Source organism: Emys orbicularis, chromosome 2, assembly GCF_028017835.1.
Source record: "Emys orbicularis isolate rEmyOrb1 chromosome 2, rEmyOrb1.hap1, whole genome shotgun sequence".
Lineage (NCBI taxonomy): Eukaryota > Metazoa > Chordata > Testudines > Emydidae > Emys > Emys orbicularis.
This window is the reverse complement of record NC_088684.1, coordinates 43,918,784-43,990,872: the sequence shown is the minus strand read 5'-3', so window position 1 is coordinate 43,990,872 and position 72,089 is coordinate 43,918,784. Positions and strand designations below refer to the sequence as shown.

Below are 72,089 nucleotides of genomic sequence, written 5' to 3'. Positions count from 1 at the left end.
CTATGTTTTTTAAATTGGGGTATACGTTTAAGTTGAGCTTCTATTATGGTGTCTTTAAAAATTTTCCACACAGCTTGCCAGCTGGTGGCAATTACAGCTGGGAATTGGTTGGAGATGAAGAATGTAGTGACGCTTGATGCAGGTTGTTAACAAGGTACTCTCTCGCTGTGCTATATTGAGGCATTTTTGTTGTCACTATTTTCTTATTGTTCTGATCCAGCTGAAGTCCCAGTTAAAGTATATTTGGCTTATAGGATTTTGGGTGATCAAAAGGACACAACCTATCCCAAAGACTTTATAATCTATTTTATATTTATTTGGGGTTATACATACTGGAAAAGGGTGCTGATTAATCATAACCAGCTAACACATTTTCATGACTTGCCCTTGTCTACATCAAGGGCTAAGTCACATTTTAAATTATATTAATTAAAACATGTTAATACTCTTTCTAATATGATACTTTTCCCAGTGTAGACATGGCCAATGGCAAGGAAGGGATGGGAAGAGGAAGGATAAAGCAGTGGTTCTCAACCAGGGTTACGCGTACCCCTGGGGGTACGCAGAGGTCTTTCTGGGGATACGTCAACTCATCTAGATAAACGTTTCTCAACCTGGGGGTCACGATCAAGACAGGTTTAAGGGGGGTCACAAGTTGGCAAGTAGGGCAATTGCCTGGGGCCTCACACCACAGGGGGCCCAGCAAAGCTAAGTTACAGGCTTCAGCCCCAGGTTGCAGGGCTCAGGCTTGAGCCCCAAGTGGGGGACCCAGGCTTCAGACTCCTGAAAGGGGTACAGTAGTCAGGAAAGTTTGAAAACCACTGGGATAAAGGTTACAGCATACGATCAGGTAGTTATTCAGTAAAGGCCTGTGTGTATCTTGGTGATTTTCTAAATCAAAACATAGGCATACTATAAATATGATGCAATAATAACACTCACCTCCAGGGGGGAGAGGGTAGTTTACTTTCCATGCCCATTCAATCATTGGTGTTTCTGTTGAGACTGCTACCAAAGATGTGAGTTCTGGTGCTGGTAGTGGTATGGTGATGAAGGCATGTGTTTACTATGTACTGGATTGAGAACCACCAGACTCAGTTCACACATTTTGATAAATAACAATCAGATAGTAAGAACTTTTGTTTGATAGCTATCTGAGCTGCAATTGAACGAGTGACCTAGAGGTTAGAAACTCTGCATCTCACTGCCATTCTCTTGAGCCACCCAGCATTTTCTAAATAAGTTTTAAAACTTACTTTTTAAATTGTTTGAAATATACACTTTACAGAAAACTCATATGCAGGAATTAAGGGCAGCGGAGGGAAAGAGTACCATGCCAAAGTCTCTTCCTAATTCTGCAGCACTTTCTCCATCTTTCTGGCAGTCAAGGATGACATTGTAATGCCAGTTCCAGCACCATGGGGCCACTTCCCACAGGGATTGATACACACTATGCATCTTAACTGCCATATTGAAGGAATCAGGGCTCACGGGAACAACATTTCAGAGGAGATGTCTCCTGCTGGCATCTAGTTCTTCCCTGTTTGGCCAAATACATAAGAACGGCCATGCTGTGTCAGACCAAAGGTCCATTTAGCCCAGTATCCTGTCTTCAGACAGTGGCCAGTGCCAGGTGCCCCAGAGGGAATGAACAGACCAGTAATCATCAAGTGATTCATCCCCTGTCGCCCATTCCCAGCTTCTGGCAAATGCTTTAAGTGTGCATGGCTATTGTACTCTACTGACAATTAGGGCTTCTGGTTTGGGGGAATTATTAAATTTTGGGGGGGATAATTTTTAGCAATTTTGGGGAGTTTGGGGGTGTCAGTTTGGAGCAACTACACCTGTATTTTCCTGCTGTGGTCCCTTGAGGGCACCCACTCTAGGCTCCCAGCTCCTCAGCCATCACCTCTCTTGGCTGCACCCAAGTCTCTCTCCCTCCTGACCGGGGTTTTTCCAGATTGCATCGTTCCCTGCCTACACAAGGATGTTCCCAGCAAGCCAGACTGCCTAAACAGGGCAGCATTTGCACTTTTCTTCCTCTTTGAAGGATTAGGAACAGCGTAATTGCAAGTTATATAGGTTACCACACAGCTCTGTATGAGCAAACACGTTTATTCTTAAGGCAAAAGCACTACAGAGAAAACATATAAAAGCGTGAAGGTCTCTATATGCTGAAAGCTTACCCGAGGTCACTCATCAGTCTTATGGGGCCTCAGTAAGCGAAAGTCCTTCCAACCCTTCCCAGGAAGGATTGGGCCTTCCCTTGGACAGACAGCCCTGTCTGTGTGCTGGGTCAGAAAGAAGGCCCCGAGTCAGTTTAAACTCAGGCTATTTATACCAAAAATCATTTTTGGGGTGGTGGGAGGGTCTGTTGGTCTCTGGAGAACCCAGTTTGAACTAGTATATGAGAGCCTTTCCAGGTTGTGATACCTCTCGAGAGAAATTACAACCTGAGTGAATTTGCCTGGCTACCCCCCTTCTCCCCCACCCCAACCCACCGCTATTTGTAGTTCCTGGAGGAACTGTGGTCATCCTCCCCCATGGGATTACATACAATTTGGTTGGAGGGTCACCAAGTTAGTTACTTCAGTGTTTTAATTAACTTGGCCATTTCAATGACTCTCTCTTTTGCAACACTGATTTGTTTTATAGATAAGATCTTTATTTGATGAAGATGTTCTTTGACTAACTTAGCTTTTGTTACATGTGACATATTTGGGATCAGTTAGTAACAATGGTGCTTTATTTCTCTTGGCTTCCATCTACAGATAGGCAAAAGCTACAGAACCTGAATCTGGAGTTTGAAATCTGCCCCTGAACTTCACGGCTGCTGGGATCTGTGGATTTGATTCAGAGCAATATTGAAAGGGAACTGGGACACAGAATCTGATTCTAGACTTTGAATTTGCACAAAGTTGTAGAGATTTTATCTCTGTGGTGTTTGTTTCGACTCATCTCTTCTGAAGCCACCACCATGACTCTCAGTTTTAACTTCCTATCTGATTGGGCAGATAGGGGACAACTTATACCATCAAAGATGCACTAAAGCTTTGGAGTCACAGACAAGCAAGGATTTTTGTCTGTGATCTCAGTGAACAGCACTGAACCTTATCACTGTCATCCAGGGAGGAAAACAGCCTCCAAGAACTAAATGTTTCTCTGTCTAATTGCCTTTAGATAAATCACTGGGGGATAAAGTACATCAAATGTGTACACACAGCTATGTACATTCTGTCTAATTTTCTCATTAAACCTGATTAGTGATTTGATCATTTTTCATTTCTTCACACAGAACAAGGAGAAGGCTGGGACTTATCAGTCTAATTAGAAAATGTAATCTAACAAATTCTCTGGGAAGTTCTGACTTGGAAGCAGCCATTTCCAGTAAGTGATCTTTATCAGCCCTGATTGACATTCAGCTCCTTGAGACCTTTTATATCATCACCAATGGTATACAGTAGTACTCGTTAAACATTGTCATCTAGATGTGTGGCATTTTAAAGAGGCTGCAGTGCTCATCCATTATCAGTAGGGTTTCTGATTTTTGGTTTTAACTGGAACACAAATAAAGTCACCCCCAATTTAAAAAAAATGTTTATCCAATAAACACTGGAAAAGCGCACTAATGCGTTGCATGTTAATTGGTCCATGTAGCGGCTGCGGTGCACACTTAAAGATTCCCTCCTGTGTTTTAACATAGGACTATTTGAAACAATACTACAGTTAAAGTGCACTGGGGAGCTTTACAAAGAGATTACTCATTACAGTATATACAAAGAGAAAGCCACATGTGACATATATAGCAATTTCCTGCAGTATTTTTGGGAGATGTGACTGTGTTAATTTAGGTATCATTGCGGGACAGAGATACATTCTGTCCAAGCCCAAAGCAGATACAATGAAGTTTCTGTAGGTTTTTATCCATCCTGGCATCTGTTCCTCACAGCAGTAGTGGCAGTAGGTGGGTTATCCTGCAACCTCTGAGCTTTAGGGGCAATTCATTGGGTAGGGATTGTGTCCTCTCTGTCAGAGAGCTGTGTAGCCAGTTGCAGTGTTGGGTCCCCTCTGGTTCTTGAGGTATCTCTCCCCAACTGTCAGAGGTTCCCAAGGTGAGGTGGGGGTAATGTGGACTTCAAAGACGTTACATATTTTAGCTTTGTTACTGTCACTATTTTCCTGTTGATTTTTGCCTAGGATGGAAACACAGTTCAATAGATGAAGAGCTTTCCACATCAACTTTGGGTTTTGGAAGACTAGATAACCTATTGCATATTTTAAAGAGGTTGATACGTTTGCTTCTCTGAAGTCCTCCTCCTTCCTCTTCTTTATTCTCAGGCACATAGGGTGTCCATCAGTTTCCACTATTTATTTCAGTCTTGTGCTGGTCTGTTCAGGCTTCTGATGTCATGTTGATGGATTTGGCTTCTTTCTCTATCCTTTTGCATAATGTTTCTGTACAGATGCTCTTTTTTGTCAGGAGGTGTCCATATTATCACTTGCCATGGAAGTTGTGTTGGTTCCATTCTTAAAGCATGTCCTAAACAAGTCCATCATTGTCTTCTGACCATATTTGATGCTTTAGATTGGTTTGCTCTTCTTAGAATTTCTGATGTTTCAAGAAACTCTTTACAATGCATTTGGAAGATCTTCAGCGGGCATTTATTTTAGAATGAGTTGATCTTATCAATTTCTGATATAGATTTCCATGACTCCATAAAGGAAGACAGACGTGATGCCAGTGTTAAAAATTTGCATTTTTGTGTCAGTGCCAGTCATACTACTTTTCCAAAGCTTTCCAGGTTTATGAAAGTAGTTTGTTGCTTTTGATATTAATTGTTTGACATTTAGTATGGTTTCACCCTCATTGTACATCACACTCCTTAGACAGGTAAAGTGACTTGCTACTTATAGAGTTTTTTCATCCACACTCATGGTTACTTTTGGGACATTAATAGCCATATATTTTGTCTTCCCCTTGTTGATAAACAAACCAGCTTGTTTTGCTGTATCTGCCAAAAGCTTCTCTGAAGTAGGCACTGATAATTTCCATTAGCAGTAAACACAATTCTTCAGTTGTTTTCATCAGCCAGGAGTGGTGCAGACCTGTTTTACAGGTGTTGGCTTAAATAGTTCTATGGAGTGTTTTAGAGCTTCATCATGCACAATGGCACCAAAGTCTGTCAGGGGTGGTGGGGTTGATTAACTCCATCTGGCCCATTTTGGAGTTTTCTGGCTTGATGATTTCCTCTCAAGTTTGGTTGAGCATTTCCCTGAAATAGCATGAAAGCTTTTCATCACAGTCAGTGTTGGGATCTGATGTTTGGATTATGCCATCTGTAAGTTTGCCATTGAAAACTGTCCGTTGTGATGTTTGCAGCAGTGATGACGAAGGAGGAGCGGGTTCTCTTTGCTGCCATTACTGCAGTGGCATAGTCCTGGAGGATGGCTTTGTGCTGTTGATTGTTGGATCTAGAGAGGGTTTTGCACCATTCATGTTCTGTTCTGTCTGTGTGGTTCATCCCCAGTTATCTATGGTGATCTTTGTAGTCGTTGCAGGGGAGGTTATGACTTGGGACAAACGTGTTGATGCATTGGTTAAAATAAGAGTGGAAGCTTGATAATTTTGACTGCTCTCTTGGGTATTAATATGTGCTAAAAACATCTTTTTATTATTAAAATATATATGGTATAATAGTGCCTAGAGGCCCCAACTGAAAGATCAGGGCTTCGTTGTGCTAGGCACTGTACAAATGCTTGGTAGGACGTTCCCTGCCCCCAAGAGCTTGCACTCTAAATAAAGCAAACAGACAAAGGGGCAGCAGGGAAACATAAGAGAAATAATTTATTTGTCCAAGGTCACATAGCAGGCCTGTGGCAGTGCTGGGATTAGAATCCTTGTCTCCTGTTTCCTCAACCATTGTATTGTCCACTAGCCCATGCTACCATCCCTTGTGTTCACCATCCATCACCCCTCTTATGGTGCTGCATTGTGCATTAATGGGCCAATTAAGGACTATTTAAAAGGTGTTTCTGTTCCCAAGACGGCCCCTATCCATCCAAAAAAAAAAAAAAAAAAAGACATGTAGGGGCATGTTCCTGTTGCTCCATTCCCTAAATCGCATTGTTTAGACTTGATCAGGATGAAAAATATGTACTGATGGAAAAATCCTGGTGTCCCACTATTGCCTGGCAGGTCTAGAAGGTGCAGTGTTACAGATGCCAGTGCTGGCCTACACTAGTGTTCACACCATGACTAGCACTGGTGGTTCTGAAATGGAATCAGAAAATCTGTGGTGTGGTCACGGCTGAATAGCTTCTCTAGGCAAGTTAGGAAAACATGCACCTGTTCCTGACCAAGCCTGATGAGAAATCTCTGTTTATCCTGCGTTTTGTGCAGTTCTGATCATTCTGTTGCATTTTTTAAAATATTGTCAATTGATTTTTTGGAAAATATACTTGTAGTGAAAGCCTATGAACATACTTTTCATGTTCTTTTTGAAGAAGCACAGCACAATAAATTAAGCACAATGTTTTGCATCCATGTAGAGCCTGACATGAACTCAGGAACAAACTTTTATTACAAAAGCTCTTGCATCCATTTTTTTTAATTTTAGGTTTTCTCAAAGTATTTCTATTGTATTGATAGAAACCTGTGGGGAACCAACCCTGACTGTAATAAGGGCCAGCACAAGGTCCACTGGGACAGCACTTGTGCAGGTGTTGCTGTGCTGCTCAAAAGGTCTCTGCAAAGACCAGCACCTGGGAGGCCATGTATGAAGTGGACCTAGAAGGGCTAGGGCTGGGCCAGGGAACAGCTTGCAGATTCTTGTTTACATGGGCCCATTGAGCCCTGGGTTGGGGCGAGATTTCACATCCCCAAAGAAGTCTGCACTCCGCACACATGTAACTCAGTCACTCTAGTCTTTATGCTGTTGTGGATTTCACCCTTAGGGATCTTGACTATTTGCCAGAGGTCATGTAGCCTAGTGGAGTAAAAGCCTAGTTCACCATTATTCTGCAGCCCCTTTGCATCGGCTGCAAAGCAGCCATGCAGGCTTTCAAGAAATGCTCTCGGCACAAGAGGCCCTCTGAGGAAACTGAAAATCTGGCTCTGCCCTGCCCACTTCCTCTTTGTCCTGGCAGCATTCCCTGGCTCAGGGAGTATTTGGGAGCAGGCAGGAGGCATATGGGGGATAGGAAAGGGGAGTGTCCTGAGCAGTCTTATGTATTGGCAACTTTGTCAACTGCTGCAAAGACCCATGAGAACCATTGCAGCAGAAGCACAAATTACAGCAACCCACACAGCTGCCCTAATCTGTGCCAGTGCTCAAACCAGCCCCTAGCAATCCAGAACAAGGGAGACACAAACTCCCTACTTCCAGGGTCAGACTCAGCATCTTCACAGCAATGCAATCCTCCACCCCAAGTGCTATTGCCTATTTTAATTGCACTTATTTCAAATGCCGTTTGTATTTTTAATAACATTGTTATTGACTGTCCCCAGATCAGTGCATTTGAAGAATTAATCCCACTTTACTAAAGCAAAAATGTAATGTCTGATCCAAGATATTTCATGTGTTTAAAAAAATTCGAAAATGAATAGATGAGCCATATTTCAATGTGATATCTATTCACACTCAAGGTAAGGATTATCCATTTAACATAGTCAAATTAATTAGGGCTAACTTGTTCCCTGCTCTCTTTTGTTTGGAGCTCCCTTTGAGAATAACATTTACTATATATATTTTATATTGGAGTATCTTTATGCATCCTTATGGATTCAGAGTAAAACTTTAGCCCCATTGAAGTCAGCAGCAAAACTCCCACTGTCTTCAGTGGGGCCAAGATTTCACCGTCAGTTTTGTTGTGTTTGTGGCTTTGGCCAAATGATAGAGTGGATAATATTTAGACTCAGTGATGAGCTGCCAAAACCTTAACAACTGGTTCCCTACCGGGTCTTCGGCGGCACTTCGGCGGCGGGTCCTTCACTCGCTCCGGGTCTTTGGCGGCACTTCGGCGGCGGGTCCTTCGGTGCCGCCGAAGACCCGGAGCAAGTGAAGGACCCGCCGCCGAAGTGCCACCGAAGACTCGGAGTGCCACCCGGTGAGTACAGGCCCCACGTGTTTTATTACGTGTTTTTTTTTTTAGTAATCCCTGCCGGGACCCCATAGAAACTGTTCGAATTGGGCCCCACACTTCCTAAAGCCGGCCCTGCACATCGGGGTTGCAAAATTGTATCGGGGGCCGGGTAGGGAAGGCTGTGCCTCCCAAAACAGCCTGTCCCCCCCCATCCAACCCCCACCCATGTCCTGCCCCCAACTGTCCCCCTCAGAACCCGCAAGGGCCGCAAGCAACCCATCAACCCCCCCCCCCGCTCCTTGTCCCCTGACCACCCCCTCCCGAGACCCCCCCACCCTAACTGCCCCCCAGAACCCCTCCCCACCCCCTACCCAACTCGCCCCGCTCCCTGTCCCCTGACTCCCCTGATCCCATCCACCACCACCCCGACAGACCCCCGGAACTCATGCCTACCTGAACCCCCCCATCCCCTGACCGCCCCCCCAGAACCGCCGCCCCCTCCAACCGCTCCCTGCCCGGCCCCTGCCTTATCCAACCCCTCCTCCCAGTGCCGTCCCGGCCCCCTTACCGTGCTGCTCAGGGCAGCGTGTAAGAATGCCACGCGGCCTGCTGGAGCTCGCAGCCCCCTCCCCCACCACCTTGCCGCTCAAAGTGGCAGGAGCTGCAGAGCTGCCCTGAGCGCTGGCACCGGCGGCTCGGCACACTGCGGCTCTGCGAGGGGGGGGAGTGGAGGAGGGGCCGGGGGAGCCTCCCCAGCTGGGAGCTCAGGCGGGCCGGACACAGGACCGTCCCGCGTGCCGGATGGGGCCCGCAGACCGGAGTTATTTGCCCACCCGCCCGCCCCTTTAACAGCCGGTTCTACACCGGCTTCTAAATTTAACAACCGGTTCTTGCGAACCGGTGGGAACCGGCTCCAGCTCACCACTGTTTAGACTTAAATAGCCGTTTTCATTCTGAGGGATCCCAAAGTTCTTCACAAACGGTGTACACACAGTTCAGCACTACTGAAATGGAGCTGCCTCTGGAGTGGGGGGCAGCTGCCAAGCAGACAAATGAGGCACAGTACAACACTGTGGATGGAAAATACCTGGATTAATTCAGTGCCGTGGGGTCAATGAAGTCCACATAAAACAGACAGGACCTTGGTTTATAAACACCCCTATGAAATACCCCCACACAGTAAGCTTCCAGACACTGTTTATCCACTGCAGAGGAATGAAGGACTGAGTACATGCTGCTGAGATTTTTAACTGGATGATTAAAGAGAGTATGTTTCAATACCTGGCCACTAGGTTTTACCTTGTGCCTGACACAGGGAGTGCAATGGATATGCCATTAGTAGACCAACACCGCTTACCTCACAGTATTAGCTAGCAGCATGCACAGAGTTTAATATTTCTGTCCTTGGGTCTGTTTTTCTTTGGATGTCATATTTTGAATATCAAAGGGAGGTTGAGGAGTCCCAACAAAAGGCAGTAAAATGATAATTTAATATATTCCACTCCTGGCTGGATTTTTATAAGGAGAAGTGTAGAGTTATAAACCAGGCAGAATCTAATGGTGCACAACAATTCACACACTGAGCAAAGAAGTAAAAAAAAAAAAAAAAGCAACAAAACTTTCTGGCTTTATTGCTATTTCTGGCCAGTGCCAGTATAAATGATGATGAACATTTCTATTGACATGAAGAAGGAAATACTTATAAATCCTCCAAGGAGAAGGATTTGTGAGGAGCAGATACATGACAAGGCTCTTCCTCCTTGTCAGCTGAATACTCAGACTCCTGCCAGCAGCTGTGAATACAAAGCAACATTCCAGACTCTGCCACTGGAATCAAGTATTTACATGTCACTGCATGTGACACAGGTGTTATAAATCTAGTTCAGCTTCCAAGCAGCTCAGCATCCTGTACCAAGGGCTCACCATGTCTGCTCCCTGACTGTACGCAGCTCTCAGAACTCTGGCCTGCTCACAAAGTTTTGAATTTCTCTCCTTCCTGTAGGGTTTTACTTGCCTGGATATGATGAATTAGAGAAATGTCACTTCTAAACTAGCTGTGTTCAAACAATCCACATTCTTTTCATGGTGTTCCAGTATTGGGTTGTAGGACCTCATCTATTGGGTTAGTCCATTCCCCTTCTCATGGAGCAGGTATCCAGCACTTCCTTCAGATAGGGGGATCTGCATCGAAACAATAACCCACTCAACAAAGCAATAACCCACTCACTTTAAAGATTTCTCTGATAGGTTAGTTCTGGCATCCAAAAGTTTAGAAGATGGGACACTTCCACACTGCGTCCCTCTGAGGGCTGTGCAGAAACTATGAGATCCCTGTTAGGTCTGAGGTAATGACTGCCTTGCGTGTAACACTGGCAGGTATAGGTGAGACTGTCTGAGAAGTCTTTGCTCATGAAGAAATGGTCTGAGCTGGCTGTAAACTGACATATATTAGGGCTTGTCTTCACTACGGGGGAGATCGATGCTGCTGCAATTGATGACCCACTAAATCAATGGCAGAGCGCTCTCCGGTCAACCCCAGTACTTCACCTCTCTGAGAAGAATAAGGGAAGTCGACCAGAGAGCATCTCCTGTCTATGCAGTGCAGTGAAGACACCGGGGTAAGTTGACCTAAGCTATGTCAACTCCAGCTACGTTATTCCCATAGCTGGAGTAGCATAACTTAAGTCGACTTACCCCGGTAGTGAAGAAAAGCCCGTAGTTCTAGAGTTGGGTTGGTACCATCCACACTGCCACTGCTTGGCATGAATCTATACATTTGTGTTTTAATTCAGAAGTGTTCATTTCAACTCCTTTCAAAACACAGAAGAATCAATGACTGCCTCCATACCAAAGGTCAAAATTGTGAGGAAAAATATTTTGAAGCTTCAAAGATATTTGTGAACAGGAAGTACCAGCCACATTTTAAAACATTTGAAGGACAAGAGTCTTTTGCTCGCATTTTCAGATAAGCCCAGAAGTGAATATCTAAACAGAAGGCTTTTTTTAAAAATAACAGTTAATCCATATGTATTTTTCAGCCAGCATTTGGCTGCTCCCCAGCCATTCAAGCAAGTATTCAATCATACAAATATCCTAGTTCCACTAAGATCTATAAAGTCAATATTATTTACTCTATTTCAGGCCAAGCTTCAGTAAGAAGTTACATCGTTGTGTTTGTGCATTCCACATAGTAAGATCGTTATTACCCTAAGGCTTGGTCTACACTAACCCCCCAAATCGAACTAAGGTACGCAACTTCAGCTACGTGAATAACGTAGCTGAAGTTCGAAGTACCTTAGTTCGAACTTACCTCGGTCCAGACGCGGCAGGCAGGCTCCCCCGTCGACTCCGCGGTACTCCTCTCGCCGAGCAGGAGTACCGCAGTCGACGGCGAGCACTTCTGGGTTCGACTTATCGCGTCCAGACAAGACGCGATAAGTCAAACCCAGAAGTTCAATTGCCAGCCGCCGAACTAGCGGCTGGGTATAGACGTACCCTAAGACACTTCAAAGCAGTTTTCTTATCTTAACAGTCACATGTTAGCACTCTCCTTTTCAGTTGGAAAAATGCCTTCTGAATGTGGGGCAATGTTCAGCAGTGGTAGCCAGGTGGATAAAGCAGCAGTACCATATCCAATCATTTTGCCCCAAATATGACCTACCTTAAAACTGTAATAACTTGATGGCAAATGGCCATTGAAATCTAAATGAATATATTTTAACATGCCTATCTCTGTAACTGAAATGTTTTGAAACAGGCACTTGTTCATGTAGGGACAGACAGAGGTGATGTAAGTAACATGTAGGGGGCACCAATTTCTTGGCTCTCTCTTTCCACCTCTCTCCTTGGCTTCCTAGTGTTTGTGAAATTCTGTGGTCAGGGACTGCCTCTTACTCTGTGTCTGCTCGGTGCCTAACACAATGAGGCCCCCTTCTCCGTTGGCCCTGCCCCCAAGGCACTACCCTGATAAATAATAGTAATGAATCTTCCTCAGACCCAGAATCCTTTCCCAGGAAACTGTTCTCCCCATCTACATTTCTTTGGACCTGTGACTGCTAAGATTACGGAGAATGATCACATGGCTATTCAGCTGAAAGTCATGGGATACCAGGTGGGGTCATATATCCCTAATCTGTCCCTGTGCACCAAATCAGTGCTTTCTTATGTCTTCTCTCCACATACTACAGCAGCAGTTAACTAACACATACCAGCACCATCCCCAGGCCTGTGTTACTGAGCTTATCACTGATGTTTACACACAGAAAATGACACACAAAAGAAATTCATTAATTGTCACTAATGACCAGGGGTTCTGTGGCAGACTACTGAACTTTTGAGAATCAGTTAATAAATGAACCAAGTCAGTAAAGATGCGGCATCACAAAATGTACTTTGTACTTTCAGGGCTGGATCCTGCAAATTCAGATTATGGAACTCGCATTGACTTCAATGGGACTTTTCCTATGTGAAGGGCTTTTCAGATGATGATGTTATTTTGATAAGTGCAGTTTAGGTTTATTTAGTTTTGTATTACTTGCATTATGGTAGCACCTTGGAACCCCAACCGAGATTAAGGTCCCATGGTGCTAAGTGCCACACAAACATAGAGTAAGAAGCCTTCCTTGCCCAGAAGAATTTACAGTCTAAATAGACAAGGCAAACAATGGGTTGCGGGGGAAAGGATATAACATACATTCAGTGATCAATGGAATGGCACAAGCAGCATGTGTTAGTTCTATGATTTCTTCTTGGTTTGTTACTCTTTTAAGTGTGGGGTTTTGTTGGGAAGGAATTACCTAATCAGGAAGGGAGAAAGGATACTGAAGGGAAGTGGGAAAGGGAAGGATAGAGGGCAAGCGGAATGAATAGAGCTGTCAGAAAATTTTTCAGTGGAACTTTTTTCTTTAGAAAATGCTGTTTCATCCAAACTGAAACCGTCCATGGGAACGTGTCAATTTTGACACTGTTTCATTTTTTAAAAAAGTTTATATATATATAAACATTTAAAAATGTAAAAATTCAATTGAAATTTTTTGAACAATTTTGTTTCATGGGAAACTTTGAATTCTTTGTTTTTGTTCTAATTTGGAATGAAACCAGCTTTAGAAATCAGTGAATTTCCTGCAAGACAGGAGTGAGGCTGAAATGAGGAAACTGTGAGGGAGGGGCAAGATGGAGTTGGAGCAAACAGCCAATTAGCAGAAAGGAAAGACTATCGAGATTAAGAACTGAAAAAAATAAAGCAGTCTGCTCTGATCACATCATCAGCATCTAAAGAGCTCTGCTCCTGCTGGCTTGCTGGCTGGTTCCTTCCAACAGTTTTTTTGGGGGTTTTTTTTGTAAACGCACATGGCAAGGGTGCTCAGATGGGGAGTGGCCTTGCCTGCTATGTTCTGGGACTGGGAATGCCCCTGGAGAGGGATTCCACCAGTTGGGTCACAGTTCACGCCCCACACACACTCTTCCCTTATTGGTGTGGCTGTCCTGTTACAGCTGCTTATCTCGGTATTCAGCACTTCCTAGTACACCAGGAAAATAGGTATATTGTGTGAGAGAAAAAGACTTAAGAATGAGAGCGTCCGGCAGTGCTATTTTGTACCTTTGCTAAGAAGAAGCAAGGGGAAAGCATAATGGGGAGGGGTAATAGGCATGATTGTATTTGCGGCACGGTGAAGTGCAGTACTAATGTAAATGAAGACCAGTGTTAATTTCACACACCATTAGAAACAGAATTGTTTAATGTGCAGGCATTTGGGGCAGGATAGCCATTTTCTGTTTCTAATTTGCCTTCTGTTCTAGGACCAAGTCAGCAAAGCTTGTAAGCTTCTGCTTAATTTTAATCTATCAACTTCAATGACTTTTAAACACGTGCTTTAAGTGAAGCACCTGCTTAGATACTTTGCTGAATCAGGGGCCTGTTGCTGAAAGTAACAGCAAATAATTATTGTTTTGTTTCCTCTTTCCCCTAGTTTCTCTGCTCCCACCCCAACACTCCATCTGGTGTCTCCTTCCTCCCACAACTGACTGTGGCCAATCCTTCTGTTTTCACTCTTTCCTTTCCCTGCTTCCTTTATTACCTTTCTCCCTTGCTCTGCTCCTCTACTACCTTGCTGCCTTTTCCTCCACTCAGCATACTTGCTCCGATTTCCCTGTTCTCGCTGCTATCTGTACCTTATCTGCTTTCTCGAATGTCTCATTTCCTCCTTTGGCAGAACTGTCTCCTTCCTCCCCATTCTCTATTCTCTGTGCTCCTTCTCACTGTGTTTTAATTGCCACCATAGTCTCTGAAGTGCCACCTACGGGACACAGTGGAAGGGGTATGAGTATACAACCTTTGAGATTTACAGTTCAATCATCAAACATTTAAGGATTCAGATGGTGTTGAATAGAGATGGGTCTGAACCAAAAGCCTTCGTCTTGAGTATCCCCAAGCTATGGAGAAGTTTGGATCTGGACCTGGATCCAAACTTTGTGTCTGCATCCAGTGGGCTAAGCCAAAGTCTTGGACCTTAACATCCCTAAACTTTGAGATACTGTGCTCTAGATCCTGATCCAAATCATAACTTTGCATTGTGGGTCCATCCCTGGTTGAGGGATGATGGCTGTGGTGTTTACAGTAGTTACATTTCCTGCAGTCCAGCTGCATGTTCAATAGTTTGTTTTAAAAGCCGCATTTCAGCCTCTTTAGAATTTGTAAGTACAACTGTTACATAAGGAGAGAGAAAAAAATTGTTTCCTTTACAGATTAGCTTTATCCAAGTTTTGACTTCAAAAAGATTTTTAAACAAGGCAGTCCTTATAATCATGTGTGTAATGACAAAGATGATAGAACTATGGTAACACTTAATCCACCTTATGTCTTGTTTCCTTTAGACATAGTGACAAACTGTATTTATTGAACCTCTACGCAGCCCACTTAACTGTACTGCCCCATAAATTTCCTGTTACAAGCAAATTACATTGCAAAATGCTTAAAGTTCATCGCTCTATTATGTTTATACCCTGTGTAAATCCAATGTTTGTGTAACTCAAATGGAAGGTAATAACACATGATCTCATTGCATGAAGTTGATACTGAGGAGTCCATAGCGGGAGACTAGTCTATTATCACCCGAGGGAATGGGCAAGACCAAACAATGGGGTAGAATATAAGGAAACTTTGTGCTCAGGTACAAGAGTGAAGGGTGCAGTATCAATACATGGCAGGCGGATGGATGTGGGGAATCTGATGCTTACTGTAATGGGAGGACTCCATTGTTTCATTAAAACAAAACTAGAATGTTTCTGATACCTTTGGCTGTGGAAGATAAAGCTGCCTCTGCTTTCCATGCATCAAATGCATACCTTAAGGTCTATGTGACCTGAGGAGGATTGCTGGGCATTCATCATGCAAGGACGATTTGTTGCTGTACATCAGACATGCCCTGGCATTGCATCAGAATCACAAGCATGTCTTCCTCTTCCACCCCTCTTGAACATTTCTTATCTAATCGGTGTCAGAAAAATTCATTTGGATGAAAAATAGAAACGCCTGTATGGTAGGGTTACCATATTTAAAAAATAAAAAAAGAGGACACTCCACGGGGCCCTGGCCCCGCCCCTTTCCCACCCCCGGCCCCACCCCAACTCCGCCCATTCCCCGCCCATTCCCCAAAGTCCCCGCCCTAACTCACCCTCCTCCCTCCCAGCCACGTGAAAAGGGCTGCCCAAGCCCTACCGGCTTCACGGTTTGCCGGGCAGCCCCCAGACCCTGCGCCCCCGGCCGGCGCTTCCCCAGCGCAGCTGGAGCCCGGGAGGGGAAGCGCCCAGCCAGGGGCGCAGGGTCTGGAGGCTGCCCGGCAAACCTGTGAAGCCGGTAGCGCTCGGGCTTCGGGCAGCCCCCGTGCCTCCGGACCCCAGCCGCCGGCCGGGCACTTCCCTTCCCGGGCTCCAGCTGCTCTGCTCCGGTGGCGCAGGGTCCGGAGGCACGGGCGCTGCCCGAAGCCCGTAGCGCTGGCTCGGGCAGCTTGGCTCTTAAGGAGAGCCGAAGTCTGAGTCAGGGGAGGAGCAGAGCAGCTGGAGCCGGGGAGGAGAAGTGCCCGGCCGGCGGCTGGGGTCCGGAGGCACGGGGGCTGCCCGAAGCCGGTAGCGCTGGCTCGGGCAGCTTGGCTCTTAAACAGAGCCGAAGTCTGAGTCAGGGGAGGAGCAGAGCAGCCGCGGGAGAGGAAGTGCCTGGCCAGTATTTTTCCCAGACATGTTCCGCTTTTTGGCAATTCCCCCCGGACGGGGGTTTGATTGCCGAAAAGCTGGACATGTCTGGGAAAAACCGGATGTATGGTAACCCTATTGTATGGCCTGTTCTGCACCGGCTCCCTCTCCTGCCTGCAGCCAATGTGCTGTAGTGAGTTGTTGTAGGGCAGCAGTTCTCAAACTTTTTTTTTCACGGACCACTTGAAAATTACTGAGGGTCTCGGCGGACCACTTAATGATCTTTCCAAATGTTGTTTGTACCATTAGCTAACTATTGTAAAGTGCTTTGGATAAAAGTGCTATATATAAAAATAACTTAATAATTAACTTTTTTTGTTCTACAAATAAAAGCACACAACTCATATTTTAATATCAGTAGTCTTACCTTTCTAATGCAATGGATGTGCCCTCTCTCCCCCACTGCAGCAGCCACCGAACTGGGGCTGGGAAGGAGGGGGGGTCTCCCCCACCGTGGCAGCCCTTGATCTGGGGCTGGGAAGGAGGGGGGTATTTCCCCTGCCACATCAGCCACATAGCTGAGGCTGGGAAGAGGGGGGTATCTCCCTGGCAGCCGCAGCCCTGGAGCTGGGGAAAGTCGCCTCTTTCTCAGGCCTCCGCAGGTAAAATAGTGTTTCTTTGATAATACGACACAAATGAGTCCAAAGGGGTTGTTTGCAAGAATTCCATTTTCAGGCAAATATCCTGAATGGGTGCTGTGGTGATAATGGTGATTTTAGAGGTGAAACAATAGAGATGACTGTGGGAATAAAATCTCTGACCAGACTATAAGTACTAGCTGGTATGCAGTACAGAACAAAACTGAGATACATTTAAGGCTGTGCCCATGACCATGAAAATTACTGACAATGTCTGGCCAAGAGAGGCATTGTAGCAGAAAATGAAGACACTGCAAAATGAAATGAATGTGCTTCTGTGTCAGTACACAGGCACAAACATCAAAGGCAGCCTGGACGACATGCCACTGCAAATTAAACAGAAACTCCAGAATTTGCTATTAACCCTAACGATATAGTGCATATTTCTATATTATTGCTCACCCCAAAGAAATGCAAAGTGCTCTAAGGCATACAGATACCAGCACAGTGCCAGTAGATTACACCCCTCTGTCCCACTGAACTCCTTTGCATCCCATTGGGATTCACTCTAAGAACAGGCAGGCATTTGCACTGCCATGCTCCCTCAGGTTTTCCACTAGAATAAGAATCAGCTTCACATCCTTCCAGAGGCTCCAAAAGAGCTTTGTCAGTGGTACTCATTTGTGAGAGGCACCGACAGTGTGGTCTCTGGCTGCTCTGGCCAATCTCCTTTTCTGGTCATCAAGGCTAACTTTTGGGGCTGTGCTAGAGAAAACGACCTCTTTCCAGGTCCAAAGTAGGTGGTTGAACTTTGCATTTACAACAGCATACAATCATAGCAGAGTAAGACTGGAAGGCACCTCAATAGATCATCTAGTCCAGTCCCCTGCACTCAAGGCAGGACTAAGTAATAACTAGACCATTCCAGACAGATGTTTGTCTAACCTGTTCTTATAAACCTCCAGTGATGGAGATTCTACAACCTCCCTAGGCAATTTGTTCCAGTGCTTAACTATCCAGACAGTTAGGAAGTTTTTCCTAATGTCCAACCTAAACCGCCCTTGCTGCAATTTAAGCCCATTGCTTCTTGTCCTATCCTCGGAGGTTAAGGAGAACAATTTGCCCCCCTCCTCCTTGTAAAAACTTTTTATGTACTTGAAAACTATTTTCATGTCATCCCCCCCCCCCCCCCCAGTCTTCTCGTCTCCAGACTGAGCAAATCCAATTTTTTCAATCTTTCCTCATAGCTCATGTTTTTTAATCGTTTTTGTTGCTCTCCTCTGGACTTTTTCCAATTTGTCCACATTTTTCTTGAAATGTGGCGCCCAGAACTGGACACAATACTCCAGCTGAGGCCTTATCAGCATGGAGTAGAGTGGAAGAATTAGTTCTTGTTAACTAGAGTTTATCTAGAGCATCTTTGTTTCATTCTTGTTTGTTCTGTTCTATTTTAGAAGTTTATTGGTACACGGTGATCATAGCCATAGTAGGTTGGTACTGTGACACTAATACATGCAATCAACATAAAAATAGTCTCTCAGTTAAAGATTTGGTTATTATAAAGGACTAGACAGTAGGGTTTGCCCTAATAGTTAAGTAATGCCCTGATTAAGCAGATTTGCAATGAAATATGGCTCTGGCAGACTGCCAAAGAGAGCAAACTCTGCAGGTGAGGGCCTTCTGTCACTGCTGGGCAATGAAATTCCAGGAATTTACATCAAAAGCTGCCCATCAAATCTTAATTGTGTGGAAGACATACATTATAGGAAGAGAAAATCTTCAAGGCAACCGGGTCCAAGACCATTTAGAGGTTTAAAAATCATGGGCTTGTACCTAAAAGCAAATAAGTAATCAATGCAGAATGTGGCAGGGAGGGATAGCTCAGTGGTTTGAGCATTGGCTTGTTAAACCCAGGGTTGTAAGTTTAATCCTTGAAGGGGCTGCTTACAGATCTGGAGCAAAATCAGTACTTGGTCCTGCCAGTGAAGGCAGGGGGCAGGACTTAATGACCTTTCAGGGTCCCTTCCAGTTCTATGAGATAGGTATATCTCCATATATTGGGGGGGAGGGATAGCTCAGTGGTTTGAGCATTGGCCTGCTAAACCCAGGGTTGTGAGTTCCATCATTTAGGGAACTGGGGTAAAAATCTGTCTGGGGATTGGTCCTGCTTTGAGCAGGGGGTTGGACTAGATGACCTCCTGAGGTCCCTTCCACCCCTGATATTCTATGATTCTATGGATGATTGGTGACATGAGTTCACAGTGATCCATCCAATTTAGGAAGTAAACCATGGTATTCTGCACCTTCTGAATCTTTAAGGGTAGCCCCAAGCACTTATATAGCCAGGAGATGAAACAAGTGAGAATCCCTGTGGTAAGCGCTGAATTGGAGAGGAGAAGCCACAGTCTCCTGGGCAAATTTGGATGAAAGACAGCACTAAGAGCCCCTGCCATCCTCTGGGTTTCCAGGACCAGAAAGAGACTGAATATGACACCCAGTCTGCAGACCATATCACTAAAAGAGTGCCCACACACAGGGCCGGCTCCAGGGTTTTTGCCGCCCCAAGCGGCGCAAAAAAAAAAAAAAAAAAAAAGCCGCGATCGCGATCTGCGGCGGCAATTCGGCGGGAGGTCCTTGGCTCCGAGCGGGAGTGAGGGACTGTCCGCCGAATTGCCGCCGAATAGTTGGACCTGCCGCCCCTGTCCGGAGTGGCCACCCCAAGCACCTGCTTGGCAAGCTGGTGCCTGGAGCCGGCCCTGCCCACACATACCCAATAGAAAGTGCAGGCACTACAAACTGCTTCCAATGTTTCTGCTTCTGACTTCCATCTTGTCTGGGCTGGCCTTCAGCAAGTTTGCTGTCAGCCTCCTCCTCACCGATGTCAGTCCTTGGCAAAGCTAAAAGATGTCAGTATTCAGTTCCAGCAAGAAGGAAAGGTAGAACTCTGCGCCACATACCTCATTTCTGTAGAAGAGGGATGGTGTCCAATCCTGTTTAAGGGATGCACTAATAATACTATTTTGCATTGATGCATAGTGCTTTTCACCTGGGGATCTCAAACCACTTAACGAAGATTAGTAATGGTTAGTATTGTCAGGAAGAAACTGAGGCACAAATGGGTTAATTGATTTGCCTAAGTCAATGGCAAAGCCTGAATCAGAACTCAGGTCTACTGCTTCTCACTCCTGCACCCTATCTGCTGGGCCACACTGACTGCCTTTTTATGCAGCCATAACAAAATGCTATTAACTGTACTTTTCTTGAAAGAAGTGCATTGTGCATCATGGGAAAAAAGGAGCCCAGTGAAACATTTATGAATAGAACCTAAGACAATAAACATAAGGCTCTAAAAATTAGATTTGGCAAAATGCATTGCAGATAAAATCAATGTTTTTAAAAAAGGATAAGAACAGTATTAACATAAAATATTTCCCCAGGAAATGGAAAAAGTTTCATAACAGTCATTTTTAACATGACAAGGTTATCTGAAGGGCAAGAAAATAATCTGAAACCTCTCACATTGGCCAAAAATGGAAAGAAAAAAAACGGTGACTGCTAAATCAGATTTGGAAGCAGCCAGAAAGAACTTGTGGGGGAGATCTATGGAAATCCCCAAGCCCCAGAGCTCCTGGTCCAAAGCAGTCTGCATTGGCTGCCTCCCAGCTCCGCTGCCACCACAAGACCCAGAAGGGATGTACCTGGGTCACTAGATCCCAAGGCCCCCTTCCAGCAGCAATTGTGAGGAGCCTTCACAGCCTCCAGGCATCATCATTCACTCAGTTGTTAAAACTGGGCTCTGCATACATTGTCCTCATTTGCTGTATTGTCATTGGTATTGGTTCCACTTTCCTTCTGTCCCCCTCCTACCACTTACAACCCTTCAGCTTCCCAGCCTCACTCTCCCTGCCCATTATGCTTGTCATCTTCCTTCTCTTGTCCTGTCCCTTCTTTCTCTTCTATCTCTCCATCAGTTTCTTCTTCCTTTCCCCACTCCCCTCTCTTTCTCCAATAATCCCTTCCTTTTTTCCATTTCAATCCCTAGTGCCCATCTCCAAACCCCCACTAAAATCAACAAATAATGATAAAAATAACGTAGAACCGGTAAGACCTGTGCCCATCATCACCTTGATCACTTTAGCTGGACAAGTTACACCTATTGTCTGTGTTGTGTCTTTTTAGACCTTGTCTTCCGTAAAGAGTTAACTGGAGTTACAACTCAAGAGTTGCCCCTAACTTGAGTCCAGTCCACACACACAACTCTTAAGTCAAATGTGGTGTTGCTTGTAACTCGGGTTGGCTGGCCCACTAGTAGGTATAATCTAAAGCTGAAGTGAGCACAATTTGTCAGTTGCTAACACTACCAGTCTGTAGTGTGGATGTAGGCTAGCTCCATTTCAGTGCGGCTAGTTCTCAAATTCCCACAATTCCCCTTGTGTGCCCATAAAGGATAGACACATCCTCTCACAATTCACTGGGAAAGAATTCATAGAGAGTCTTCAGCTTACTGCAGTGCAAAGAACCATAGGAAATGTCCTCAGAAATCTTAATGCCACACATGAGTGAATTCAGGTTAGTGTGGATACAGCAGCTCGAGTGTTGTTTCACAGTGCTCTGACTCAAACTAGGCTAACACGAGAGACGTAACTCAAGTGTAGATAACAAGCTAACTCTGCAGTGAAGACATACCCTTATGCTGTAAGCTCTTCAGGGCAGGGACTGTGTTTTCCTCTGTGTTAGGAATAGTGGGTGCTAGAGTCACTTAAATTAATATGTGCCACTTTCCATACAATGTCAATATTCACTCTTTCTCTTATTCCCTTCCCCATATGTGTATGTTATTAATGACTCCAATTCATTTTCACTAGTTTTACCCTAGAACAATATTTCACACACTTCCAATATGAGTTTAAGATTAAAGTCATGTGACTTGACCTTACCTTTGTAGACCGCATCCAAATTCGGCTTCCAGTTAAATCCAGTGTAATGCCATTAAGATCCAGGGATTTAGTCCGGATTTATCGTTGTGTAATTAGGCCCAGTTTGTTGTTTAACTTCCATTCATGCCATTGTTTTCCATTAGCTGTCTCCAAAAGACTGTCACTGTGCTGAGATGTCTCTCAGGAAATTGCACTATATTGCCCAAGTATATGTCCTATTATAAATTCCTCTGAATTGTATTTTCCATATAACATAGTACATGCAACCATTCCACTCTGAATTTATGTTCATTTTAAAAATGTCTAGAGGATCTCTAGACACTTCAGAACAAGTTTTCCAAACTGCCCCCCTATAACTGGCCCCACATATTTTGTATATGCAAATTGGGTAGTTACTGTTGGTATCTAGATATTTGATTGGTGTGTACACAACTTGAAGGCACAATTTTAGAAGACATATGAAATGTAGTCCTTTCTGATATCTTACCTTTGATAGATACGTCCTAATATATAACTATTTTGGTACATTCACACCAGAATCAAGTGTTCCCCAAATCTCCATTTCCAAATCTTCCTGATCTATATCAAATCTATTTCCTTTGCATTTATTTATTAACAATTCTCTGGTAAAGGTGTACAATTCATCTCTTGATGGGTTTGTTACATCAGAGAAATCTTTCTTCTTTCCTAGCATATAGATTATATAGAGGTGACGGTGTACCCCATAAGACTTCATGGGAATATGCTTATGAATGTATATATGATATAACTGGAATATGTTTTATGCTACATATGCCATGTAACATATCTATGTAAAGGTTATGATCTACTGAATACATTCCTCCTATTTGTATGCATGTATCATTTTTGTACTTGAAGTTAGGAATATTGGCTGTATACTTGCTTGATTTCTAAGTAGCCTTAGTAAGCATTTGGTCAGCTTCTTGAGAAAAGAATGTGCAAATTAAGTGCCCAATCAAGAACCACTTAAGCCAACAATGAACTCGAAGATGCCAATCCACATTGGAGCTTTCCCAGGAATGTGGTTTGGCTGGTAAGAAACTCAGTCATGCATGGACACGTGACTTGACCATGTGACTCCAAAACTCCATCTTGGAGCTGGACTTTGCATAGGAGAGAGGAAGGGGACTCCACCCACAAGAGAAAGTCTACTTAAACCCCTGGGAGACCCCTCCATTTTGTCTTCAGCTGTCTAAAGAGATAGCCTCTCCACTCCCAAGGAAACCTGAAAGAAATTGGAACAAAGGACAGTAACTACAGGGGGTGTGAGTGGTTGCTGGACCCAAACTAGAAGGAGACTAGTCTGTAAAAGGAAGCTTACTGGAATTCCTCTAAGGGTGAGGTTTTATCTGTATTCAGTTTTCTTAGACATAGACTTGTGTGTTTTATTTTATTTTACTTGGTAATTCACTTTGTTCTGTCTGTTACTACTTGGAACCACTTAAATCCTACTTTCTGTATTTAATAAAAATCACTTTTTACTTATTAATTAACCCAGAGTATGTATTAATACCTAGGGGGTGCAAACAGCTGTGCATATCTCTCTATCAGTGTTATAGAGGGCGAACAATTTATGAGTTTACCCTGTATAAGCTTTATACAGGGTAAAACAGATTTATTTGGGGTTTAGATCCCATTGGGAGTTGGGCATCTGAGTGTTAAAGACAGGAACACTTCTGTAAGTTGCTTTCAGCTAAGTCTGCAGCTTTGGGGCACGTGGTTCAGACCCTGGGTCGGTGTTGGAGCAGACTGGCACGTCTGGCTCAACAAGACAGGGTTCTGGAGTCCCAAGCTGGCAGGGAAAGCAGGGGCAGAAGTAGTTTTGGCACATCAGTTGGCAGTTCCCAAGGGGGTTTCTGTGATCCAACCCGTCACAATAGATTCTTTGGTTTTATTATTAATTTCTTTAATATACATGTAAGGACCAATTATTCTCATTAGTCAATGAGAACTGAAAGAGATGTGTTGGGCTTACTCATACATTATCTGGAAATGGGGGTGAACAGTGAGGTGGCAAAATTATCTGGAAATGGGGGTGAACAGTGAGGTGGCAACATTTTCAGATGATACAAAATTACTCAAGATAAGTCCAAAGCTGACTTTGAAGAGTTACAAATGGATCTCACAGAACTGGAGGACTGGGTAAGAAAATGGCAGATGAAAGTCAATATAGATAAATGCAAAGTAATGCACACTGGAAAACATAATTCTAACTACATATGTAACCCTTCTGCCAGGCAGAGCCAGCAACAACCAGGGCCGTGTTCAATATCTAGGGGTTCCTTTCAATCAATACAACAAAGAACTGGCTCGATCCCCCACCCAGTGACCTAGGAAAATTACACACCACCCCTGGGCGCCTCTGAGAGGCAATACTTCCCCACTTGCCAGCACAAAGTCTGAGTGTAGAAAAGACACTTTTAATAAAAGGAGGGAAGTAACTCAGTGTTAATTTGGCAAAACACCGCAAACAGGGTTCATAAACATAAACCATGAGCAAAAGACCCACCCCAAGTAAGTTGGGCTGTGTCCTTTTCCTCTCGGGTTCTTAAGTCCAGCAACCCCAAAGTCCCCTTCACATGCCCGACCCTTCTCTGCACCCCACTCACAGTTGCTGTCCTTCGTCAGTGCAGACCCAGAGTTCAGAAGTGCATCTGCAGAGTTCACCTCCCACCCTGGGTGGAGATAAGGAAGCACCTTACTCACTCGGCGACCTCTCTGTGCCAGCCGCCCTGCTGGCCACTCTCTGAGCCTCTCCACTGGCCGCCCCACTGGCCACTCGCTGCACCTCTCCGCCGGTCACCCCACTGGCCATTCGCTGCGCCTCTCCACTGGCCGCCCCACTGGCCGCTCGCTGAGCCTCTCTGCTGGCCTCTTGCTGCACCTCTCTGCCTGCCAGCTGCTCACTGCGCCTCTCTGCCAGCCAACCTGCTGTGCCACCTGACCACCCCACCAGCCACTCGCTTGCTGTGCCGCCTGGATGCCCCACCAGCCACTCGCTTGCTGTGCTGCCTGCACGCCCCACCAGCCGCTCACTTGCTGTGCCGCCTGGCCACCCCACCAGCTGCTCATTCTGCTCACCGCCTCTGCAGCCACTCATTCATCAACTGACTGTCAGTCACCTTATGCTGCCACCTGCCTCTCTGTTGTGACCTCTGCACATCAGTCTCTTAGTGATTTTCAGCTCTTTGCAGTCTGGGCAGAGACACTGCCCCATCTCAAGTGATTACAGCTCTCAATAATTTTCAGCTCTGGGCAGAACACAGACCCACACACAAGTGATTTCAGCTCTGATCGAGCATTTAAAGTAACACAGAGGCATCTAATGAAGCCCATTTAGCTCTTTCTTTAAACAGTGGGGAAGAATAGGTTAAATGAGTCTAGGGAAGACCCTTAGTGAGGGTGTGCAGCTGCCTAGATGAGACACCTGTCCCCACCTTTCTCAGTTTCACAGGGCACTGGCATTGGAGCCCCTGGCTTAATGAGGTTCTTTCCACTGATGGTGACCCCCTCATTTGGGGCAGGTTAAGCACAGTCCTGTATTCCTACAATAATTACAACATTGGTAACCGTATTTCACTACCCCTGCATTCAGTACTAAAGTGATTTGTAATCCCACACCAGCCAAAGTTGATTATTTTGACACCGCCCTCTCTCTCTCTCTGCAGAATATCTAAGCAGAGCAGGAGCAAACTCTGTTTACATAAACACTCCCAAAGTCTCTCCCGTTCCCAGCTAGCTGTCAGGGAAGCATTCATTCAGACCCTACTTACACATACAAAATGGTAGAGTCTAAATTAGCTGTTACCACTCAAGAAAGAGATCTTAGAGTCATCATGGATAGTTCTCTGAAAACATCTGCTCAATGTGCAACAGCAATCCAAAAAGCTAACAATATTAGGAACCATTAGGAAAGGGATAGATAATAAGACAGACAATATCATATTGCCACTATATAAATCCATGGTACACCCACATCTTGAATATTCTGTGCAGATGTGGTTGCCCAATCTTAAAAAATATATATTAGAATTGGAAAAGGTACATAGAAGGGCAACAAAAATGATTTCGGACATGGACCAGCCTCTGTAGGAGAAAAGATTAAAAATACTGGGACTGTTCAGCTTGGAAAAGAGATGATTAAGGGAGGAAGGGTATATGATAGAGATCTGTACAATCATGAATTGTGTCAAACATTGAAATTAATAGGCAGCAGGTTTAAAACAAACATAAGGCAATACTTCTTCAGACAACATGCAGTCAACCTGTGGAACTTGTTGCCAGGGGCTGTTGTGAAGGCCAAAAGTATAAATGGGTTCAAAAAAAGAATTAGATAAGGTCATGGAGGATGGGTCCAAGATGGTTAGGGAGGCATCCCCATCTTCTGGGGTTCCTTAAATCTCTGACTGTTAGAAGTTGGGACTAAATGACTGGGGATGGATCATTCAATAATTGCCCTGTTCTGTTCATTCCCTCTGAAACATCTGACACTGGCCACCACAGGTGCCAACTTCTCCTGGCGCCAGTGGGTGCTTGACCACCCCCAGCCCCGCCCCGCCCTGACTCCACCCCTGCCCCTCCCTCTCCCACCCCCATTCCAACCCCTTCCCCAAAGTCCCCACCCCAATTCTGCCCCCTCCCTGCCTCTATTGGACTCCTTCCTCAAGTTCCTGCCCCGGTCCTGCCTCTTCCCCGCCTCCTCCCGTGAGCACGCCATGTTCCTGCTCCTCACCCCTCCCTCACACAGCTTGTTACACCACAAAACAGCTGTTTCATGGCGGCAAGCGCTAGGAGGAGAAGCAGGGACGCAGCACGCTCAGGGAAGGAGGCGGAGGTGAGGTGAGCTGGGGCGGGGGGGCAGGGTGGGGCGCTTGGCTGCCAGTGGGTGCTCCAGCCCCAGAGCACCCACGGAGTCAGTGCTTATGCTGGCCACTGTTGGAAGATAGGATACTGGGCTAGATGGACCATTGATCTGACCCGGTATGGACATCCTTAGGTTCTTATGACTTAAACTGCATCAGCGAACATCTGGTTAAATATTAGGAAAAGCTTTTTAGCCATAATAAGTCAGCTAGTGGAATATGTCGGTAAGGGAGGACATGGAATCTCATTCATTGAATATATTCAGCATTAACCCATATTGGTCAGGGTTGGTTTAGGAATAATTAAAATTAATCTGATTATGACACTGGAGGAAGGAGCAGATGAGTCAGTAGAGGTCCTATCCAGCCCAAATTATTGTATGAATAACAATTACAGTATTCACTGCAAGTTACATAACACTACATTGTCATCGTTCTGCTGAGTTAATTTGCAGTGATGTCCTTCAGAACTGCACTTGGTCTATATTGATTCCCCTGTGTATAGCCCTATGGTTCTGCTTACTCCACTGTATGTATAACAGGCCTACCTATTTTAGCCATTCTGCGTCATTTGGCTGACAAATACCTAGCAATGTAAGAACAAGCTGTTCAGCTATAAGTTCAAAGATCTGCTGTTACATGTTTTTTATCTTCTGTTTTGCTTTTGGAACATGTAACATAATGAACACGTTAGAAATGTTTTTCCTGGCTCAAGTCATTTGAAATTTTGTTTATGGAATCTAATTTTTCATTCTGAGTATCTTCAGGCATTTTCAACTGTACTCTGAGCGCTCACGAATGTAGCCATAACTCACTGGTCAGTGGGTGTTATATGTCCCTTTCTATACCCAATCAGTCAAGTATGTGATTCTGTTACTGCGTCCAACTAGAGGACCTGGCTTTATGGTTCAAGCAGAAGGCTCATGAGATCTCTAGTTCATCCCCTAGCATCAGCCAACTCGGTGACCATCACAGAAGTTGGGGCTTGTCTGGGATTTGAACTGCCATGGTCTTCAAATGCTGGAGATGAGTTTCATCCATTGAGGGGTAGTATGTAATCTTCTGGTCAGTGTGTGTTGCCCATCCCCTCTCTGACCAATGCCCATAGGATCCTAGTCAGTTACAGTCACTGCATTAGTGTCACAACATACCAGTTTTAACTAAAGCTGCCATCCAGTTTTGAGGAAATAACAAGAGAAACTGATTTTTCAAAAAAATCTTCCAAAACTCCTTATGAATTGTATTTAGGAATACCTGTTAGACAGGAAGGATGGGGAGACACCTTTGCCACACGAAGCAGTACAATCAATGTGAACTATAAGATTTTATGGGCCAGGTTCTTAATTCTTCCTAAGTTCCCTTTTTCCATAGTCCACACACATGATATGGAATGTCTTATTCCAAATCAGCCATAGATCCTAAAAAACAGAATTGGCAATACATTTCTGCCAGTTTTAACAGGCAAAGCAGTAGATAATGTAGTGTAGGGTGCAATCATGCATCAACTTGGAGATTGGCTGAGTATTGACTAGGTCTCTTCCATGTAGAGTGTCTATGATTATATGATTAGTACAGATGTACTGTATTTTAAAAGCAGGCATTAGGACAGGGTCCGAACCATGCCCCCAAAGCTGCAGACTTAATTGAAAACAGCTTAGCAGGTCTCCAGCACCCAGACACCCAGCTCCCAATGGGATCCAAACCCCAAATAAATCCATTTTACTCTGTATAAAGCTTATGCAGGGTAAACTCATGACTTGTCCGCCCTCTATAACACTGATAGAGAGATATGCACATCTGTTTGCTCCCGTAGGTATTAATCACTTACGCTGGGTTTACTAATTAACAAAAGTGATTTTATTCAGTATAAAAAGTAGGATTTAAGTGGTTTCAAGTGATAACAGACAAAACAAAGTAAATTACCAAGCAAAATAAAACAAAACACGCAAGTCTAAGCCTAATACATTAAGAAACTGAATTCAGGTAAATCTCACCCTCAGAGATGTTCCAATAAACTTCTTTCACAGACTAGACTCCTTCCTAGTCTGGGCCCAATCCTTTCCCCTGGTAAAGTTCTTGTTAGTTCCAGCTCAGGTGGTAACTAGGGGTTTTCTCATGACTGCAGCCCCCTTTGTTCTGTTCCACCCCCTTTTATAGCTTTGGCCCAAGGTGGGAATCCTTTGTCTCTTTGGGTTCCCCCCCTCCTTATAATTGGAAAAGCACCAGGTTTAAGATGGATTCCAGTACCAGGTGACATGGTCACATGTCCTGTGAGACTCCAACCCTCCATTCTTTCCGGCCTGACTCACATGAACACAGGAAGGCTTACAAGTAAACAGAGCCATTTACAACCAATTGTCCTGGTTGGTGGGAGCCATCAAGATTCTCAACCACCATTAATGGCCCACACTTTGCATAGTTACAATAGGACTTCAGAGTAATACTTCATATTTCTAGCTTCAGATACAAGAATGATACATTCATACAAATAGGATGAACACACTCAGTAGACTATAAGCTTTGTCATGATACCTTACAAGAGACCTTTTGCATAAAGTATATTCCAGTTACATTATATTTACACTTATAAACATATTTTCATAAAACATATGGAGTGCAACGTCACAGGCCCATAGTTTACCACTTCAAGGGCCATGTGAATAGTGTAACACAACACACAGAGACTTTGCACAGGATTCTAAAACCATTACTCTTTACTTAATTGCACGAGAAATACGCAGAACTATACAACAATAATAAACCCTACATGCATTTCCCTGCCTCAGTTTCTTCACCACTCTGGAGTGTTCTTTGGTCTGGGGTCCAGGGTCCTCTAAGGCCATGCAGGGTCCTTCTGCTGCAGTGCACAGCTTATGTTCTGAAACATGGATTCTTCCTCCCCCTCCTCCCCACCCAGTTTGCGGTCTCTGACCTTGGCGAATGCATCCTCTTCCCCCTCCTGCCCAAAACTTCCTTTGTGTCTTTCCCCTGTGACTCCATTTACAAACTTTTAGCCCCTCGAACAGGTGACCCCAGATCAGCCTCTTCAGGTGATCCCAGACTTTGTTGCTCGGTGACAACTCCCCTGAGAAACCAGTTCTCCTGGGGAGGAGCCAGCAGGGCCGGTGCTACCATTTAGGCGAACTAGGCGGTTGCCTAGGGCGCCAAGATTTGGGGGCGCCCAAAAGCGGCGCCCCCAATTTTTTATTATTTTTTTTTACAGCGGCCACTGCGCTGGGAGGGAGAGGGAGTCTGAGCCACCGGCAGGCAGCCCAAGGGTTCCCCTGGGTCAGCGCGCTGCCGGCAGCCCAGGGGAACCCCCGGGTCAGCACGCCACCGGCAGCCCAGGGGTTCCCTGGGTCAGAGCTGCTGCACGGATCCCCAGGCCGGGGGGTGGGGAGCTGCCGCGGGGGGGGGGCGCCTCAGGGCAGGGGGGGAGCTGCCGCAGGGCTGGGGAGGGTGCAAGGTGGAAGTTTCGCCTAGGGCGCGAAACTTCCTTGCACCGGCCCTGGGAGCCAGCCTATTGTTTAGAGCAATTCAGTTTCAATGGGACATTGTCATTGGCCCTCTATTGTCAGCCCTTTTCCATCAGCCTTCGGAATGCCAGTCCAGCATGGTGGTAAGAGGAGAGAGAAGGTAAAGACCCGCACATCCAAAATGGAGTCTGCAGTCTGACACAGATAAATGTAAAGAGCCCCCAAGATCGAACAGAAGTCATAAGTTGTATATACAGATTTCCCACATTTCTCCCCCTCAAAAAAGAGCAGAGCGGGGATACATGCCAAGTACCCCAGAGATGTTCTGGAATCCCACTTCTAGACAGAGTATCTGCTATTACTTATTAATTCAAACTTCATACATTCAGTTAGTAAACAATCCCACTGATTAAATATACACACACACACACGCACACCCCAATACACGGTTTTATGAAAAAGGGACAGAATAAGTATGGGCAGTGTTCCTGGGCTCCCATATGCTCTTGTCACTTCAATACTTCTGACTGGTAGGGGTGTCCACGAGAGACGTGTCCCTCTGCAGGGTGGATCTTGGCACTGCAGTGCTTCTGGGAGATGAGTGGTCCCTGTCCTGGGGCAAGGTTGAATCTCCCTATTTTCTCCCAAGATGAGTCCCTTTCTTCATACTCCTGGAGAGAGGTGAGTTGTGCTTCCTCCTCACTGGGATCAATTACATCTTGACTGACCACCCTGAAACCATACACTAAGAAGAACCTTCCCCCTCTTTTCCATCTTCATCAAGTGATTGCTTCACATCCCTGTGAGGATTTTCACACCATCTGGCAGGTATCATGAGTTTAGCAGTATTCTTTACCACCCTCAGGTTCCCTTCTCCCAGCAGAGGTCTGATACAAAGCATCGTTCACCCGTGCTTCAGTTTCCCTGCTCCCAGCAGGATTTTTTACCCTAGATGCAATCAGCACAGACTTTGTTTCACCAGTAAGGAATAGGCAGAGAGCATGAGCCCTGCAGCACTGAGCATGTGTCAGGCTGTGCTGGTCTTATAAAGGCAGGCTCAGGTTGAGTTCTGGCCCAGAAGAGCAAGGAATTCTGGAAGTTGTAGTTCCCAGAAGGATCTAGGCACTTTAAATTGATAGCAAAGCATGTTGGGAAGAGAGGTTAATGAAGTTCACTTACCTTCCTCAATACAGAGTCAAAAGGAACAGGTCCTGTTCTCTGGCAAGGGAGACATGGATAGCAGCAAATTCTGCCAGGGCTAAGTCAGGGCCGAGAGCTGCAGTAGGGTTCTCAGCAGAGAGTGAGCCCATGAAGGAGCTGGGGAGGGGCTGAGCTGAAGAAACCTGTGGAAGGACTGGGGAGAAGGCCTAAGAGGCAGGCCGACAAGCATGGGGGACAAGTAAAGCAGGAACACCTGAGGCTGGAGATGCTAGGAACTTTAGTGTTTCGGGCCTCAGTGTTGGAGCCCCTGGTAGGGAGAGGGCACAGGCTGTTCTGTGCCTTAATAGTGCCACATAGAAGTAGTTTTACTGAGACCCCTGCAACCAAGTGCAAAGGATTGTTTGTAGATCCCTAGCTGCAAGAAGGGTGAACCCTTGTTGAGGGGAGGAGGTTGAGGTCTCACACACCTTGAAGAGAGGGCTGTGGCCCAGGGAAGATGAAAGACTTTGTGAGGTCCCTGCACTGAAGGATTAAGATATGGAATGGGGGTGTTCTCTTTTGGATTTTTCCTTACCTTGGACCAAGCAGACTTTTTAATTTGTCCTGAAGGCCAAACTATTCACAGCTGGGAGGGAAGCTTTGCAGAGAGCAAGGTAAATTACTCAAAGGAGGTGAGGAAACTGAAACAGCGCCTGCATCTCCACAGGATGAGATAAGAGCTCTGTGACAGAGCACAAGAAAGGTAGAATCAGGCTCATAGTGTCAAACTCAATAATACAGTATGATGTCTTCTAGCTGGGGTGAATACAGGTGAACCATAGAGTGTATTTACCTTCCTACAAAAAAGTTAGGTGTCCTAAATGGGAGACAGTCTGACTGAGTGAAACTAAAACAGAAGTTAAAACAAAATGGAACTTTTGCATATTCTCTCTTGAGATAGAACCACATTGGTATATACAAATACAGTGGTGGTCTTTGATTCCTAATCATTTATTTTATTTATATGATTTATAAAAATATAAATACACTCATCCCTAACACTGCACCCTCTGACGTAATTTAGTGTCAAACACAATGGACTGATCTTCCCACCATAAAATACACTTCAGCAGATGAAATAACCCCCACAGCAAACAACCAAAGCTCTCCAACCTTCAGCAGCTGGACAATGTGATGTGGTGAGACATGGCTGAAGGCCAAAAGCAAAGTTTGTATTGGCAGTACTCTAGGAAAACATATTTTAATGCAATGCTACCAGAGTAATGTTCCTTTCTTTCCAGATCTGTACTTTATACAAAAGTGACCCAAAAATTGCTATGTAAACACCCACCCTCCCACACCCCTCACCTCCCTTTCAGAGGGGCTTTTTTTCTATCCCTTTCAAAAAAACATAGCCTTTCAAATTTGGGACATACATGCATACTTTGTTTTTTTTAAGCAGGGAATAAAAACTTACAAACAAACAACCCTTCATCAGTGTACCGCCAAATAATTCATCAATATAAGCCTGTTTTTTAAACCATGAATTAGGCACAGCCCACTGGCAAGTTACCATTTCAGGTCTCTATTATGGAAAGTTTTGTGTTAAACTCCACCAACAGCATTGGTTTTATATCCTTGTTTCATGGACAGCAATAAAGCCCTTGGGAGAACATATAATTACTATCTAATGTGTACAGAGCCAGAAGTTATTTGCAATATTATAATACAGTAGCACATCAACCAATTTGTACAGACTTTAAAAAAAATCTCTCTTTTTTGTTCTTCTTGGAACACTAAAGGAGGACAATGGTGCTTACACAAACAATATAGACTATCCCAGTGGATACATGCAATAAAGGGAAAATTAAAATACCTACTATTTCACTAACCTAGGTTGCTTAACATATTGGTGAGTCACAGTCATTCTTACTGTCCTAAATTTACAAGAGTAATGTAATAATATAAGCAGGTGTGGTCCAAGTCAGAATATCTCCAGGCATAGCCAGCTTTGGGGAGCAGTTAAATTTATGGTCAAGGGATCCCTCCCACTTTGTGGGAGAGGCCTAAATTTAGTGTAGGGCTTCATTTAATTACACTCTCTGTGCACATTGATTGACACTCTGTTAACTTGTTGTTGTAAAGAGAATTGTAGGAAAACGAAAACTTTCTCTAAGAATATAGAGCAGTCAGTATTTACTAATAGTTTACACACTACAGGACTATAAGTCTTTCTGGGATCACGGCTTTGTGGTACCATCACACCTTAACTCCTGGCACGGGCTGATATTTTTATTAATGGCTGCCACTGAACCTTGTATATAGATTTTATAACTGAATCTTAATATCTAATAAAAGTGGGCAGCAGGGGGAACCTGCATGTACGTGTTTGTGTCAAGAGTTTCTGAAAATACATTTATGGGAGGTCTGAGTTACAAAAGTCATTTGTTCCCCTAATAAAATAAACAATGATTATGTTAATGTTTTCAGTTCAGATGACTCAACTTCATTTTTCTTAAGTTCTTTCCTTTTCTTGTTTTTCATTTTGAGAAATACACCTCCTACAACCAAACCTGAAAGAGAAGAAAAATCATGGCCTAATAAAGGGAATTTTAAAACATTCTTTAAGTATTTCAGCAAGGGATTAAGCTTCATTAATATACAAACTATTCACAATACTTTCCCATCCCTAATTGGAACAAAATGGATTTTAGGGATATAGGAATTACCAAACTGGACCAGACTTGTAGTTCTTCTGGTTCAGTTGCTTCTCTCTGACAGTGGTCAGGACCAGATACTTCAGAGGAAGGTATAAGAAATCTCATACTGGACAATTCTGGGATGACCTGAGGGGAGGTTTCTTCCTTAATCCCCTTCAGTTAGAGGTTATTTCATGGCCTGAGACTTGAGGGGTTTTATCCCTTATCATTTTTCTTATCCTATCTAGTGTAACTGTAGATGTTCTCATTATCAATATAAATGTTCCGTCTCTTTCCAAAATTGTACTAAGCCCTTGGCCTCAATGATATTTTGTGGCAATTATTGCACTGTGTAAAAAAAATTTCCTTTTTATCAGTTTTAAATTTATTGTCTTTCATTTTCAGCGAATGTCCCCTTGTTCTTGTCTTCTGAGAAAGCATATGAGTGACTGTTATCCTCTGTATACCATTTATTACTCTGTACGTCTTTACTATGTCACCTCTTATTAGTCTCCACTCTGAACTGAAGAATCCTAATCTTTTCAATCTCTCCACACATGAAAGTCTTTCCAGATCTCTCATCCTTTTCATTGCCCAGCTCTGAACCCCTGCTAAATCTGTCTGAGTGGATATGGTTCTTGTTCCTGATTCAAAGGGGGAAAGGTCCTTTATATGTGTGAAAGTGAAGCTGTATGTTTGGCACAGTAGTTTATTTTAAAAATCATGAGTCATATACAGTTTTTTTAAAAACTTACTTTCACTGGCCTCTTTAAAGTAGGCCAGCATAGAGCTGGACAAAATGTCTTCACTGAGTTTGCTGGCAAACCAACAGCGAATAGAAATTTCAAGTAAGGCAGTGACGTGGGATCAAGTCCTTAGTACTAGGAGTCATGTTTCGCTATTCCTGTTAATCTAATTTTCCTATGGTACACTTTGTCTCTAGTTCATATTAAATGAGAGATCGGATGAAGGCATTACAGGGAAATAGTGATTTCAGAGGGTTGAACATAGATCTAATTTAAAGGGTTTCTCTGGCAATCGCAAACTCTGATCCTGGCTTTTTTTCCATTCTCTTAGCTTTCTTTGAATCACACTCTATCCTCCTTCCCCCTTTCATCTTCTAAGGACCAAATTATAGTCATAGGTAGTTTCTCTTGTTCCAGAGGCTTGTGAATTACACAGCCAAGTGTCATCACAAAATCTTGGTTTCCTTTTCCTAGTTGCAGGGCAGAAAACTTGTTTTCTGGTGCCCATTCTTTTTTCCTATGTAACTGAAGTAATTGAAAGCTTACATAACTTCTCTTTATATCATCTTCTAAGTTTGACTGATCCCTTCGGATATGATGTCTACATTTTATTTAATTTTAGCTTTTTGATATTTTCGCCCTCTCTAAATCTGAGTCACAGTCAGTCAGTCTGCTGACTGTAGCTACGCCATCCAAAAATCACAGACTGTGCTCTGAATTCTTTTGTTTATTTACTTACTGGGTGGGATTGGTGGGGGGGGGGGAAGAGGAGGAGACTGGATCTCATCAGTCAGTCATCCAGACTCCTTTTGTGCTTAAGTTTATTAAAAGAATACTCAAAAGCATTCTGTCTTGGTTTTGGGGAAAAGGTATAAATCTGTTTGCCTGCATTCCATCAGCTCATGCCTATCTGAATAAGATCCTGTGCAATACAATCTAACTTTACAATCATGCCTGTTGGCACCATAAATGTTGGTGTTCCACAGGCTCACGGGAGTTAAAACAATGAATAATGTTAAACTGAGACGTTAAAGTAATCATGTCTCTAAGAAATATCACCTACCGATGAATATCAATACTCCAAGAAGAATACCAACTGCCATGCCTACGCTTGGCATCCCAGGATGGTTTTCTACTTCTATAAAACATCTCCCCTCATCGGAACACCTGCAAATGTTTACTGCAGTCAAAGAGAAATGTCATAAGATTAGTGGAATCATTTATCAGCCCTATAGAACTGTCCATGAATATTGCCATTCTCTGTAAATCAGTAACATAAATGCTGTGTGTGTAACGTACCTTGAAGATTCAGGTTTCCTTCCAAAGGTGGTTTTCCGTTGTCGTTAATTATTAACGGAATGCTATACTGTTTCTCCTCTAGATTAGTGTGCTTTGGGGAAAAGTAAGCATGGGTGCCTGTTAACATGAAACAGGACATACACATCAGGACAATGAGGAACTGTAAAACGTGCTCAGTTTCGCTAAACACCACCTCCACCTGCAGATGCCCTACTGCCCAGGTCTTTTTTTTTTTTTTTAAGATCTAGTGGTTCCCCAATCCATTCAAGCTGCTGTAAAGGAGCTCCAGGGCAGATGCAAGGGCCCCTGGGGAATAACTCCAGGTGCAGACAGCCTTTGTGTCTGGCACTTAGCTGCCTCCATCAGCTCTATGCCACCTCTGCAGGGACCCAGGCACAGGGGATATTCTAGGACAGGCCAGGGGTGGGGCAGAGGTGGATGTATAAGAAGGAATCAGAAGCTCAGGGAGTTCTTACATGTGGTCTATCCTGCCCCCTGCAAAACCACATAGGGACCTTTATGATCATCTCCTGCAATATACAGTCCATAGAATCTCATCCAGTGCCTTCTGCATCTTAACTTCTATAATATACCATCTCTTATATTCAGAAGGAATTCCACACTCATGCAACCATTTCAGAATATCTAAACCAGCTGGGTAGGCCATCCTCGTTTTACACCCCATGATAACCTAACATGGCAGGCTTTCCTAAAAAGTGCCCCCAAGGTCACCTAGCAGGACAAGCCACCCCTTTGATGCATGCAAACTAAGCCAGTGTAGTGGGGAAGCCTTCACCAAACATTCTAGCTACAATACATACCATAAATCTATAGTCAGATTTTGCACATTGCCACATCCAACATCAGAATATGACCCTTAAAAATGCAATGTCCTGGGAAAAGTCTCTAATGCACAGTTTACTCTAGCTGCTCTGTTTCTTTATCAAAAATGGTTTTATACTGTTTATATTGAAGTAGACTCTCAGAGCACTTTGAGTCACATGTGTTTCTTCTCTCTTCTTGTCAGAAAAATCCCAGTTTGCTAGCACACTAAATAAAAGTGTCATCTCTTACAGACAATGGGTTTTGTCAATGTAAAATAAAATAAAGCCAAATACAACAATCTAAAGTGTTGCAATAATCATGTACTCAAATATGTATTATTTTCTCAACACACCTAAATATTTCAATGTATGGAATATAACACACAAAGGTCAGAATGAAACAGGAATCCAACCATTTCTTAAATATACACAATAAATACATGCACATGCTACATTTTCCATATGATTGAAAAACTTACCATTTATTCTAGAAATTTCCCAGTCGCTCTTTATATTTTCACCACCCCCGAGAGAAAAAGTGAATTCTGGAGAATACAGTTGTTCATCATCATCGGTGGCCTGGATCTCTGCTCTTACTCCTCCACGGAGCGGATGGCAGAAGAATAGATGATTACCCTTTGCTAACCGGGGAGGATTATCGTTCACATCTTTTATGTATAGCATGAAGACTGCTGTGGAGCTCTGAGATTTTTTATCTATAGAATTTAAAACAGTGCAAAATTATACTTCAGGTCGTAGACTTCAAATTCATGGTCGCCTGAGGCTGGCTTGTTGATTTTGCAGCCACAGTGGCCTTGAAGAGAGTGGGTATGGTGGTGCAACATGAGAGAGGCAGGTGTCGGAGCTACTCTGTCTGTAGAATACAGAGGAAGTCTCTGGAGCCAGAAGTGGTAGCTAGTGTCACTTTTTAAAAAGTGTGGGGGGATGGGGGGGTTAACACAAACCCCTACACATTTTTAAATGTGGCACTAGCTGCCACTTCTGACTGACTAGTGCTGGCTTCTGAGTGCTAACTGGTGAAAGAGGAGATATATTAAGCCACCATATCCAGCAAGCCCTCTTTGGAGCAGGGAACTCCAGCCTTTTATGAACACAAGCCCCAGCTTTTTGGCTATTCCCTGCGTGAGCAGGCAAAAGGCAGGATATGGTTGCCTGAGCTGTCTCCCTTTCTTTGCACATCCCTGCAACAGCAGCCCCAATCTAGTTCTTCATCTAAGACCTTCTCTTTCCCCAGTAATGTCAACTATTCTTTTGATAAGTCAAAAACAATGGACAGTATTACAATTTAAGTAATTGCTGTTGTGTTCTAGTTAATTAGGGAAACCTGGGTTTATGCCTTAAAAGACAGATTTCAACCCAAATACATCCCAGTCTTGTTAGCCATCCATGCAGTGTAGCTGGCAAAATGAAATCCCCTGCCGGGATAAACAAAAGAAGTACTATTTTTCAGTTCACATCACACAAGCACTGTAGTGCAATCTCTTTATCCAGAAAGTGAAATTTACAAATGTAGAATTATTACTTTTCCACATAACTGCACTCAAAAACAAAACAAAGTAAAACTTTAGCATCTACAAGTCCACTAAGTCCTACTTCTTGTTCAACCAATTGCTAAGACAGATACGTTTGTTTACATTTATGGGAGATAAAACTGCCTGTTTCTTATTTACAATGTCATCTGAAAGTCAAAACAGGCATTCGCATAGCACTGTTGTGGTCGGCGTTGCAAGGTATTTACTTGACAGATATGCTAAACATTCATATGCCCTTTCATGCTTCAACTTGTATCTTGCACTGTCTTGTTTTTATCTTTTTTACAGTGCAAATATTTGTAATCAAAATAGTAATATAAAGTGAGTACTTAACACTTTGTATTCTGTGTTGTAATTGAAATCAATATATTTGAAAATGTAGAAAAACAACCAAAATATTTGTAATAAATTGAAATTGGTATTCTATTGTAGTTTAACAGTGTGATTAAAACTGCAATTAATTGCAATTTTTTAATCTCACGATTAATTGAGATTATTTTTAAATCATTTGACAGCCCTAATCCATATTATCAATAATTTGAAGTTTCATTTTACAGAAAGTAATTCCTAAACGAATATATCCTCCCAAGCATAAACAGCAAGATGCATCAAAAATAATTTGACAATGCAACTTCTATAGTTGTATCAGACAAAGTCAAGGTCTTGCTGTTAGCTGTGCATGTAGCCTTGGAAAACATACATGGTGCTTTCATTGCTTACTTTCTTCTGTTGCAGTGATTTCTACTTTGTATTCGTGTTCTACTTCTCGATCCAAAGGAGCAGCAGTATATATCTCTCCAGAAAATGTATCAATCCGCAGCCAGTTTCTGTTGTTGCTTTTCAACGTGTATCTTCACAAAGCATAAATATATATGTGTATATATATTCTGTACCAAGCCATAATAATTTTTATAAAGCAAATGTCTCTTCATTGGTTAAACATTAAATTATCTGTACTGATTTAAAAACTATCGGTAAATAGCTTGATTAGTAGAGTATCTAAAGGCCAAGGATAGAATTCCTTGGGGAAAGTTGATCGTCCTTCCACCAAAAAAGAGAGAGACAACTCAACAGATACCCTGGGGTCTGCCCTTCAGTTAGGGTTAAAGGCAAGTGAAAAAAATATGAGACTAAATGCTCAGGGAGGTCCTACTACCACAATCTAAAAGCTGTGCCCTGTGTAAAATGCAGTTATAATAGCTGTATAATTGTGATTTTTTTAACGTTCCCAAATAATTAATTTAAAATGACTCTAGATCCTTAATTTACAAAGAATCTTTAAAATGTGACATGAGTATAAATTCAGTTTAAATGACAAAGAGTCCTGTGGCACCTTATAGACTAACAGACTAATCGTCTGTTAGTCTATAAGGTGCCACAGGACTCTTTGTTGCTTTTTACAGATCCAGACTAACACGGCTACCCCTCTGATACTTGATCAGTTTAAACAGAGTATAAACAGTGTTGTTTGACAATTGACTGAGTATGCAGACAGCTAGCTCAGAGATATGTGTGAACTGCTCCTATTAATCTCAATAGGATTTTAATTGTGAAGACAAATGATGATTTAAATATCAATATTTAATTCTTTCACTACTGATTAAGTTAGCAAAAACATCTAGTTAATGTGCTTATATATCACTTTTGGACATAGTGGCAGATACTGGAGTAATATGAAGTAGGGTAGCTGGTTGTTGACTGGGTTGTTAGGGAAGGGAATAAGGAAATCTCATAACATGCAGACAGGATCAATAAAGCTTAGAGTTATGTAACTCACTGTTGAATATCATGGCCTTGGTTTAAGGATCTACCACTTACCGGGGACACTCACAACATCAGTTCCAGGGACAATGACCCCATGACAAACAGCCACAGTGGAAGCCATCTGAACGCATTCCATGACACTTGCACCATTTAGAAGACAAGCAAGTAAAGAGGCCTTAACCTTAATGGTCAGCAACAGGGAGTATACTGCCTTTTAGTATAGGATAAAGACAAAAATAATGTTTGTACCTGTATACTCTACCAGGGGGAGGAGAGAGGATTTGTATGAGGCACAGTGGTAGAAGAAAGTGTAGATAAACTAGACAAGGTGTGTGAGGTAATATCTATTATTGGACCAACTTCTGCTGGTGAGAGAGACAAGCTTTCGAGCTTACACAAAGCTCTTCTTCAGATCTGAGAGACCTTCTAAGATCTCTGTGTAAGCTTAAAAGCTTGTCTTTCCCACCCACAGAAGTTGGTCCAATAGAAGATATTGCCTCCCCCACCTTATCTCTCTAGTATGCTGGAACTGACAAGGCTACAACACTACCGTCTGTGGTGAGACATGTATTACAGTCACAGGTTGTGATCATCATGCTTCAGTATCAAAGAATATCAGGGCTGGAAGGGACCTCAGGAGGTCATCTAGTCCAACCCACTGCTCAAAGCAGGACCAATCCCCTGACAGATTTTTGCCCCAGATCCCTAAATGGCCTCCTCAAGGATTGAACTCACAACCCTGGATTTAGCAGGCCAATGCTCAAACTACTGAGCTATTATAAATTATTGTTAGTGCATGGCAGAGAGCCACAAGTTGTTGCCCTGAGTGTTTCCCCTTCACGCTAATTTATCAGGGGCAGAGAGATTGTCAGTCCATCTTTAAATGCTGTCCTCTAGGTGTCACCATTGGCATTCTCACTAAGACAAACCATGTTTATGGAATCAGTGTAAAATATAGATCATTCATATGTCTGGTGCTGGGGAGACCTGAGGTCAGATTCATCCTTCATGTAATTCCATTAGCTTGCTTGGTGTTTTCCTCAAAACTAGTTAACGTTGTTTTTTATTTTTCCGCAAAACCCTCAGTATGAATTGTACAGGAGTAGTGGCAGAGCATTTTTTGCATCCTAAACAGAGGCTTAGACTCTGAGAATTGAACTAAAGAAGACTGATTTGAAAAAAAAATCTAATGTATTATTGAAGACCTGCTTTAGATGTGTTAAACTCTTTGTTTAGTTTGTAGGTGTGTTCTGCTGCATAAATAGCACTAACACGTGCCTTACTGAAATGAAAAAAAATCATTGTCCTCTTGCTTATTCTTAGTCTCCATCTAGGAATATTTTATACACAACTCATTCATTATTAAACCTACTTGAAACCACAAATCCAGGCAAAAGGGATTGTTTTCAAGTCAACAGTGCCTTTCTTTGGAGATTTACTTTGGCCTATTTTTCATTATTAATTTCATAAACCATGAGCTCCATTGGAATTATTCTTGCTATAATACAGGTACATACAAAAGGCTCTACCCTGGAGTTTGCTGCAGAGAAGACCATGTACTGCAACAGGAACACACCCAACTGTTTTGTATTATCTTCCACAATCAAATGTAAACTATACATACATTGAAAAAATTGTTGCATTTCCTTGTATTCTATGTTTGGATGTGTCCTCTTCCTAGCACAGATGTTCTATTGCTCTCAACCACAGCATTTCAATCTAGATGCTCACTGGTTTAGGACTAGATTGACAACTGATGTGACAATCCCAGTCAATGCTAAAAACTAAATAGAAGGCAGGGTTTTTTTGTTTGGTTGTGGGGATTTTTGTTTTTTGTTTTACCTTATCTGGTCCCCCTCAGGATCATTGGCCGTCACTGTCATCACCAAAGTACCTACAGGAACATCTTCAAATATATGTACTATATAAAAGTTCTTAGAGAAAACTGGCACTTCATTCACATCCACCACAACAACTCCAAAATAGGCAGTGGAGCTTGAATTATACTGTACTCCTCGCACCAAAGGTTCTGGATTTGTGGCCTTGACTGTCAGGTTGTATGTTGAAGACATTTCAAAATCAAGAACCTGGGGAAATGGGGAGAGATTGCAATAAACAATCATTTCACTGTTCTCTTCAATAAGATAAACGGTTGAGGAATCTCTCGTGTATGCCTATAATCTCCAGCTCATTTGAAGATTTCCATCCCTGGGGGAATTGGAAGCACGAGGGTGGGTATTCTCAATGCTGAAGATAAACTAAGAAGTTAAAAGTAAGGCTTTCAGGCAATCTATTGATTCTCCCCTAATGTGAAGCCAACAGACACAATGGTACCATCTCCCCTGCTTTGGAGACAGAGTATATCTTAGGTAATGAAGAGATAGGGCAGAGTCATCATGTAGGAGGACAACAGCATAGCACTAGAAAGAATTATTTCAAAACAAATAGATCTTGGGAGTGTCCCTCAACAAGTAACATTTCCAATTAATTTCCAATTCCATTTATAGCAATAATATTTATTGTTGCATACAAGAAGACTCTGGCTCATGATTGGTTGAAAACAGTTATGCAATTAGTTAATATGTTTCTAATGGTTACATCCTTGGAAAGCAATAATACTGAGGTCTAGAACAATGTTAATCAAGAAAACTGAACATGTGAATGACTGCACCCAAAATGGCTGCAGGTGAGGTAATGAAAACTATATTTTACCCATTAGATGATGAATAATTATTTGTTTGTTTTTGGATCTCTCTAACTTCAACTGCCTTTGAGAAGGTTAATTTAAAAGGAAAAGCACCTGTGGTTTTTAAACTTATGGTCATAATACAGAGTTTTCCTGGTATTTCTAACTATATATTCGCTGACTTCTTGTTTCAGTGAGCATCATGATTTGTTATCTATCAAGGTAAATATTGACTTTGGCTTTGTCTCAGTCAGTGTTCACTTTAACAGAAACAAACTCTACATTTGTCCTGCTCCTGAGACATGCTGAGCACCTGCAACTCCCATTGTAAAAGTCAGTATGGGTTGGAAATGCTCACCAGCTCTAAGATTCCATCCCGGAACAGATATCTTTTACAAACAAATATCTGTGAAGTATCAGAGGGGTAGCCGTGTTAGTCTGAATCTGTATTCTGCATTCACCCACGAAAGCTTATGCTTCAATACTTCTATTAGTCTTAAAGGTGCCACAGGACCCTCTGTTGCTTTTTACAAATATCTGTGAGACACTGTAATGTTTACTTGGCTTAGTTTTCCAGTGACCTTATCATGATATTGCACAACATGTAATACAGTGTTTGCATGAAGAACAAAGATCTACAATACAACATACCATCATCATATCTTGTGATATATTCTAAAGAAACAAAAGAGTTGCAATAAGGGACACTGTATGTTCAATGTGTCAACATAACTCCACTGACATCAAAGCAAGTTCCACATAAGGAACAAGCGACCCTTGTGGGAATATTTTAATTTATTGACTAGAATGAGTAATTTATTTCATTCTGATGTTCTAGTAAAGATTAAAATATAATTTTGAGTCTGTATGGAGTTTGCCTCAATTGAAGAGACATGGGTAACAGGTACAACATTTGGTGTAACAGTGATAAAAGGCATTCATATTTTGAAGGGCAAAGAAAATGTCTCTTTGTGGGTTACTTATCTGGAAATCAAAACCTTTTGCTGTGTAGCGCTCTACAAACTATTACCAGCTTTGTTACACTGTATGTGGCATAGGGCTGGGATACCCTTAACAGTTAAAACACACTTTCTGCTATGGTACAGCCATTTTGTAAAGAGTTCTAGATATTTTTCTGGTTTCAGTTACCAATTTTTGTAATATGTTGGGCTTCCTCCTCATTTTTTTCATTTTTATTAGGATGCAGGTAGTTTAATTATTGCTACTGTACTGGCCACTTTCTTCCAGTTCAATATTCAAAGGGGGAGGGATAGCTCAGTGGTTTGAGCATTGGCCTGCTAAACCCAGGGTTGTGAGTTCAATCATTGAGGGGGCCATTTAGGGATTTGGGGCAAAAATCTGTCTGGGGCTTGGTCCTGCTTTGAGCAGGGGGTTGGACTAGATGACCTCCTGAGGTCCCTTCCAACCCTAATAGTCTATGATTCTTTAGCTCACCGCTTTACAGTGGGGAACCAATAAGACACACATTTTAAGCTGTGTTTTCTGGAGATCCATAATCCATCAGCAAGCAGTTAAAAAAAAAAGATTACTGGATGTTGTTTAAGAACAAAAAATAAGGCTTAAAGAAAAAATGTACTTTTACTGCTGTAATTTAGGAATTAAAGAGATCCACTTACCTTGTTAATCTTTACAAATCCCCTATTTGTTTTGGTGTCTGTCTCTATAATGAAGTTTTTATTTTGATCTCCCTCTTCAATTTGGTAAATGATTTGAGAGCTCCCAGTGAATGGTTCATCAGCATCTGTAGCTTGAATTTCTAGTATTACTTCTCCTACTGGAGTATCTTCAAGAATACTCCAATTACCATACTAAAGAGAAAAGAAAATTGAAACATGAGACATCAGGAACCATTCAAGGAAATGGGCTTCAGTGCTACAACTTAGTGATGCCCAATCATTAATGAGTTCGACCACACAAGGAAGTAGAGAAATATTTTCTCTATTTACAGATGAGGCATAAAGAGATTGAGGCTCAGATCCTCAAAGGTATTTCAATATCTAACTCCCATTGAAATCAATGAGAGTTAGGTGCCTAAATGTCTTTGAAGATCTGGCCCAAGGTCACACAGAAAAATTGTGGCAGAACCAGGAATTCCACCCAGTGTCCTGAGTCCCAGTCCACTTCCAAAAAGACCATCCATCCTTCTAACTTAGGTAAACATCCGAATGATAAACTCAAAAAGCTGAGTTATGTCAATCAACTGGCTTGAGTGCCCCATTCAATTGGCAAGGATGGGTAGTGGTTGCTATACCAGCCTAAAGTAGGTACTTTCTATTCAGTTAACCATCAGGGATTTCACCCTCAATCATTCTTTAATTAAAAGTGCCTATTTGAAATTTCTAGGCCCTTGTACAAACCTTACACAAAAGATACATTGGACATAGGTCAACAATAAACCTCCCGAACTGCCAACATGCTCCTTAAAGATTTTTTTCCTTAACAGTTGAATTCATTTACAAAAATAAGTAATACTTCTCATGCAAGCAGTGGTTAGATTGATTTTTTTAATTTATAAATGTTTTTATCTTTTAAATAGATCATAATTATAACTATGTATTTGTATGGTTCGTATTGCTATTATTATTTCAGGAAAGAAATTGCAGAATATTATTTAATTGAAATCAAATATCTGTAAAATTAAGTCAAGGAGCTACAAAGGTGTAATTGATGGCATAATCTGGCCTTTGACATGTTTCCTCCAACTATTTAATCTGCCCCAAATAGCTTGTTACAATTTTTTTTCAATAGTTCTTTTATTAAAAGCCTTACATCCTTGTAGTCTAGAAACTGAAGGGATGCTGCCAGGTTAAAATTTATATATTTACATACAATTATTTCTGTATTACTAGAAATATTTTAGTTTATTAGAACTGAGCAAACTTTCTAAATCTAATCCATTCTTCACCATTCATGCTCTTTGTCTTTTGCGCTTTCCCTTTACAGAAAGAAAATAGACTGGTCAGTTTCACTTGTGATTACAGTTAATTTCACTTTCTGGTGCATATGCACTAGCACTGTTTTTGCAATGGTATTGGGGGAAATCTTAAATCAAATAAATTTTTTACATTAAGCCATTTTAATCCATTTCATTTCCACTCCCCTTCCCCCTTTTATAAAACCTAAATTTCAGGCCTGATTTCCCAATATTGTCCCTTTAAATGAGCAGTATACATTTTAACTTATTTTCATACTTTAGAATGAACTATCAGATTTGTGTATGTAAATCTGTTTACCGCAGCTATTTAGATCTCATAGACAGGCCTTGCTGCAGAGGCATAATGTTATCTCTACTGCTCACTAGCAGACTTAACCAATGACCATTGTAGTTAATGGAAAAACTCCCATTGACTTCAGCAGGCATTGGATCTGGCCATAGCTTTAGGAAAAGTTTGTCTTGTAACATCAGAAACAATATTGTGAGGAATACTCACGTCTGATTTTTCAAAGATGGGAATCTGATCATTGATGTCAATGACGTTTATTTTCACATCACACAATGTTGTGAACACTGTACAAAACAGAATAAAGCATGTCACAAGCAACATTTCTGCAGAAAACCTGGGTTGTTTTTTTTCAAGTGTCCACAATGCGATAGGCATTGTACAAGCATACAACATGGCAAAACAACAACGTAGCAATCAAAGCAAAATCCTACTGCTGTGAGAAAGACTGGCCACAAGATATTGGGAGTCACAATTAGTTTATACTTTGATGGGGATTCCCTCAGTCTCTCCTTGCCTCTTCCTAGTTCTCTCAATATTTCCTCCATCCTTACTCTTATTCCTTTTTCCAAATTTACTTTCGCCCCACCGTTGATCAGGAGCAGGAAGATAATGAATCTTCTGTGTTCTTCATAACATGGAGATTGCAAGGAGACTCCTCCCTCCCCCATCCAGAGATATCAGTCTTTTTTTCCCCTATGTGGGTCATCAGAGAACATTGTGATCTTTGCTTATAGCTGGGCCTAAACTAGACATAATTAACAGAATGCCAATCAGTGAACTCAGACAGCAGCAGACCTCACAACCTTGTTTTAAATCCAGGAATGTGCCACAAATGGGGGAGAGCCCTTAGTTGGTTTTATGGGTCCAAAAAGCCTGCTCTGGTTGACTGTAAATTGTTCAGACATAGTCAGAGCCCAGTATTTTCATCATAAACCAGGACTCAGTGAGTATCCTAAACAAAATAGTTTAGATATAATTCTAAATGAGCTTCCAAAGCCAACTACCAAGCCTTTTGAAGTTCTATCATTTGTTTAAACCATGCTGTTTCATTAATGTAAGAGAAATGTAATCCTGCTTACTCTATGTGCTTCTATCTCCTATGGAGGTCAGTGTAAATTTTGTAAGTTTTGCTTGGCTAAGAACTTCAGGATGAAGCCCTTAATCTTTAATGGGAAAATGTACGTACTTTCTATTCAGTTAACCATCAGGGATTTCTGAGCTCTTGGATAATGAGTCTTGCAAAACCTTTTTGAAGATGAACTTTTGTTCTGAATATTTGTATAAACCATCTGGACTCTCTGGCCAGCTGCACTGAACTCACTGAAGTTTCTTCAGTGAGACATTAATGCTTTCCAATAAAACCAGTGGAAACATCACAAATCATGCAATCCCTTCAGAGATTCCCATGCAGTAGAAAACCTCTTACTGGAGAATTCTAGTGAACCCTCTGCCCTAGTGCTTGCTGAATTTAATTATCACATTATGAGTCATTTCTCTGTGCATCTTTAAAACAATTAAATAAAATTCAGTAAGAAGAGCAGCCCTCAATACTACTGCTTCCTGTAATGCCCTGTCTGGGAATCGCTTAACATGAACGTCGTGGATACTGAACACTGAAACAGGAAAGCTGACGAATGAAATTATTTCAGTGTGTGATGGGCTGTTTGTACTGACCTTTATCTGTCACCTCCACCCTTACAAAATAATTCGAAACTACCCGCTTGTTTAATGAAGAGCTAGATAGCTGGAAAGTCCCAGCTTCTTGCTGGATAATAAAGAGGTTATCTAAAGGGATTTTGGGGTTCTGGTCCACAATACGGAACTGCAGGCGAGAATTAAGAGTGTTTTCTTTATCCATGTCTGTAGCATGCAGAGTTCCAATATTGCTCCCTAGGGTCAAGGAAAGAATGAAGTCAGTTAGATAACACATCTATCAATATATCCTACTTTCCCATTGAATCAAATACTATAGACAATGCTGCTAGTAGGAATATAACAGATACCATGAAAATGCCAATTGCCCGGAAAATACTGTTTGCAGTGTTGCTGTAGCCGTGTAGTCAGGATATTACAGAGACAAGGTGGGCGAGTATGGCGGGCTTCACTCACCACAAGGGGCCCCTCCTTGTGGCGCCTCCTTGTGGATTATCTCCACTCAGGTCTGATGCCCCCTTCCTTGCACCATGGCCCCTCTCTCTCCGGGCTCAGGGTACTACTTCTTTGTGAATCAGCCCCTCCAGCGAAGTCACTCTACTCCTCCCCTTCTGAGGTAACAAAGTCTCTCCAGACCAGCTTGTGCAGTTGGCATCTCCTCCACTCCTGTGTCATTTCCCAGTGGCTGGTAGAAGAACCCAGGCCTGCCCTCTACACCAGGTTCCATCCTAGGGACCCTACAACAAACAGCCCAGGTCTGCATAGTCCTACCCCTTGCTGCTGTTTCCCTGGGCTTCTTCTTAATTAGCCCTCACAGGCTTCCTTTCCCCACAACTCCTCTGGGATTTACCCTTCTGTTAGGGCTGGAAACCCAGGGCTTATTCTTCCTCCTGGGTTTTCACCTCTCTTCCTCTCTGCTCCCAGGGATTGACTGCAGGCCCTCTTCCTGCAGCCTCCTTCTGCTGCAAACTTTCTGGTTTTATAATCCAGCCTATTCCAGCCCAGCTGGGTTTCTTGTTCAGTTAGGCCTGGCTGTCCCTCCAGATGCAGCCAGGTACCCTGGCCCCTCAGGTCCACGTTAAACCTTTCCAGGCATATGTGGAGTAGGCACCCCATCACAGTGAGGTAATAGCTTTTATTGGACCAATTTCTGTTGGTGAAAGAGAGAAGCTTTCAAGCTACTCAGAGCTCCTCTTCAGATCTTGAAAAGGTACTCAGAGTGTCACAGGTAAATACAAGGTGGACAGCTTGTTCCATAACCCTGCAATAACAACAGATGCAAAACCTGCAGACATATCTCCAGTGCTACGGTGATCTGTATCCCCCACAACACACATTTTAAGATGCATGAGTCCCACACGTACCTATCACAGCATATGGTGTACCTCATATAGTGCACTAAATAACCCAATTACAACTATGTGGGTAAAACCAGACACTTGCTACATTCTCAAATGAATTCACACAGAAAATGATAAAAGACAAAAATACCATATCACCCATGGGCAAACACTTTTCACAAAACAATCACTCATCTGACCTCTCAGTCCTCATCCTCAAAGGAAATCTGCACAACACTTTCAAAAGATGAAGCTGGGAACTTAAATTCATAACTTTGCTAGACACTAAAAATCATGGTCTTAATAAAGATATTGGATTTTCTAGTTTATTACAACAATTTGTAATCCACACACACCCTTTTTTGTCCTATGACTGCAGAGGTGTTAAGTGGCTACTTCACCTTGAATGGTCTCTTACAATGTGTGTTAACCACTTACACTAAACAATCTGTTCCACCTTGTATTGAGCTGTGACCCTCTGAGTACCTTCCCCAGACCTGAAGAAGAGCTCTGTCTAGTTCAAAAGCCTGTGTCCTTCACCAACAGAAGTTGGTTCAATAAAAGATATTACCTGACTCGCCTTTTCTCTGGAAAATACTGTAAAGAAACACAGTAGCTTTATATTAAAGCTATGCATCAACATAGCTCAATCAACAGTTATGAGATTGATGCAGGAATTACTGGGTGCAATTCTATGGCCTGTGTTGTGCAAGAGGTCAGAGTAGATTATCATAATGGGGTGTTCTTGCCTTAAAACCTCTGAACAAGTAATGTAGAGACTTAGGGGCAGATTTCACTAACGTTGGTGTAAATCAGAAATAACTCTATTGAAATTAATGTAGTTACACCAATGTAGCATCCATATAAGGGACAGGAGAATCAAAGCACTTATCCAGTGAGAGCAAACCATACTTTTTATCTTAAAAAAGGAAAGCAAATTCTATTGTACATTTTAGCATTGTGATTGTAGAAGAGCACAATATTGTATTTTAAATGACATTTCTGTTTTACGCATTGAGGATTTAATTTTGCAACTCTCACTCACCATGACTAGCTTAGTTGCACAAACAATCCAACTGTAGTCAGTGGGACAATTTGCATGAATAAGCACTATTCAAAGTGAATAAATGTGACAGAATTGGGCCCTGAAACTGTTAATTCTAGTTTCATCAAATGGAAACAATGTTCAGACAGTGAGAATGATTTATATAATAGTTACTTTCATGATGTCTTACCTAATCCTTCATTCTCCTGAACTTCAAATATAGTCAAAGCATTCTGGCACACAGGAGGATTATCATTAATGTCTTCAACCTGAACGAAGATTGGCAAAGGCCGGTCCAGTTCCTCTCCTCCTTTATCCTTTGCAGTTGCAAAGAATGAATACTACAATGATAATATTGCAATTAGGAATAATAAATGCAAGAACTATAATAGCTTCCATTTAAAGGGATCGCAATGAAAACCTTGCTACCAAAAGAAAGCTCTTTCTGTATGTCTTAATAACATTTTCATCTATTTTAATAATAGTTACTTATAGGCTCTTATATGGTACCTATTACCATGTTATCTGAATGCCTCACAATTCATCAATGCATTTATTCTCCCAACACCCAGGAGAGGCAGAAAAACATTGTTCTCTCTATTTCACTGATGAGTAACTCAGATACAGACAGGTGAAGTGCACAAGACGTCTGTGCGAGAGCTGAAACAGAATCTATGGGTGACATCCTAGCATCAATGAAGTCAATGGCAAAACTCCCATTGATTTCAATGGGTTGGGATTTCACCCTATACACCTCTACCTCAATATAACGCTCTCCTCGGAAGCCAAAAAATCTTACTGCGTTATAGGTGAAACCGCGTTATATCTAACTTGCTTTGATCCATCAGAGTGCGCAGCCCCGCCCCCCCCGGAGCACTGCTTTACCGCATTATATCCGAATTCGTGTTTTATCAGGTCGCGTTATATCGGGGTAGAGGTGTATCTCCATCTAGTCCCAGGCCAGTGTCAGTTACAACCACAAGACTATCGTTCCTCTCTGTGGCCACAATTTAGTAAGGAATTTAAGAATGTGCCTAACTTTAAGCATATGATTAGTCGCATAGAAGTGTTTAAAGTTAGGCCCTGCTTATGTTCTTTGCAGAATTAGGGCCTATAACTGTATTCTCTCCTGGAAATACTTATTCTACCTTCAGTGAGAAGTAGGCAAATGATCACGGTTTTATTCATTAAGTCTCTTTTTCATGCCCCTCTTGATGATGCATTGCTGTGAGGTCAGCAAATTCCCAGGCAAATGCTGACTGTACAGTTAGAGAAAACAAACTGAGAAATGCTATGGAAGGTACCATTTTTAAAATTAAACACAAAACACAAAATGGTGATGGAGATCAAATCCCTTTAGATATGCTGACTGGTCACTATGTAGTATTTTAGCAATTCTTTCAACACCACAAGAAGGGAGATTTATAGCCTGAAAGCTTATAAATTATACCATGTATTTATTGCCCCATAAAAAGCATGGCATTATTTTCCTTGTCCAGCAATTCTTTTTCATAAAGAGAATATGTTTAATACCAAAATAGACTCACTTTAATTCAATGATGAACCCTAATGTCAGCATCGCAGACTATTCCTGGGGCTAAGTTAAAATGCAGCTCTTCAATTTTGTATTTATTCAAGATGACAGGCTAGATCCTGTCATCATGGATATGTCTACACTGCCATTAAAAACCCATGGCTGGCCTGTACCAGCTGACTCGGGCTCACGAGACTCAGGCTAAGGGGCCGTTTAATTGCAGCATAGACGCTCGGGCTGGAGCCTGGGTTCAAGGACCCTGTGAGGTGGGAGGGTCCCAGAGCTCAGGCTGCAGCCCAAGCCCAACCATCTACATGGCAATTAAACATCCCTTAGCCCGAGTCAACAGGCACAGGCCAGCCATGGGTTTTTAACTGCAGTGTAGACATGTCTTCAGTTCCAGTCACAGGCACCAACTTTCCACTTTCCCTGCTCCACCCTGAGGCCCCACCCCCACTCGGCCCCTTCCCCCAAAGCCCACTCTCACTCCACCTCTTCCAGCCCCAGCTCCTCCCCCTCCCTTCCAGCACCTCCCACCCGCCACTGAACAACTGATTGGCAGTGAGTAGGAGGCGCTGCGAGGGAGGGGGAGGAGCTGATCAGCGGGGCCCACCAAACAGCTGATCGGCAGGTGGCTGGTGGGTGCTCTATTTTTTTCCAGGGGTATTCCAGCCCTGGAGCACCCCCGAAGTCGGCGCCTATGGTTCCAGTCCACCAGCACAAAACAGTCATAAGGCTGGTGCATACAGCTGTCTCATGATTCCCCCAGCATGGGGGAAACCCCAGGTGGTGTCAGGCCAGCATAGCAGCTCCTGTGCCCAACCCCCTTTCCCACTCTCCCCTCTAGCGTAGGACCTATGGGCCGAGACAAGGGAGCTTAGCCAAAGGGCTGCTGCACTCTAGTGAACCCCAGCCGCTAGACAGACCTCTTAAAGCCACTGACAACTGGCACAACTTGGAGCAGCCCTGGGATTACAGTTGCTGTTCAAATTTAAAGTGTTCTTTGTATGAACACTTGCTTTTAATTAGTGAAGCACACGCATGTGTGTGCTGTTAAATCTTAGCCCTAGCTGATGTAGGCTACACAGAATATACATGACTAATTTCTTTCCTCTTTGTGGAAAGAACCTGTAGGAATGTATCTGAAGAGAGAGGGAGAGTCTGATAACATCTGTTGTTGGGTAAACTCCTCGTCATCTTTACAGTAAGTTCATTTCTTTTGTTTTGCCTATTGTGAAGAGATGCCTCCCCACCCCACCTCTTGGAGAAGAAAGGCAGGAAGACTTGAGAGAGCTAAGAATTCCACCCACCAGCAAAGCCACAGTCCGCCACTCGATCAGGTATTATAACACTGTCTCTGTACATAGCACATGTTCTGTGCAATTCAGGGTAGGCTGTGAAAACTGCAATAACTACAGAACTCGTGTTGCTTTAGAAAGAAATATTATAAAGTGCTGAATTAATGGCTGTTGGGTGGATGAATGTAGTGTGGTGTGATGGGCATGCCTGCTGGTAAATTGCCTGAGAGTCCATGTCTATCAAGTCACTCAAATTCATCCAGAAACCACATCAAATTAAACATATCTATCCTCTTTCTCCTCCCTCTTCCACCACTAACTCTCCTACATTTACACACCCAGCCACTATTGAGTCTCAGACTTTGGGCTACTACATCAGTCAGGTTTCTCATGTTTACTTACCAATTCCTTTTCTTCCCTATCCAAGGGTTCAGTCACATAAATCGTCCCATTCTGATCAATCATAAATGGGAACCTGGGCAGCCTCTCCTTTTGCAAAAGGTCATATTTTGCACCTGGCTCATTCCAGTGCACCTAAAATCCCCAAAATGAGTTAAGACAAAGCATTAAAAGTGTGGACTGAGATGTAACTGGTTGAAGTGCTGGGAATGAAAAGGAAAAGATAGATTTTCTGTTTTGCACATTATTTTATTTTAGGTCATAAACCTAACCATTTGGCAGGCCTTGGAACTGGGACTCCGAGGCCCAGATGATGGTCCCAGCTCTGCCACTGGTCTGCTGAATGTCTTTGGACAAGTCACTCTCTTTGCCTCAGTTTCCTTATCTGTAAAATGTGGATAATAACACTTACCTCCTTTTAAAAGCACTTTGAGATCTACAAATGAAAAGTGCTGTGTAAGAACAAGGTATATTAGTACAGTATTGTAATGGCATCATGCTAATTTACAGCATCTTTTTGTACCAGCCAACTTCTGTGTTTTTCCTCTTCAGCTTTAGTCACTTAAGCAGTTTGGTTTCACAGATGGAAATGTAGAGTGGCAAGTCAAATCTTGGGGGGGGGGGGGGGGGAGGGAGGTGATACACATAAAATTGTCTGCCTGGTCTGGCACATAGTCTGACCTTCCAGGGACTTTAGGGGCTGAACCACTACTGTTTCCTCATGGAGGGGGTGAGGGTGGGTGAGCATAACCAACCCTGCAACTGAAGAAGTTGGAGAATATTCCATAAGGGGAACTTGAGAGAGTTTTCCTCCCTGCTGGGCACCCTCCCATGGTTTGTCTGTGAGAGAGGCAATCAAGCCCTACATTTGCTATTCCCGGTGGTAGTACCTAACACTACCCATATTTTCCCCAACTGTTGTATTCCCCATCTGTAAAAATCCTCCCTGCATTCTTTAAAAGACTAATTCTCTATTACATCAATGAGCTCTTGCTTTCGTAATTCATATTGTGCCAAACAGCCTTGGAATGAGTATTCTTTCTGTTCCTTTGAGTTTTCTATACATCAGCAGAATTCCTTATGCATTGCCTGCAGTTCATAGAATATACCAAGACTAGCACTTTCTGTAAGCTTGAGTGGGAAAATCCTTGTGTCACTGTAATATTGATATTGCTCTGGGCTGTACCTTAATCATCTCCCTAGCATCCATTTCATAATAAGGATATTATAGGGAAATTGACACTAACGCCCTCTTCCAGTTTATGTAAAATATGCCCAAGGGGCCAAATCTTGAAATCCATATTCCATTTTTACTCAGTCCTTCCTCAGCCTAAACTCCCATGGACTGCAATATCCAACATGGAAGATGTACCAAAGTCTTGATAACTGGAAGAAGTTCCTGCAGCTGGCAGGGAACATTTAAGGCTTGTAGATGCACTGACATTAGTCATTTCTGTGATTTCTAGATCCTACCTGCGTGATAGAGATGGGATGAGGCTCAGTAGAGTTTTCTTTGATAGATACTTTCGGAGGTGCCTTCCAAAGGTTCTCCTTCACAGTTATTTCCACGTCAGTGTTACTGGTTAAAGCGTTCTCTGACATTCCTGCCAAATCCTTCACTGTGACAACAAGGGTGAACGTAGCCTGAGTTTGGGGATTTAATAAACGAGAACCTAGAGAACAAAACAAAGAGACATGAGAGAAACTTAGCAAAAGCTCTGTTACTGGTTCATTGTTTAGCTGCAGAGAAATCCCAACCTCTGCTTTTTATGCGTCCATTGCTTTTACAACTGTTAGTCTAGGCTTCTCTTCATGAACTTAAAGATGATCCTCTGTGTTGGAACTTGGGAAACAGGCGAAAGCGGCACTCCAAGAGAGGCAATGGGTATTAACTAGTACAGGTAATGTTTTAGGATCTGATCAAACTCCCATTGAAGCCAGTGGAAGTCATTCCATTGATTTCACTTGGAGTTGAATAAGACTCTTAGCCTGCTACATTGCTTCAATTTCCTGAAAAAGTTGAGAACTACGGTTTTGAGAGATACGCTCTCAGAAAAAAAAAATTAAAAATCAAATGCAGAGTTGCATAGTTGGAAATACACCTGTTCATGACAAATTCTTAAACTAGTACTGCTTCCAGCATATTTAGATTGTAATCTCATTAAGGCATGGACCATCTCTTTGTTCTGTGTTTGTACAGCACCTAGCACAATGGGGTCCCAGACACTACCAAAATAAAAAATAATTAATAATAGCAATAACAGCAAATGAGACTATAGTTCCGTAAATAGCTCCCATTGACTTCAGTTGGAATCACAAATCCTCCATCCCTCTCAGTATCAGGGCAGGCCTTTAATAAATATGTCCCATGGGCTAACTTTATTCTGGGGATTGGTTGGAAAGGAGCTTTCTTCTTTTATCTTGATTCAAGTCCCTCCTAGACCCACTCCTTCCACAATGATCCCAAGAAGAGGCTTAAATAAATAGCTAAGGAAAACTCCTCCTAAATTATCTCTCTTCCGGGATTCCCTGTGCTCTCTGTTTTTAGTCTATAGACTCTTCAAATCAGGAAGTAACTGTTGTTATTATTTTGCATCACATACAGCATGGAACTCGTGGTCGGTGCTTAACATACAAACAATAACAATACTAATGGTAATTTTACATACCAGGCTCACTTGTTGAGATTGCTCCAGTTACGTTATCAATCTGAAAAAGCATCGACTTATAAGGGTTGGGGAAATGGTGGAGAATGTTGTAAAACAGCTGTGCATTGGGAGTTGTAGGATCATCACGGTCAGTGGCACGGACATACAGGAAGGGTTTGCCTGTTTGGATGTAGAAGAAAAGCCAGTAAGAGAATGGAGAAAGGGCCTTGATTCTCTAATCCATACATGTGCAGCTCAGGTGTGGGGGACAGGAGGAGACCCATAGGGATGAGCTTGCCAGCTCCCTGATTCAGGACCTCACATGCCCTGTACAAGTTAGGGTTGCACAGAGCAGCCTTAATTTACATCATTTGCATAAGTAAGGTCCCTCTGGGAACCTTGCCCCCTCTGACATGCCCCTGACATGCTGCCGCTTTCCCCTTACACGATGTGGGGACTGGCTGATGCAGGGTGTGGCAGTGCCATCTCAGCCAGCTTTCCACCTGCACAGAGTTCCTTAGGAAGGGGGGATTCTCTGACAGCTCTCTTTGGTTAGTTTAAGGCCACATCGTGGTGCTTCTGCAAATAATCCATCACAGAGTGTATAGAGAACATGCAACACTGTTACTGCATTTAGAATTGTTACCATTAAAGAGGCTGCTCTACACTAGACCTGGTCGCAAGTTGGGATTTTGGTTTCATGGGAAATGTTGACATAGCAAAATTTGGTTTTGTTCCAGAACAAAAAGAAATACTTTTGAAATTTTCTGCAAAATGGCAATTAAAAAAAAATCATTTGGGAAAATGTAATTTGGGGAAAATTTCACATCACAATGAAATGTCTTTTGAAATGTATTTTTTCCATTTCTACATTTTTATTATTTGTACATTATTTAATGACATGTCAGTGGTAATAGTGCATAGTATGACATACCATAACATACCCAATCGTGTCCTAATATAACATGACATGTCTTTTTTTTTTAATTAAGGCAGATGCTACTTAGTCCAGATTGAAACATTTTAGTTTATTTTGGATCAAAGTGTCTCCTACTTGTAACAAAACATAACATAAGAACAGCCGTACTGGGCTAGACCAATGGTCCATTTAGCCCAGCATCCTGTCTTCTGACAGTGCCAGGTGCTTCACAGAGAATGAACAGAGCAGGGCAATTGTTGAGTGATCCATCCCCTGTCATCCAGTCCCAGCTCCAGAGGCTTAGGGACACCCAAAGCATGGGGTTATGTCCCTGACCATTTTGGCTAATAGCCATTGATGGACCTATCCTCCATGATGTTATCTAATTATTTTTTGAACCCACTTATACTTTGGCCTTCACAACATTCCCTAGCAACAAATTCCACAGGTTGACTGTGTGCTGTGTAAAGAAGTACTTTTTTGTTTGTTTTAACCTGCTGCCTATTAATTTCATTGGGTGACCCGTGCTTCTTGCAGTATGTTAAAGAGTAAATAACACTTCCTTATTTACTTTCTCCACACCATCCATGATTTGATAGACCTCTATCATATCCCCCCTTAGTCATCTCTTTTCTAAGCTAAACAGTCCCAGTCTTTTTAATTTCTCCTCATATTGAAGCTGTTCCATTCCCTTTATCATTTTTGTTGCCTTTCTCTGTACATTTTCCAATTCTAATATATCTTCTTTGAGATGTGGTGAACAGAACTGCATGCAGTATTCAAGATGTGGGTGCACCATGAATTTATATAGTGGCATTAAGATATTTTCTGTTTTATTATCTATCCCTTTCCTAATGGTTTTTAACATTCTATTCACTCTTTTGACTGCCACTGCACACTGAGCAGATGTTTTCAGAGAACTATCCACGATGACTCCAAGATCTCTTTCTTGGAGCTAATTTAGACCCCAACATTTTATATGTATAGTTGGGATTATGTTTTCCAATGTGCATTAGTTTGCATTTATTAACATTGATTTTCACCTGCATTTTGTTGCCCAGTCACCCAGTTGTGTGATAACCCTTTGTAATGCTTCGCAGTCAGTTTTAGACTTAACTGTGTTGAGTAATTTTGTATCATCTGCAAACTTTGTCACTGTTTACCTCTGTTTACAAAACAATTTGACCCTTTTCACTACAATACAAACAACAGACACTTTTGATTTTTTTAGTCTGTGTTATGTAGCAGTTGCCATAATTTTTTAAAAATAAAATATTTGACTATTATATTGTCAAAATATGACATGAACATATATGATGTCATATTATGCACTATTACCACTGACATTCATTAAATAATGTAAAAATAATTTTAAAATGAAAAACATAAAATAAAGTTCAAAATAAAAATTTCATTTTGAAACTACATTTTTTAATTTTTCCAAAACAAATTTTTTTTTCAAATGAAAAAATTTTGCTTTGGGAAACATTTTTGTTGCAGGAAATTTCATTGAATTTGATATGATTTTATGAAAATTTTCAGTTAAATCAAAATGGCATTTTCTGATGGAAAAATGGTTGAACAAACATTTTCAGACATGCTGTATAATAGACCTTCTTGGTGAAAAGCATAATGTGGAACATTAAGAGATAGTGGAGAGTATATCGAAGCATGGAACTATGAACAAACTTTTAAACTTTAATTGTTGATCCATTCAACATATAAAAAACCCTATCACCTGGATGAACTGCAAATATACTCAAGAACTATTGCATTTCTTTCTTGCCTGCTCGAGCCTCAGATTCCTATACTTTACTAAAAGCTCCTTTTTTGTTCCATGATTTGAGGGCATGTCTACACTTACCTCCGGAGCGATCAATCCAACAGGGGTTGATTTATCGCGTCTAGTGAAGACGTGATAAATCGACCGCCGAGCGCTCTCCCGTCGACTCCGGTACTCCACCGGAGTGAGAAGCATAGGCGGAATCAACAGGGGAGCGTCAGCAGTCTATCTACCGCAGTGAAGACACCGCAGGAAGTAGATCTAAGTACATCGACTTCAGCTACATTATTCACGTAGCTGAAGTTGCGTAACTTAGATCGATTCCCCCCCTCCCAGTGTAGACCTGGCCATAGTGTTAATAGCTGGTTATGTCTCTTTTTTCATTCTCTTGGCTCTTATCACTATTTTCCATACCTTTATGACTTCTAAATTGGTTTACTGCAATCTACAATACAAAACTACTTAGAAACTACTGATGGTGCAGCCCACTTTCTGGGCAGTGTTTTGCCACAGGAAATATAAAGCACCAATTATCTAACAACTCTAGTGGCATCTTTTTTCCCCCCTCTAGGGTGATCTATAAAGACCTAAATAATTTAGATCCCTTGTAACACCTACTTTCAGTGTGATCTTGGGCATGTTTTTTAACTCCTTTTAGCTTCAGCTTCCGTCTGCAGTGCACAATGGGGATAGTGATATTTACTTACTAAATAATGTTTGTAATATGGTAAGTTCTGTGAAACATTTCAGCTGTGATAGACACACATCACTCTGTTTACCTATGTGCTATTTGTATTATATTGTACCCAGTCATGCCTTTAGTTTGTAACATCCTTTTTGACAAGGTGCTATTCTTTGTTTAGCATTTTCAATCTACTATATTGCACATCCTCATTAAATTGCACGGTATACATTTTAAATAGTAACAATAATAATATTAATTATTAATGATAATGGCCTTTACCTGGACGGGAATTCTGCCATACTACTCCAGAGTATTTTGACTTCTCAAACTTTGGTGGGTTGTCATTAATATCCTGAACATTGATAGTAATAGAGTAGGGACCTTTCACTTTCTGTCCCGCTACATTCAGAGCCTCCACCTAATATTGAAAAGCAAAAGAAATGGCCAGGAAAGATTTTCACTTAAGTGAGTTGGAAAATTGTATCCAGCATGTTAAAGCTGAAGAGTAAAAATGGTCTGAACTTGATCATTTTCATGTGAAGATGAGACTACATAACAGTCATGACAGCAACTGCTGAGACACACTCAATAAATCTTGGTACCACCTCATTTCAAAGTGAGTTTCACTGGAATGGAGCATCATTAGCATACACCCTTATTATAGTTGTTTTATTTTAAGCTTCATTAGTCGTGACACTGTTCATCGGATGATTTTCATTGCACAGTATACAACCATTATAAAGTAGCCCCTGATGTTAGTGACCTGTTTCAGTAGCAGTCTGATCTCCATGGTGGAGACCAGGTAGGTCTTAGGTCTGGAAGGTGCTGGACCAGGGCAGAGTGCTCAGCACCTTTCAGGAGCGACTCCTTAATGCTTTCCCTCTTCATATAGAAATTGATGTTTTCCATACCACAGTGACAAAAGCATGAGTATGTGTCTGCTTGAGTATGCTATTCTACAAGTGGCCAGAAAAAGTAAACTGAGCCACAGGGTCAGTCTAAGGAATTAGCCACAGAACAGTGTGTTAGCAGAGCTGTCCAGGGATTTTCCTTTGCATAAACATTTTTGAGATTTTGGCATTTTGGGGGGGGGGGTGTTGGGAGGGGAGAGGTTCATTCTGAAAAATCTCAAAAACAAATTGTGGAAAGGAGACTGGAAAAATTCCACTGTGGTAGGACCAAAGCAGAATGTTTTGGCTTGTCAGCTGCCTGCCTGGTTTTTAAAAAAGCAAACTGAAAAAAAAATTCCCTCATGTGGCATCAGTCTGACTCCCACATTGGTCATTGACTAAATTGGAAACTTATATCCCCAGCACAGACCTTTGCCACTTGAGCTAACAGAGTAATTGATAGCAAAGTAGGTTGTCATTCTCTCTATGAGCCAGCACTGGAGACGGATGAGACAACACTTTGCCAGAAGGTTTCACAGATATTTGCTTATAGCAGAGGAATGGTGAGACTCAGGAACCTTTGGTTCCATTCCAGGCTCTGGAGGAGAGTGTGCTCTTGTGGACGCAGACTCTCTTCTGCCTGTTTTCCCCAAGATTCCCCCCTTCTGCTCCATACCCTCCAACCTGTACCTATCCCAGTCTTGTCTCTTCTCCAGCCCTGCCTCTTTGTCCAAGTCCCATTCTCCCCGCCTCCCCAGTCCCAGTCTCCACTCTTCAGTCTTCTCATCCCAGTCCAAGTTTCCTTGCCTGTCCATTCTTAATCTTCCCCTTCCATGATCCATGTATAAGTTTCAGTCTCCCCTACCTACTCCCAATATCTCCCCCTCCCTACTCACAGTCTCCTCCCTCAGGCAGTCCCAGTTCCTCCCTCCCGTTCCTCATCTGATCTGTCTCTCCCCACATACTTCCTCCCAGTCCCAGTGTCCCTCCCCAGGCTCCTCATCCAATCTCAGTCTCCCCCACATTCTCTCCTTGGCCCCTAGACCCAGACTCTTTTGCTCAGACAGTCCCAGTTCTCCCCTTGCACCCAGCTCCTTGTGAGCTGTCTCCCTTTGCCCCACTTTCCCCCCACACTTGTTCCTAGTCCCAGTCTCCTTGCCCAACCAGTCACAGCCTCCCCTTCCAACTTTTCCAGCCTCTCCACCCAGCTCCCAGTCCCAGTCTCTTCGCCCAACCAGTTGCAGTCTCCCCCTAACTCCCTGTCCCAGTTTCTCTCCCCACCTCCAGTCCCAGTCTTATCAGACTCCTTGGCCCAATCTACTCCATTCACCCCTCCCCCACAATCCAGCTCCTCTCCCCTTTGTATTCAAATTAGACAGCTTCCTCCTCCATGCTGCCTGGATTCCAGGGGCTCAATGAGTGGACAAGAAAGACAGGCTCCCTGCTCTGAGTTCTGGTGCTGGCCCCACCCTGCCCTAGAGCAGTAATTACAGGAAATTACAGGGAAAGTCTGGTTTCACCCCTGTATTGCTGGCCTGGAGCATGTTCAGTCACTCTGGGAGGATGGTGCACGTGGAGTGTGGTCAGCACTAGGAACTGTGAGAGGCTTGAACATGGATGGAATCTTCAGCAATTTTAGCTGCTAAAATGGCAGATGTCTCTACTGAGCATGTGCAAACTGTAACTTTTCAAAGGCTTTTAACTTGTCCAAATTTGGGCAGATTTTCCCCAGGATGACCTAGGGCAAATCTTTGACACAAAAGCTTTCCCCCTGATAAATTTCAAACCCCTGCTCCAAAGCATGGGATCACTAGTGTCGTTCAAAGAAAAGGACGCCAGAAATTTTTAACAATTTTAACAATTTCTTTCCCTACTCTTGTTCTTGAAAACAGCTGAACCACTCTGGCTGAAATTAAAAAAACAAAAAATCAGCCCGGGGCAGACACCCAGGATGAAAAATTTCAACCCAGGTGGTTAAAATTGGGCCAAGTTATAAGCCACTGAAAACAGGATCTTATCATGGGAAGTGTCAGGCAGCCATAGTAGTAAGTGGCTCTACCAGACCTACAGTCATATCTGGATCATTTATAAAAGGTTTGTCCAAGTACAAAGCATTCAGCACACATTTTCAGTGTCCCAACCCCCTCCTCTGATGACAGTAGCCTTCCACTGTAAAAACGGAAACAAGCACTCAAATAAATGAATATAACATAGCTAGCTGTCCCCAGGCTGCCAGATGGGGAGAAATGTCCTGGAGTCAAATTCTCTACTGGCAATGAATTACGTGGCAGCAAACAGGTTGGTAGGAAATTTCAACTGACATGTCAGTTTCAAATTTCGGCAAAAAAAGAGAAAAATTAATAACACTCCCCAACTCTTTTTCAACCTGCTCCATTTCTCATTTATTTCACCTGTAGCCTGTGGATTTCTTTGTTTTCCCTGTCTAGAGACCCGTTGAGATACAGATAGCCGCTAGTTGATGCAATCTCAATGACGCCATCTTTTTCACCAGACAGTCTCAAACTGACAGCAGGCAGCTCAATTGTAAACTAGAGAGGAAAAAAGAAAAGTCAGGGGAAGAGGTTCCTTTTCAGGAATATTTCAGAGAATTTAACTTTCTTAAATCACAATTTTTTAAATTCATTGTCAACATTGCTCCTTGCTAGAGTGGGCAAATGATATTCAAACACATTGGTGTTTCTCCTGTCTTAAATTAGTAGATGAATCATTGTTAACATTACTTTCCCAGCTCTAGCATGCAGTAAGGGGGAAAGCAGACATCTGTCTAAAACGGAGGCTGGTCTGAGTACAGGAATGGAAAAAACATAACACACTCATCCTCCGTCTATTTGAGTATTGGCTCTGCCATTCATCTTTTACTAGAAACAAAGCTCGTGACAGTTGGAATGACTATCACTGTGGGTAAAAGGAATCTCTAAAGAAAAGGAAATCAGGTAGAATGCAGTTCACAGATTCATAGATTCACAGGCCAAAAGGCCCACTGTGATAATCTAATCTGACCTGTTGTATAACACAGGCCATAGAATTTTCCCCAAATATTTCCTTTTGAACTAGAGCATATCTTTTTAAAAAAACAACCAATCTTGAATTCAAAATCGCCAGTGATGGAGAATCCACCGCCACCCATGGTAAATTGTTCCCATGGTTAATTACCCTCACTGTCAAAAATGTAGATGTTATTTCCAGTCTGAATTGGTCGTGTTTCAGCTTTCAGACATTGGATCTTGTTACGCCTTTGTCTGATGGACTGAACATGAACTGCATGTAATTTCTTAAATTCATTCTCTAGGAATGCTGATTATAGCAATAGACTATTTTAGATTTATCCTCTTGGAACTCATTTGATAGAGACTGATGCTTTAAATTTTATCAGCAGGCACTAAATTATCAGATAATAAAAGTCAAAGTTTCTATCATAACACATCTTGGGGTTGCTTTTCCTACTGAAATCAACAGCAAAACTCTCATTGATATCAATGAGCATAGAATGGGTCTTTTGAACAAAGAGCTAACACTCAGAGTTAATGATTACCTGGTATATTACATGAACTCCAATTGTACCTTCTGATACAGAGAAAGTCATGTCTTGCAGAGGTCCACTGGCATACAATTCATTTATACCATGGCACGTAGCCTGTGCAGGAGGGAAGTAGAGGAAGATGATCAATATATTTTCTATGCTAGCTGCAATTCAACAGTGGCCCTAGCATCACTGCAGTATGAAAAAGAAGCTTTTAAAAAAAAAAATTTGCACTAAAATAACGTGAAGTGAACAGTGCTGAGAATGGCTGGCTTTTAATGTCGATTTTTAATGTGTTTTTAATTATTTTTCATGCTGGTTTTTAATGTAGATCCATTTTTTTTAAATTGATATCATTTTTTAAAATTCTATTTCAAAACAAATATTTAAATGCTGCCTTTTTCCAATGTAAATATATTACTTAATTAAATGTCACATGCTCAGCTTGAAAAAGGAACCAATTTGTGTGCACAAACGGACTGAGGGCTAGATTGAGACCATACATCTAGTCAGAGCTGTAACTAGGCATTTTAGCACCTGGAGTGAGCAAGCATATTTGCGCCCCCTAGAAGTGATGTGTGGCGGGACATGCAGGGTCACCCCTCAGATTTCTGCTTCCGTTTAGCACAGAGGTTTTCAAACTGTGGGGCACACCCACCTACGGGGCGCACCCCACAGTTTGAAAATGGTTGCCTCTGGCCAGGAGCCAGCAGATCAGAAGCTGATGGGAGCCACCCGGCCTGCTCGGGCCCCTGGCTCTTCGTGCCCGCCCTGCCCTGCTCTGTACCTCTGTATGGGTGGGTGCTCCCCAAGCATGGCGGGCAGCACAGCTCTGAGCTGTGCCCCTGACACACTCTTGCCTCTCCCCACAAAGCCCAGCTGCTATGAGATGCTCCCCAATGGGCTCACTCGCCGCTGCAGAGCAGCAGCAGAACAGGGACAGTAGCTGGTTCAAGAGGGCATCGCCAGCCGGTATTGGGCTCCTTCAGCATGAGGAGCCAAGGGCCCAAGTGGGCCGGGCATCTCCCAGTAGCTTCCAATCTGCTGACTCCTGGGAGGAGGTGACAGTTTTCAAACTGTGCTAAATGGAAGGCAAAAATCTTGGGGGGGGGGAGATGTCCCCCCCCACACACACACACGTACACACACACACACACATACTGCCCCATTTTCCCACCCCTGCACCTCTGCACCCTGGGCAGCTGTCTCACTTGCCCCTCCCCAGTTACAGCCCTGTGTCTAGCCCCCTATAAGGGACAGCAGATAGCTGTGCTGCCCTAAGAGCAGCTTACTTTCATTCTGACTGGCATCCTGGAGGCTCTGCCCACTCCTGGCTAACATGCCTGTGGTGTTGGGGGCGGGGAGGGGCTGGGGTGGCTGCTCTTCCATCCCCTCCTCAGAGTGCTCATGCAGGGGATTGGGGATCAGGGCTTATGCCCCTTACGCCTCTGCTTGTCCATGTAAGGGCAAGTGACAATCTTGCCCAAAATATGTCAGTTGGTTGAGCGGAGAGCAGAGCGGGCCAGGGCCTAACAAGTTTCCAAAGGGTGGTTCTTAACTACAAACAGTGAGGAAAAATGATTTTCCAAATGATGACCAATACCCTTCACAGTGTGTGCCTGTGGATTCGATCACCTGATTTCTGATATTCATATTCTTTTTTCCTTCTTGTTCAAAACTGACTTGTCTTCATGTCACTGGCTGACAAACCAAGACTACAGCCTGTACAGCGATAGTCTTCCCTATGTACTTCACTACTAAGAACATAATGTAAATACACTGCAGTAGTTATTGTCTTTTTAATGGGATTGACGTTCATTGTAAACATCAGTGTTCCAGCACAACAGTTGTGGTTATGACCAAAGCTCCCTAGGAGTGGACATGCTGTTCGAAGTTTGCTTCCTGCTCTAATATCTTGCTGTGTTATTAAAAACATTAAATAAAACCAGTTTTCTGAAGCAGCTTTTAACATATACACATTAATGTTTCAGTAAGCTCCAAAATTTACAGAACATTTTTAAAAAGTGCTTTTAATGGATTAATAATGTGCAAACATTAAGAATATCCATAGTGCAAGTCATTTCCTTCCCATTAACTTTCTTTTAGTTTTGCCAGGGAAAACACAGAACAACAACTGATCATCATAATGGTACCTGATTAAAATAGGGACATGGCATGTGATAATACAATTTCCTTAATAAAAACATAACACCATGCTAGTTGTTTATATGAAATTACACACAAAAAACTATGTTAAAAGTTACTCAAAAGTTAGGAACTGCCAGAATAAAGGTTGTCTGGCAACCATGATTCAACTCCTTTGTGCATATGCATTATGATAGCCTCTAATTAATTTCATGATTACATACTGTTTTTTCCACAGGACCCTGCCTCTTTCAGTGCACTGGCTGGATCTGCTTTGGGGATGAATCAAGGTTGTATAGGGAAGGTGGCTGTTGTCTGTGGGACTCCCTGACTCATTTGTTGCAGAAGTTGGAAAGTGTGTAGTGAATGAGGCAGAGGATTAGGGTCTCATAATTAAGGCAGTCGAATGCCACCCTTGAAAACTGGATTCTAGCCCTGCCTCTGCCACACAATTCCCATGTGAGGCTAAACAAGTCAGTGGGAGCTGTGTTTTGATTATATTAAGTACTACGTAATGCTAAGTACTCTGAAAATATAGGTCCTAAGTATCTCAAATTGGACACCCAAAATTAGTGGAGACTTTGACCTTAATCTCTCTATGCCTCAGCTCTTCATCTGTAAAGCCACCACACCTCACAGGGGTGTTGTGAAAATAAATGAATTAATGCTTGTGAAGCATCAGTGCCATAGAAAAGCCCATGAGAAAATTAATAATTCTGTCTTCAGGGCAGAGTTTGAAGATTGAGGATAAATCAAAATATTGAATAGCTGTTCATTAAGTGGGCACTGGCCATCCTATGCATTGAATGAGGCAGGAAAATAGTACGGATCGTGTAATTAAAGATTGCATCATAATGCTACTGGAATAAAATCACTTTTATTCCAGATCAGTGTGTCCACATGTGGAATTATACCAGCATAGCTATAGTGGTATAATTATACTGCTGTGTTCTGCTGGTCATTTTCCCTGTGGAGATAAGCCCTATGAGTGAATCTTGTCTGTTGGATGCCTTCCATCATAAATAAGATCCAGTCCTTTGTGGAGAAATTCACAACAGAAATCCAGAGTCACAGGGCTAGAGACACAAAGGGATTTAGGTGCCTAACTGCTGCAGTAGGTGCCTATGTCCAAAATGTATATCCTCAAAACCCCCGCTCAGCTGCCACCTAACCCTGTAGGCACCTAAAGTAGCTAAGCACCCAAATATCTGCCATAATGCCCCCCCACACACATCTGGAACTGTTAGTGAGCATGCACAGAGCCCCCGGAAATAAGTCCTGACACCAATCTCATACCTCATCCCAGGTGGAATCCTCAGACTAGGTGTTCCCTGCCTATCTTGCCTGCAGGGCCCAATTCCATAGGCATTCTGAGAGGTAGGCTCTCAGTTTCATATCCCCCTCTTCATGATTTGCTCCCACATCTCCCAGGAGAGCACCCTAACCACTGAGCTATGGGATATTCTGTGGTGGGGCTGTTTCTCTCAATCTCTCCCCTTGAAACTGTTCCACTTTGTATAAATAATTATATAGTCATTAGAACAAGGATGTGAACTTGTGTCTCCTGCAGCCTACATGAGTACCCCAACCCCTAGGCTATAGCACTGGTGTTATGCTCTCTGGCCCACTGAATATTTAATTATTTATACAAAGTGGACCAATGCTGAGCCTAAGTTCCCTTCGTGGATCTAGCCTCTGGGTATTATGCAGCAAAGTGCAGCCGTGTTAAAGACAAGTGTATTCAAAGTACATGCTTCCATACTTACTTTCCAGGGAAAGACTTTATACAAGCTATGACAGAGGACTTGCAAGGCTCAGTACAGTTTACCATGAAGTGCCATTGTGCTGTGCTTCAGGTGAAGTTCAGCTGACATTGGATCCTACTGTGAGAGAATGATGACCATGGAGCTGCCACCTTTACTTACATAGTGTTTGTGCCCTATTGTGCAAGTCGGCTCAGGGAGTTCAGAAGGGCTTTTCAAGAAGTAAGATCCCTCTCAACAAGAGCAAAGGAGGCAGAATCCAGCCTTATACATTGTAAACTGGTTTTTTTTATTATTATTATTATTGTTGACCATTGGTTTTGGAGGGATTTTACTTTGTCATGTTTTATAGGTTGATGTGTCTATTCTGAAGGAACAAAGGCTAATATTGTTCAGTCTAACTGTAGGGTTCAAAGTTTAGCTCTTGTATCAAGCAACAGCTATCTCATCCTGTCAATTAAAACTGCTTTATATGAGCCATAAACATTTCCTAATGCATGAGTATGTTGTGAATCATTATTCATGAACCAACAAGGAAGAGCTGTTTACCTTTTTGGTCTAGTTTCTGTTTGGCAGTTGCTACAATCCTGTACAAACTATAACCGTTGCAGTACAATTTCAGGAGTTCTGTAGGTGCACCAATTGGCAATAAAAATTTGAAGTACAACAAGGAACATAGGATGAGTCTTGCAATCCTATGTTCACACAAGTAATCTACTGAGGACAATGGGATTTATGAGAGTAATGGTTATACTGGTCTCCATATTTGGGGGGGGCATTGTTTTATTACAGGTTTGATCTGACTCTTTTATACTTTATGTTAGTTACAAATGCAGCTTAGAGCCCCAATCCTTCAGCCTTTACACATATCAGTAATTTCATTGACTTCAATGGGCCTGCTCCCATAAATGAGGATTACTCATATGCGTAAAGGTTGAAGGTTTAGGCCATAGATATGAAGTTAAGTAAAATAAATAAGTATGATTTAAATGATATAGCACAGTCTGTCCTAAGAAAATGCATTTATATAGCAGCACAAGTGTAAATTATAATACAGAGCACAGCACTAAACTAGTGTAAAAAGTCATCACTGTTTGATGATATAGGGTGGAATCATTCTCAAATCTTTATTAATGTGAGGTTCAGCTACAGCAAAGAGAAATACGACACCATGTCTTAATCATACTCCCTTAGCAGATTTAGTTACTATAGGAGAAGTGTAAGAAGATCTTTTTATTTAAAGCTTGTCACCAAACTGTTTTTTTAAATGACTGACATTAATTGTAATCTTTTGAATAAGGATATGAATGCCCAGGATTTTTATCCACAAAATATGTTGCCCATCCTACTTTTATACTGAAATGCCATTTATGAAAGATAATTTAAGGGCCTGGATACATCTGTTGATATTCATAGGTTTTTACCAACTAAACAAAAGAAAAAGCAATCACTCACCAGGTGAAATACCAGGAGATAGAGTAGATGAAGTCCACAGAGCTTAACCATCTTGATGATTTCTTTTATTTTGGCTTCTGTGAATGATTACATAATAGTTTACAATCCATTCATCTTAGTCCATCAGAATTCTCATTCCATATATTTATAAATAAAGGTTTAAGACAAACTTTTAAAACCTGGGTGCCAAAAGTCAAGCTCCCAAATCCATATATAGGCACCTAAATTAATGCTAAATTAAAGCCTCCTGAATTTCAAAAGAACTGAGCACTCAGCTCTCAATGACAGCCAGGGCAGTTCAGTGCTCTTACATTCAAGGTTGCTATTCAGGAGCCCATCACAAGGAACCCAGCTTTGAAAACTGTGGGTTCAGTTGTGTGTATCACTTCCTGTCATAAATCTAAGGGACTGGTGGAAATGAAATTCCCTTCTCCTCGGGTTAGAACACCTCCACTTAAAGGACTAGACCAATTCTGTAAAGCAGTGCTGACACGCAGTGAAAGTTAATGTTGCAAAAAGTAGTGGTGGTCTCTGCATTGATCATTCATATTGCAGTTGAGCGCTCAGCACCTCTGCATCTTGGCTCTCCCCCATTCCCCAGTACACAACCTTAAGCTACCAAGCCCCAACCACAGGGAGGGAAGAACATATTGTGGAGGCAGAGCCCTCTCTAGATTCCCTGCTTTTAGGGCTTTTCCATCCCATTTAATTCTTCTGTTGTCTCCTCTACAATTCACAGGAGAAGGCAGTTTCTGGACTCATGCATAGGAACTATATTGCCCAGCACTAGGAAGGCTGTATTTGTTTCACTGTATACAACAGTGCTACACAAGAGGAGCTTGACTTTGCACTCCCCCACCCACCCATGTGAGCAGGCATTAGTGATATAAAGAATCCCACTGAACTCAGGGTGGCTACTTGCAGGGACAAGGCCTAATTGCAGAGGTATAGAAAGAAGAAAACTGCTTTCCACTGAAACTGCAGGAAGAAGTTAGATAAACAGAAAATTAGCATTTTGCCAGGAAACGGGTTCACATCCCACCCAGTTGTCGATTATCCTGGCAAAGGAGGAAGTGAAGAAGGTGACTCGCTTTTCCATGTGCGGCAAGAGAATCTGGGGTGTGGTCTGAGCAGTACTGAAGGAGAAACCCTTGGAGCAGTCAAACCTGGGGAGATGGTTTGATCTGATCTTTATGTTATCTTACTGGAGGAATTCCCTCCCACTTTTTAATAAAGCCAAACCCCAGAAAGAGGATGAGTTTTGACTATACATACCATGGAGACTATGGTAGCAGAGTAGGTTGGCAAAGGTACCCACTCACATGGCAGTTATATACTACCTTGTCCACTTAAACCAGGGATCGGCAACCTTTGGCATGCGGACCATCAGGGAAAGCCGCTGGTGGGCTGGGATGGTTTGTTTAACTGCAGCGTCCGCAGGTTCGGCCGATCGCAGCTCCCACTGGCCACGAGTCACCGTTCCAGGCCAATAGGGGCTGCGGGAAGAGGGCACTCTGGCATTCCCAGGGGTCAGAAGCCCCTGAAATGCACAATCCCCTATCGCCCAGGAAACCTCAGAACTCATGAATCCAACTGATCCAACTCAGCTGGTCCAGTATAGAATGCTAAACCGGCTGAGACTTAGAGAAGGGTTTTAGCTAACATACAAGAACAGTATAGGGTTAAGCAGAAGGAGCAATATCTATCTAAGCTCTTTCTAACACACACACAAAAATGGAGAGTTTGACAGCTGAGATCCAGGCTGAGGGTTGAACTAGTTCATTTCACCCACTTCTCTTTTCCTAACCAGTTTATATATCCCTAATGATCTTTTTTTATGGATCCTCTGTCTAAAAACACTTAAAAATGAAATATATATGACTCTAGGGTATCCAATATGCAAATATACAAGCAGTTTTTGGTAATAAATGCTCTGTGAGTATAGTACCTATTTCCAGATGAAGAGTTAAAAGTATCTGATTACATGAAAAGTTTTTAAAAAAACATATTTTAAATGCCTGCTTTGTATTTTTTGTTTTAGAGATTCAAGTTTTAAAGTATAAACTACTTTGCCTTGAAGGAGAAAATTGATCTGCATCAGATACAAACCACTCCTAACACTAGTAATACAGCCTTCCATTTTCCAAGAAAAGGAAAAGCGCAGGCCATCAAGTTGCTAACATCACCAAAAACCCAACTCCCTTGCTTTGGCACTTAAAAAACTTCCAAAGAAATGTTAGTTAGAGCACCCCTTACCTTTAGTATGAAAATGTTGTTTCCCTCTAAAATATATTTCCCTCTTTGAGCCTTTAGAATCACCTGCTGCAGTTAATGATGTCTCTCTGTGTATCTATGCACAGTTTTTGGTTCCTCAGATTCTCCCTGCAGGTTGGCTCAAACATTAACTACATTGATTACTATTGCTCCATAATGACTAGGTGTGGCATGAAATGGCAGCTATGAAAGGAAGTAGTATAGCCATGAAATAACCTACTCCTCTTTAAGCATTTTTACTTACCTTCGGGATTTCAAACTGAACTCTGCTTTTGAGTAAGAGAGCAAGGAGCTACGGGTAACTAGTTACATAGATAGGAATAATTTCTCCTCTCAGCCTCTATCTGTAAGAGAGGAATTGGAAAGGGATGTACAAAGGGCACTGTCCTTCTGGGGAGATACTCTCTCTGTCACTTTGTTAGTAACGGCGATGACTCAAGATCAGAAGACAATAACTTGGACATGAGGGTGACCTGTCTTTGTGACCGTTGATCAATGCCGAGCAAAGAGAGTCTGTTCACTAGGAATAGTGCACCCGATTTGGATATTTGGGTTCAA

General features: G+C 42.5%; 1 protein-coding gene across 1 annotated transcript; it reads right to left on the bottom strand.

Annotated features, from left to right (window-relative positions):
* Window positions 1–33,815: 33,815 nt before the first annotated feature.
* Window positions 33,816–69,308, bottom strand: CDH17 (cadherin 17). The gene is made up of 17 exons (XM_065399469.1): window positions 69,258–69,308; window positions 63,907–64,008; window positions 62,765–62,902; window positions 59,743–59,881; window positions 56,098–56,256; window positions 54,902–55,101; window positions 53,432–53,563; window positions 50,388–50,538; window positions 47,834–48,049; window positions 46,367–46,443; window positions 44,552–44,743; window positions 42,071–42,315; window positions 39,185–39,315; window positions 37,391–37,627; window positions 36,088–36,204; window positions 35,852–35,968; window positions 33,816–33,916 (listed from the first exon to the last, which is right to left on the bottom strand). The coding sequence occupies exons 1-17, from the start codon at window positions 69,306–69,308 to the stop codon at window positions 33,816–33,818; spliced, it is 2,505 nt and encodes an 834-aa protein (XP_065255541.1).
* Window positions 69,309–72,089: the final 2,781 nt, after the last annotated feature.

What these genes read in the sequence shown, in the direction of transcription:
- CDH17 (XM_065399469.1), bottom strand. Translation starts at nt 69,308, where the DNA reads ATGGTTAAGCTCTGTGGACTTCATCTACTCTATCTCCTGGTATTTCAC. An exon ending in CCTGAGGGGGACCAGATAAG is followed by an intron (nt 39,316 to 42,070) that starts GTAAAACAAAAA and finishes TGCTTTGTGAAG; the next exon opens with ATACACGTTGAAAAGCAACA. An exon ending in GGAAATTTCTAGAATAAATG is followed by an intron (nt 36,205 to 37,390) that starts GTAAGTTTTTCA and finishes TCATGTTAACAG; the next exon opens with GCACCCATGCTTACTTTTCC.